A 71547-nucleotide genomic window follows, 5' to 3' on the forward strand; every position below is an offset into this window, starting at 1 on the left:
TTGTGTGTGGTTGTTATTAATATTGAGATTTCTATTTTTGGTTGGAAGTATCGGACGAGTACATGTAAAAGGTTTTTCGACAATTAAGTCAGTTTTTGGTCTTGGGTAGTGCAGTGTAATTAATGTTCAATAAATGCGTATCGTGACATAGTGTAGGTCAACCTATTAAAAAACGAGTTATGCCTTATTGTTCCTGGACATGTGTTAGTATAATTTTTTCGATTAATCCTTTGACAGCCTGCATAATTTTGTCTTTAATGCTCTTCTTAATCTTGTGTTTTTAATTTATTTTTTATCAGCAAAAAAAATTAATAAATATCTTAATCTTATGTTTAATTGAAGTTTAATGTGATCGAGGGGTCTCAACCCTCGAATAATACGAGAATTATGTTACATTTTCTCTTACTTTGTCTTCTCATTTCTTCTTCAATTATTTATATATGTGATGCACTTAAAGAATTAGTTATTATGATTATTATGTTGTATTCTTCTTCTTAGAATCATTAAAACAATAAAATGTCATTCATCAAATAAATCATACTATTTATTATTTATCTTCTTTGAAGAATACATTGTCTTCCTTTCTCACTCCTTTGTTGCAATGCATTGACTTATCCTTAAAACAATGATAAATTAAGTTTATATAAAATTGTATTGGTGCACATTCACATATCATAGTTATGGTAAGCTTTGGAACTCATCATATACATTTTTTTTTCTCAACATAAATGATGAAACTTATATGCATCTAAATGAAATCAATGAGAAAAACTCTGAATTGGAGATATGGTATATTTTAACACAAACTAATAATTGTTTTACACTAATCAAAATTAAGGATTTAACAAAAATAAATAAAAATCATTTTTGAATTCCATACTCAATAATTTTGGTTCTCTTTTTTTTTTTAGAAGGTTTTTAAAACATATAACCCAATAGTCTTTTTATGCATCTCATATTATTTTTTTAGAAAATATATAGATTTTAAAGTCAATTTTGTCATTCACTTTAGTGGAAGGTGTGAAGAGTAATTATGGGAGTGCAAAATTGCAAAATTAAAATTAAAGCCCAAACTATCGTTGAAGCCTACTTTATTTGGTACTTTAGACACCATAGACCACAATTGTATTTACAAATATGGGTTTTCATTCAAAATTATGGATTTTGGTAAATTCTTTAGTAGGTTGGCGAGTTGATCATGAAGAAATTGGGAGTCTTCTACCTGCACCCCCATACTAAATGGAATTTACTGTTATGACCTTCTGTAAATAATTTAAGAAAAAAATCCTAAATTGTGGTGGTTCTTCGCAGTTTTTGAAAGCTTTTCGTCCACCACTTACAATTGTAGAGGTTAGTATTTGTGTTTTTTTTCAATGTTTTGTTGCAATGTTTGGTTGTATTTGGTTGTTGCTATTTTTTTTCATTAAAAATTCCATTTTTACGTAAATTGGAAGGATAAAATCAGAACGAATTGAAACTGAATTACATAATTCGCAGCATTGAAATATGAAAAAACATGTACCGAGTTAAATAATCTGAAAGATACCTTTTATGGATTAGGTAATACATAAGTTATTTGATAACTCCAAAATACCTTATGGATTATGTAATCTGAAAACAAGTCATCATCATTTTCACTCCATTCTGGATCCAATAAACTTTCGGATTACCTAATCTGCACGTTATAAAATTCAGTAATTCTATTTCAGATTGTGTACCATGGAACTCACTCTCAAATCCAGATTAACATCTTGGCTTATGCAATCCGTACAAAAATGTACTACGAATTGCATAAGCTGGAATACTATTTTAGATTCGAAGTGAGTTTCGTGTTACACAATTTGGAATATAATTTCTAAAATCTTTAACTTACAAATTCTATCATATGTTGATGCGCCGGATTATCCAATTGAAAACATAACAAATCCACGATATCTCTGCAACGCAATCAAAAATAAGAAAACTAAAAACTCACATAAAAATGTCATCACTACCACAAATCGTTGCTAACGATCATCAATCGCCATTAACACAATCCACTACACAACAATCGCCGCCACCACCACCACCTTCAACCCACACATTCTCTTCGCTCATCATCCAACCATAAAACACTGAAGGAAAATTTTGGATTTTTGAAATTTATGGAAGTACATGAAGAAGTCATGGGTGGAGGAAGAAGCAACTAAGAAAGTGATATCATCTTACTAAATAGTTGCTTTAAGTTATGACTTTTATTTTTTTAGTTTACTTTTTTGTATTTTTTATTATTTATATTCTAAACTAATTATAAATATATACACTACAATTATTCATGAATTCATAAAAAAATGTATGATTTTTATTTTTTAAACAATATTTATGTATTCTTTTTAAGATGTGGTTGGTTTCTTTAACAAGATGTTTACTTGCTAAATTGAATTTTGTTAGTGAAAAAGAGCAAGACAAAATTTGAAAATAAATAATTAAGTAAATATATCAAATTAAGTATGAACTTTTATTTAATTGGTAAGTTTTTTAATGATATGATACAATCAAATTATTTATGAGAGTTGTGAAATACACGTTAAAATACAAGAAAGAGGTAAAAAATAATATTTTTTTTTGCAAATATGTGAATGTTTTGTCTAATGATGCATAATCAGACAATAAATTTTAACTAGATAGACAAATTTTTAAAGATCTTCAAAAACTTAGTTTGAAAAACTCACATTCTTATATCAATACAATTTTTAATAACATGCAATTTCAACAAGATAAGAAAAAGACTAATATACTCTTAGATTTTTATATTATTTTGGAACACAATATTTTTTGCTAACCCACCAAGTATTCTTTTATACACCAGGTATATTTGACGAAGATGATGAACTAAGAATAAAAAAAGATTCTGAAAAAAAACTTTTGCATTCTAGAATCCCTTTTCCATAAGTTATTATTCCTATTATAGAATTGTCTTTCCAAAATGAATTTCCTCACTTGCACCCTGAACCCCATTACAGAAACCAAATTCTAGAATGGAAAATAAACCACAAACTCACTTTATTTCTTCCTTGACAAAAACAACCACCAAATATTGAAGAAGCATGAGACAACAAGTACATGCAAATGGACCTAACAAGCACCAACCACACTCACACCTCCCATAGAACACTCAAAATAGTAAAAAAACACGCAGAGAAAGAAGAGCTAAATCCTTAAATCTATTTAAAAAACAACTAAAGACATTCTTATTATTTCACTTCACTAGTATAGTGCAAGTTACAAAACGATATGGTGTAGGAAGCACAAACCTTTTTATATTGGTCTAAAATATGTCCTAGAAGTTTTTTTTTTACAACAAATAGATCCAAGAAGTTAAAATATAAAATAGTGTTTCTTCCTACACCTTTATCATGACTTTTCATGCAACCCATCAAGATAAATGATGAAACTTATATGCATCTAAATGAAATCAATGAGAAAAAACTCTGAATTGGAGATATGGTATATTTTAACCCAAACTAATAATTGTTTTACACTAATCAAAGTTAAGGATTTAACAAAAATAAATAATCCAAAATAAATAAAAAACAATTTTGAATTCCACACTCAATAATTCTGGTTCATTTTTTTTAGAAGGTTCTTAAAACATATAATCCAATAGTCTTTTAATACATCTTGTTCTTGCAAGGGCCAAAAAACATTCTTCTTTCTTTTGAGGTTGTTGACTTCTCAGTCTTCTTTCTCGGTGTAGCTCTCGGTCTGGGCTTTCAGCTTGGACTTGGATATGACTTGTAGACTCTCACTTCTCTGATTTAGGTCAATTGGATCTCTAGGTTCTTGGTCTCGATCTCCTCTCACGGATGAATGTGTGTACCTAAAAGATGCTCTGATGCCAAAGTCAGAATTGATACTAGTTAATTATAAGATAAATTCACTCTACTTACCTCTTAGGTTGATCACCTAGTTATAACACTTTCTTATTGGGTTTAAAACCCGGTTGGGCTTTTACTCTTTGCACCTAATCTTCTTTAAACACACCCTTTATGTTTTGGACCTTTAGATGAACTTTGCCACAATAACTATTTATTTATTTATTTTTTACCTTTCGATTTTCCTATCGGTGCACCTCTAAGTCATAGGCAGCACACATTTCATTATTTTTTTAGAAAATATACATATTTTAAAGTCAACTTTGTCATTCACTTTAGTGAAAGGTGTGAGAAGCAATTATGGGAGTGCAAAAACCAATTACAAAAATAAAATTAAAGCCCAAACTATCGTTGAAGCCTACTTTATTTGGTACTTTAGACACCATACATGACAATGGAATTTACGAATATGAGTTTTCATTCAAAATTACGAAAGATGCAATTTTACCAAGATAATGGAAAAATGAATATACACTTAGATTTTTATATTGGTTTGTCTATATAACAGACTATGTTAGTTCTCAATCAATGATTGAGTTTCATTATGTAAACTAACGCTAGAAGATACAACTAAGTATTACTTTAGAAATGTAATATATTGGATAATTCATCGAGTATTGTTTTGGAGTGTAACCGGTATTGGCTAATATATTGAGTATTCTTTTAACACTTAGCTAATCTTAACTAAACTTTTAAGTATTGTTTTAGAATGTAATCATAATTGACTAACTCACCAAGTATTATTTTATACACCAAGTATATTTGATGAAGATGAAAAAAGATTGAACTAAGACGAAATCATTATTCCAGAAAAACAACTTTTGTTACATAATCTATTTTTTTGGAAGTTATCGTTCCTATTTCAGATTTGTCTTTCCGGAATGGATTTTCTCACATGCACCCTAAACTCCATTATGAAAATCAAATTTTGGAATTGAAAATAAACCACAAACTTACATTTATTTCTTGACGAAAACAACCACCAAACACCCTAAAAAATTGGACAACAACTGATGGAGCTAACAAATACCAACTAGATTCACGCCTCTTACAAAACACTCAAAATAATAATAAAACATGCAGAAAAAGAAGAACCAAATTCCTAAATCTATTTAAAAAGCAAATGAAACATTTTCGTTATTTCTCATCACTAATATAGTGCAAGGAATAATGATATATATTTTATAGAACTACATTATAACTTTCAATACGATTATTTTAATATTTATTCATTTTAATTACAAATTTACCTTTTATTATATACATCTATTCAAAATATCATTCCTTTAGTGCAAGTAAAAAAATATAGTATAAGAAGCACATGCCTTTTTATATTGGTCTAAAATAGGTTATGTAAGTTTTTTTTACAACAAAACAAATAGGTTCAATAAGTTAAAATATAAATAGTGTTTCTTCATATACTTTTTTTCACTCCCTCAATTTCTGAAAAGAGTATTTTACCCATGACTTCGAGATTATTTTTTCAAAAACTTTCGGAATATCCTTTCCATAATTCACGAAATGTATTTTAGAAAATATTGTCTGAAAAAAAAAGAATTTCCAACAAACCATTTTCCAAAAAATAATTTCTAGAACAAATTTGATTCTTGAAAGATTATTTTAGGAAAAAAAAAAAAGAAATTTATTTTTCAAAATATTATAGTTTCTAATAAAGACTTGGTTCCTGCAAATGCAACCATATATAACAGTAACAGAACATAAGCCATATCTGCGAACGACCACAGTGTAGAAAGAATGAACGAGGATTAGGGACTTGTGACTGCAGTAGCTTCCAAAGAACCATCCAATTCTCAAAATTTTCTTCTTTTCAGATAAAAAAGTTGATTTTTTTAACAAATCTGTTCTTGGTGTTGTTGTGGGGCATTTGAAAGCAAACCCAAGATGAACCTTTTACTCCCTCAACACCACCACCTTTCATTCTCCCAATGCCCCTTTTTCCACAACCCCATTAAAGCCCTCCAATTTCTTCCCAATCCTTCCGCACGTGTGAGCACCGTAATCCGAATGGGTGGGGGTCCCCGCACGTACCCGGGTGGCGTGTCGAAGTGGGTGTGGAAGCGGATGCAGGCGAAGAAGGCCAAGCAGCTGCTGAAGGCGCGCCTGAGCCGGGAGCGGCAGATATACGAGATGCGGAAGCGGGCGGAGCTGAAGGCGGCAGTGTCGGAGCTGGAGCGGCCGTGGGAGGTGGTGGAGAGAGCGGTGGCGGCGCCTAATCTGTTCTCTGTAGGAGCTGATGAGCAGGTGAAGGTTCTTGCCGACAGGTTTCAGAAGCCTGGTGGGTTTGATATGTGGAGTGAGAGGGATGGGCCTGTGTTGTTTGAGACCCCTGATGAGTTGCCATCTGCTAGGTTTTTCCCCAAAGGGGTGGTGCACAGTGTGAAGCCTTATAGAAGGGTTGATGGGTATGGGCTGGTGAAGGGGGGACATGATGTGGATGGAGGGGGGGTTGATGGGAAAGGGGTTTTGGTAAAGGGGAATGTTTTTGATGATAAGTTGGGTGAGAAGGGAAATGGGGGAGAGGAGATTGAGTTTGGTGGAAAGTTGAGTGAAAAGGCGAATGGGGGGAAGAGATTTGAATTTGGTGTAGGTTTGAGTGAAATGGGAAATGGAAGGAAAGGAGTTGTGTATGGTGGGGATTTGAGTGGAAATGGGGATGGAAAAGGGGTTTTGTTGGAGGATGTTGATGGGTTTGAATTGGAAGGTGATGATGGAGAATTTTCATCTTTTGATGTGAATTATGGGAGAAATGGAGTGGAGGGTGAGGGTGATGTTGGCTCGAGAAGGAATGGGAATAGGAATAGGAGGACGTTTTCGTCTGATAATGTTGGTAGAAATGGAGTGCGGTCTCATGGGAGGAATGGAGTGGAGGGTGATGGTAGATCAAGAAGGAATGGGAATGGGAGGAGGTTTTTGTCTGATGATGTTGGTAGCGGTGGAGCGCGGTCTTCTCAAGTGAGTTATGGGAGGAATGGAGTGGAGGGTGATGGTAGATTCAGAAGAAATGGAAATGGAAGGAGGGTTTTGTCTGATAATGTTGGTAGGTCTGACAATGGAGGGCGATCTTCTCCTTTGAATTATCAGAGGAATGCAAATGGAAGGTTTGATGGTGGAGAACACTCTCCTCCCTCTTCGAATTTTGGGAGGAATGAAACAAGTTTTGATGGAACGTCGAGGAGTAGGGGGAGTGGAAGGAGGGTTTTCTCCAAGAATGTTGATGGGTCTAATGAGTCGTACTCAGGGGGAGTTGGTTCTGTCAGGAAACAGAGAGGGGGCAATTCCATTAGAGGCAAAAGTCGAGGAAAGTTTGCTAACAGGACTTTAGATTATGCTTCACCAAGAGGTAGAGGTGCAGATTCTGAAGTTTATGATATGGGTTTGCAACAAGATGGGAGTTATGGGTTCCAGCAGAAGCATGAGCAACCTGACTCCACAAGTTGGTAGAGCCATGGATTCTTAGTCTAATCATTATAGGGGGCAAAAGGTTTACACGAGGAAGATTACTGATGATTTGTCTAAAGGCTTAGTTATATATCTGATCTGCATGTGGGGCAAATCAAAATTGGACTAGACTAGGACTAGTCAAATGTCATTGTGTGAAAGTATATTTTGTATATATATTTCATTTCAATATCAAAAGATAACATTGAATTTCTAGTCAAAGTCTTTTTATATATATATGTATTCTTCTTGTTGCAATTAACTGAAGCTCATAGAAATTATATTTTGTATATCACAAATGTAGGATACACTTTTGGGGTGATCTCTCTCATTCTTGCTGTGTTTTAAATCATACCGTTTTTAATTTTGAAGAAGTAACTCACAACAATAGCAAAGTTATGCATCATTAAATAAATTTTGTTCTGGATGGATGAAGAGATTTGTGGACTACATATAACTTGAGAAATTAGTGTGGTATTTGTGTGCTAGAATCTAGTCAAGTCAAATTGATGAACAGGGGCTAGAATCAATCAGTAGTTCCAGTATAGATCAGTGTTTGTAGGACTTAAATGTTTGGAATGTTTAAGGTTAGAGTTGACATATAGAATTAACTGATAATTAGGGAAAAAAATTAAGGATTCAGAACCAGATGAAAAGAAAGAATGTGAATTTTATTGTGGTGAACATGATCAAGAGAAAGAGAATGTTTACAACCCAGGACACTTTGAGAGTGTCCAGAAAATCTCCAATGAAGTCTACAAACCCCCTCCCAACTCTGACTAAACTCCAATTTATTATACTGTTCACAACTGTAACAACTTGGTAAGTTAGTTACAAAACTGTCTATCCATATGAAGTCATCAAATGTACCCATATCCTTGTCTCTCTTCTGTCTTTGCACACATGCCTTCTTAATATGATTGATATACAATGGTCATTTGTGATCATCCCATGAAACAGAAATCATATGTTTAGAGGAATTTCAGAGGAGCTTGATCTGCACTTAGGTTCATGTCTTGTTAATGCCACCCTTTAACCTTTGAATGTGCACACTATGAAGGTATCTGCTATTCATTTTTATGTTGTTAATTTTTCTTTCAGAGCTCAGTGTCATTTATTTTTGCATTAGGGGCACTATCTTATTATCCAGCATAGATAATACTCAGCCTCTGCATACCCTGAATGCTCTTTTATTCTGAAGCTGTTTCTGTTCACAGTGAATGAGAGGATACTGTCCTGGTGGTGGTGGATATGCAGGTGGAGGATACTCAGCAACAAGAAAGATAAAAGAGTCTCAATTTATTGCTCATGCTGATTATATGATTCTTGAATATTAATTCCTAGTGTTTTTTCCTTCCATAAAAGATGCTTTATTACAACAAAGTAGTTGCACATACAAGTCACAGAATAATAATAATAATCTTTCTCATGACTCATTAGTTTCATGGAGGCCCTCTTTCAGTAGACTTCAATGGAAACAAGTTATCACATCACATGTAAGTCCAATGCTACACTTAAATTCCACTAACAACTGATGAACGTTTTCAGTGTTTATCTATCAATTTTACTGAACTGCTACCTTAACTTTTAGCTGTTGATGAAGGGAAAAAAATAGTAAAAAGACAATCAAAGTAATAAAGGATGATGAATTTGTTTAAGTACACAAAAAACTACACATTTGCACAAAGTTGTCATAAATAAAAGTAGTCATAAGCAAGTTACTTTACAATAAGTAGTTGTCGTACCCCTTTTAAAAATGACTTTCAGATAACCTTTTTCAGAATGAGAAACATAGTTTCTGGAATTTATAAAATATATTTTTGGAAAACGTCTTTTCTGGAACATAATTTTTAAAATAAACTTTTCAAAACATATTATATACATTCGGCAATGTGTTTTTCATAACGTATTATACATGTTTTTAGAATGTATTTTTTGGAATAAATTTTTCAGAGTATAAATGATCCGTTTGCACTGTTAACACTTTTATAAAGAAAAATCAACGATAAAGGCTATAATATTTATGATATTCTTAAGTAAGCATTGCTAATTTGTTAAGATTTAATGTTTAACTAATTCAAAATGTCTACCAATACTAGCTTAGGCTAAACCATTCTCAAATTGTTACTGGTTTGATGGAAAAGACCTGTTAAAAGGTCTACATTAACAAATTTAGGTGGAAAAGTGAGTAGTGTGAAGTAAAAAGTATGTGATTTAAATCCAGCTACCTTATTCATTGGAATATGTGTATGAACAGGAAATGAAAAGCAAGGATTATTTGTAAATTCTGAGGTTGTGGAATGTTCCCTATTTGAACCATCTTCAAATTTTGTTGGTAGTTTTAAAATAAAATTATAAGTGACTTTCTTAGTTCTATAGCACTCATAATTTGCCATTAAGTTGTGTGAGATGTTTGATAAAATTCTTTTCTTTTAATTCTGAGATTCCTTAATTCAAAACTAGTAGGACATTCCATAATTTGTTTATTTTTTAATAGATGTTTAAATCCAACAAATAGCTGCACATTGACGCCACACAGTAGTAATTTCTAGTTATCTGTCACATTTACTGAACTGCTAGATAAAGGACCAAATAGTAAGAAATCCAAGATGGTGAATTTCTTTCATGCACAGAATAAACATGCAATATGTTGTTGCATACATTATTCACACCACCACTAAATTCATGACCTTACTCAGCATTACATATTTGATACAATGCTCACTTCATCACTTCCACCTTTTCCAACCATGCTTAAACTTGCCAAATCCAAACCTTCCATGTTTGCCATATTTCCCATGCTTGAACTTTCCATGACCGAAGTAACCACCATGTCCATAACGATGATGTCCATGAGCCAAATGGTGAACACCATAAACAGCAGCCGCGGCAGCAGCACCCCCTGCCAACATTCCTCCCATACCAGCTCCACGCCCTGCATATCAGAAAGTTAGCACTGCACACCTTACAAACAACAACAATAAAACATTGTCTCACTATATAAGATAAAATATGTAAAACTAATTAATTGATCAATACATTCTACTTGAAAACACAGTTAGGTGAAATTATCTTCATCTATTTGGGGTCAATTATTGAGTACTTTATAGTGTTAAGACAAAAGTTAATATGTTCTCTAGGTTCTAAAATTGGTCACCTGTGAAAACAAGTATACATTCAAAACAAGGAGTACAAGTACATCAATTTTGACAAGTTTTTACTGGTTTTGTGAATAAACAGTGAACAACAATTAAAATATGTCCAAACAGGAAATTATGAAAGTCAAAGCCCAGTTTTATATGTTGCTGAGTATCAATATTCTTCAAGTATGTTGGTCTTTTGCTTAACAATTTTATGAACATAAGATCTCCAATATTTTATCAGTCTCGTAGTGAAGTATGAATAGGATACTATTTTGTTAAACACTGTTATACCATGTTATCCAAGATTGGCTCCTGAATACTTTTTACAACCCTTCTGATAATTTGACTTGACTTCCCTCATCTTTCAAGAAAGCTTGTGGTGATATATCACAATATGCATGCAGACTAAGCTATATTGAAATTCATACATATTTGTGATAGTTTTTTGTTCTTTGAAATGTATGCATACGGATTTTTGTGATATTGTTTTGTTAGCATCACTAATTTGTAATGCTATCTGTCTTACCTAGGTATGTCAGTAATGGGCTAGCTTAACTGATTAAACCATTCTTATTTTGTAACTGATTTGGAAAAAATACCTGTTTACCTGGGAAGAACACACAATATAATAACAACAAATGGATACCACTATATTTTCATTTCACAATTTACTACTTGAACAAATTTCTCAACAATCTAGTATGTTTGTATTAGCTGCATGTTTATTTTGATCATATTTTGGACCAAACAAGTCATTATAGCTTCACATATTTTAGACTGCTTGATGCAGATTTTATGATAGATGCAGTTTTTGGACTCCAATTCTAGCATGTTCTTACTAGACATTTTGAATTAGTTTCACGATAAAATAATGTCTTTTTTTCCTCAAAATATTTAACTGTTTATAATCCCTCAAATTGAACTTTTCTGGTGATTTGTTTTATTTGTACAACCGTTCTATGCTCAAGTCGAAATCATTTGGATTAAAAATGATTTTGACATTTGTGTTTCGTTCGGTATTGTATTTTGTTTTTTAATAACCCATAATACACTTTCTTAACTTCTGTGACGCATCTCAAGTCCCACATTGAGATGTCCACTAAGGTAGAATACAATATGAGCTATAAAGTAAATGTTTATGGCATTGCTAAACATACTTACCTGGATGGGGTCAATGGGTGATCACTTAGGCCCATGGTCTGGAGCAGTGACTTTTATTGCACTTTAAAAGGGTGCTGTTCTAAGGTCTGTCAAAGTGACAGAGCCTACGTCAAAATTTGTGTCAGAGGGGCTTGCGTTCGCGCAGCCCCTACTAATTCAATTTTATGATTTTTCGACTTACACTGTTTTTATTCTTTTATATTTCTTAGATTTGGTTAATTAACACTGTTTCCATGCTATATTAGGATGTTGAGAATGATTGATTACCCTCTGGTTCAACAATATTCTGTTTCATGATTCAATACTAAAACATATTATGAATAAATTTCAGAATAAAATCATGTATTTTTTTTTCTGAAATATTAAACTGAGTATATTATCCCACAAGTTGATATGAACAATGGGCAGTTCAAGACAAATTGAACTTTTCTGTCGATTTCATTTATATGAACAATCATTCAGAGGCAGTTCAAGTAAAAAATCATTTGGATTTTGATGACATTTGTGTTTCCTTCATTTGTTGTACTTCGTTTTTTCAAATAAAAGACAGTTGTTACTAAAAGAACTTGCAGAGTCCTATGGTTACAAGTATAAAGAATTATCAAGTCCCACATCGAAATAACTAGTAGAGTTGTAAAGAGAATGAGCTATAAATTAAGTGCTTGTGGCATTGAGTAACATACTTACCTGGACGGGGTCAATGGGTGATCAAAAAGGCCTATGGCCTAGATCTGTGACCTTCATTGCACTTTGAAGGGGTGCAGTTCTAAGGTCTGTCCAAGTGACAGAGCCTACGTCGTAATTTGTGTCAGAGGGGGCTTGCGTTCGCGCAGCCCCTACCATTCTTAGTTTGAAATAATTTACATATCCTTAACTCTAATTTAATATTCTTATATTACTTAGTTTTTATTACTAGGTTAATTATCCAGGTTTATGTTCAAGTTCGCTATATTCTTAGTATATTTTTTCTTATTCTAAACCCTAATTTAAAATTCTTGTATTACTTATTTATTTTATTTACTCAGTTTATTTCTATTACTAGGTCTATTGCCCAAATTTACCTTCTAAGTCACTTGTTCGTTTCTTGCAGTAAATTTTAATAATGAAAAAAGTAAATTCTAACAGATGTAAAGTAAATACTATTGTTAAACGTATAATCTAAATACTATTGTTACCTGCAGAATATGGAGACAAGATTTTCCAGACTTTAAAGATAATCTAAATACTATTGTTACCTGCAGAATATGGAGGCATAGCATGTGGATAACCATGTGCAGCAGGGTAAGCTGGTGGATAGTACCCTGAATGAGGATAAGCATTAGGTGGATACCCTCCATGAGGTGGATATGCTCCAGGTGGTGGTGGATATGCAGGTGGGTATTCTGAAGGGTAGTGACCACAAGGAGGATACCCTCCTGGTGGTGGTGGATATGCTGTTGAAGGGTAGGCTGTTGGGGGATACCCTCCTGGAGGAGGATAGCCTGGTCCTGGGTATACATTTGGAGGGTAGGGAGGTGCAGTTGGAGGGTAGGGAGGTGCTGTTGGATGATGCCCTAGATATGGAAATATACCTCTTTCACTTGACTCATCATCATCTTTTCTATTGCTCATGTTGATTCAACCTATAGCCAAAAGAATCTCAATTTATTGCTCATGCTGATCAATGAAAACCAGTCTCACATTTACACCCAATCACAAATCAGTTATAATTTCAAGAAACAAGTTCACAAATAAGATACTAAAAAGGAGTTTACACCAATCTTTCCAAGGATGGAATGAAGTTATTCCTTAATCTTCACCTACATCCATAATTCAATTCTATGGAAAAAAAGATTGTTGTTACATCAACACTGATTTGCAGTGTCAATTGCAGAACCAAAAAATGATTCAGGATAAGTTCATAATTAACTTAAACAGGAACAAGAAGATTAAACAACGAATATATCAATATCTAGCAAAACCCCTAACGAACAATGAAGAACAAGGTTCATCACAGCATTCAGAATATATGAAAGTTGATCAAATCCATGTTTCTTTCATCATTGATCATGCCAAAGGATAAAGGAAAAATCTGAGAAGAAAAAAGAAAAACAGGAACACAGGCACTAAAATTGGCACAATCCAATAACCATGAAGAACCCTGTTGATCATGTTGTACAACAGGTATCAAAATTTATCAAAGAAAACAAGAATCATGACATGTTAATCAAACCAAACTGAAAACAGAATCCATTTCCACACAGAATATTAGGCAGCAACAATGAAAAAAAAAAGAATATCATTGTTGCTTCATGCTTACTCAAACGGAAATTGTGAATGCTTTCTCTGAAATCTTCTAAAGTTGATGAAAGAAGATAATTATCTCCAGAAGAATAAGAATAAATAATTTGAAACTTTACCTTTTCTTCTACCTATCATTCTCTTAATATAAGAGGAGCACAGACATATCTTTACGCGTTTACGTTTTATTTGAAAACTGTTACAGAACAATTTCTATGAAATGGTTTAATGATTTTTTTTTATATTAAATTAAATCAATTAAAATATTTTAAAATTGTGTGTATACGAAATTTATTACCACTAAAATAGTTGTTTAACAATTAAATCAATTTTGTATAATATTTTTAATTTCCTCAAAATATTTATTATCACTAAAATAGTTATGTTCCTCATGAATAAAATAACGTAAAACTACAAACTGTTTGTTTTGTCGTTAATGTTCGTAGAATTCCGCTGTCCTTTACTTTTCATGCGTCAATGTTGGGGTAATGTTAGGTATGCAGTTACATTAATTTTAGTAATTGCCAATAAATTTTTATAGTTTCAAAATTAAAAAACAGAGGATAAATTACTTGCATATAATCAAGCTCATTTTACTTTAATTTTTAGTAATCTTTGTTTTATTTTAATTATTTTTTAAGATACTAATATATTGTTGATTTGAGTGAAACAAAAGTAAATTATTTAAATAAGATTTCTAAAGAATACCCTCCTCTCATAACATATGTATGAAAAAAAAGTATTATCCATTACACTATGAATTTTAGTTAAAAATATTAGTGGTTAAAATATTACTCAATGAACCTCACCTAAACTATGCCTACCATTTTACCTAATCAACCCTACCTTATAAATTGCATGGACAACTACTTGTATATTGTTTATTGTATTTGAAACTAAAATACAGTTTTTTTTTTCCTGTTTGAGGCTTTTGTATCAGAAAATCACATGAAATATTGAATAATCCAAGTTGAGTCATTCTATGTAAGGGAAATAGTTTGTGTGTTTTTCCAGAAAATTACTTTTTCAACTGTAGTAGTACTTGATCATATAAAAATACAGTACAAATACATAAATACACAAATCATAAAGCTTAACCAATTAGGTATGATCTGTGGAATATGAGAACTTCATTGGATAGCACACACCTTAATACTTCTCTGGTCAAAACACAATTCACCAGAAAGTGAGAGATATCTAGCTAAAAAGAGAATATTGGTAAGCATTCTATTTAACTATGGTTGAACATGTAAAAGAACTTGAACCTAGCAGGCACAAAAAAAGTCCAAGCATCTTGTTAAGATTTGAGGTGTCATGTGGGGAGCAGTGTGTCTCATGAGTGTTCCATTCCATTTATGTCTGACATGGACAAGGTTCTCCTTTTGCTTCATAGTTGGAGAGCAAATCAACAAAGTAGTTAATCTTGAGAACTCTTCATTCATATATGTTTCTGGTACAATCTTCTGAAGATTTTTGCACCTTCAAGTTCTGCATGAATCTCTCTCTCAGTCCTTATTCCCATGGGGTTGCTTAACAACCACCCTTCACTGTCACACAACATAGCCGGGTTGGAAACATCTATGTGTTTCAGTGCTTCAACTTCATCAAACTGATTTCTCATGTCAAGTGCCACTTCAAGCACATCAGACTGTACAAATACCTGTAATAACACAATAGCAAACAAGAATTTCAGTCAAAAGCTCCACAATAACTGTCAATATTAGTAAAAGAAATATTCAGAACCAAAAATATGAATCTAATAACAAAGGAAATAAAGAACCTCAACATTTCTGCAAGTCTCCTAGTGTTACACTGAATGAAATGATCAAATTAAAAATGATACATGCATAGTCTTTATGCAAATGACCTTCCAAAAACAATGTAAATGTGTATACACCTTGAGTCAGAAATAAAGTATATGACTGTTTTAGTATACAAATTGATTCCACAATCTTTTATGACAGTGACTATCCAGGAACAGCATAAAAACACAATAGGAGAGGGAAAGGGAAAAGGGATCAAGGAGAAATTGGCAAAGAGATTTATTCATGTCATAATTAATAATAAATGGTGCGGTAAGATCTTTCAATGTTTGCAGTAGATGTAGAAAATACCATTCCATGCATTATTACCCCATTAAGGTAAAACACTATTTGCAAAATCTCAAGCATGTTGCTGATAATTGTCTTCAACATATCTATCTCAACAATAAATAAATGCTCATACCATGGTCCATCTTCAGTCTAAGTTGTAGCAATTAAAATAAGAGAGTATAGTATAAGAAGCAAATCTCACAGAAGATCATTTACCAAAACTCTAGATGAACACGCATGAGATTTGCAATCATGCAGAAATATACCTGTCCCCCTGGCATTAAATTGTCCACTATAGCACCAACCAAAGGCTTCTGGAGAACTCTTCTTTTATGATGTCTTTTCTTGAAATGTGGGTCTGGACACTGCATGTGTAGGGTGAAATCATTTAACCACAAACAAATGACTTTTTTGATGAAAAACCCTTAAGTAATAACAATGTAGCCAACAAGCCCTTAGCTCAGTTGTACCCTTTTCTTGCCTTGGAGTTCTACAGAGGACATAACTCACCAGAATTGAGACTAAGACCAAGGGCCCAGGATATGATTCTACCAACTGCTTGAAAGAAATTGTGGCGTTTGCAAACAAGAAATGTCTGGCATTTTAGTGTAACACCAGTCAATACTCCAGAATTGAAAAACAATTATACATACATACATATATATATATATATATATATATATATATAGACCACCATCTATAAAGAGTTTTAGGATAGTACATGTTATTGAGAGCCAGATCCTTTGCCCATGTCTCAGCACGCTTGACAATCTGCACAAGGAAGTATTACATTTTCAGACAAGATATCTTCTATAATATTCAAAGCTTAATGTGCCAGAACAGATAAGAAATAAAAACTGATTGAAAGAAGCAATTATACAGGGCATTTGAAAACAAAAAGTGACGGAAAGAAAATGATTCCATACCCTTTCTCGGATTTCCAGTCCCAAAAAATTTCTCTGTTTAGGAGTTCTTTTAGCCAACCACATTAGAAACCTGCCACTGCCTGACATTGTTTACAAATTAGAACATCAGATATGCTGGAATAGGTGTACTCAAGTTAGTGAAATGATTCATTGATCCTAGTTCTAGAGGTACTTCTTAATGGAATTTTCATGTCAAGGGTACAAATTAATGAAAATGATTGTTATATCAATATCAACAAGATATTTTGATTCAGCAAATCAAAAGTCAACTGCAACCTCAGTATTATATCATGCAAGAAACTAGTTCTATCATTATTAGTTTCCAGATACATGATCTGTGCCAGTCCATAACAGACACACAAAATGCATCAAATAAACTTATCATTGAAATTCAGGTTACCACATCCGATGTCCACCATGAGTGGCAACATTGGGTCTGCAAAGACCTGGTTCCAGTCTGGTACTTCTGCAGGAACCTATAAAGAAAAAGAACCACATTAATGGAAAGCGAAAGACTACCTCAATGCATGATGAATGATATCCTAACTCCATGCCACAGAAGCTATTTATGTCTTGTTTCTGTATCTTCCTCTGGTTCTCCACAAAAATGCATCACAAGTTTAATTATAATACGCTATCAATGCACGGAATTTATGTTGTCAGCTGATTAAAATCCTTGTAAATATGACTTTTAAAGTAATTATTACAATGTCAACAATCTTATCATACATAATCATAGAGTAAACAACCTTTACATTGTCATCATTCTAATTAAATTCTCAATTCCTATACCTCTTTGTATAATAACTTGAATAAACGTGGCGAACAATGAATAAATTGATAGCAAATGTTGTGACCAAAATTACATTTTAACTGAGAGATACTTTTTTGAACATGCTCTATATCAGTTGAACTTTAATGGAAAACATGAAACTTTGTGAGTCTCATTTCTTATTTAACAAGTCTCCCTCCTAATTTTATAATTTCCAATGAAATTTAACCCATAACAGAATATGTGTGTTGAAGATTGTGTCACTTGCACTCCTATTTATCTATATATGTAATATCATAGATTCATTCATACACAACTTCTTACGATATTAATAAAACTAACATGAACATAGCTAAATAATTGAATGGGAGATTGAACTTATAAAGTAACACATTACAGAGAAAGAAGAGCTTAGAGGATTAACATGTTGTCTGATCCTGAGGTGACCCAGATCCTGAAATTCGATACACAACATAACATGGTTAAATAAATAACAAACACATAAAAACCACCATTAAACTAACACACACAAAAACTCACAAACTCATCAATATACTAGTTCCTCTTGTATTATGTTATGCATCATATAGATTAATATTTTTTTAAACCACCATTACAGTCTGTAAAAGTATATAATACTTTCACCACCTTAGTTCATGAAACTAATAAAATTCGAAACAAGTCCTAAAAGGTACAATTCGTCAATCTGATTGGTCTAAAGTTCAAGACATTAAACGATAACATATAATGAGGAACAAAAATGTCAGCAAGCGATTAAGTTTAGGAACTAAAATGAAAGAGTGGAAATTTCAGCAACTTATTTAAATTTTCTTACTTTTAAGGGCTAAGGGTGTTTTAACTGCACTTTTATCCTCTGTTTTCACTTTTACATTACAAACAGATCAATTTGTTTCTTGTTTTCATTCAAATGTTCCAATGTGAAGAAAAAAATTCATGGGTGATTGAGAGAGGGAAAACTACACTAAACCATTAAGTGGGTGTATCAAAATAACAGTGTCTCAGAAAAAATATGTACACAAAAAGGGTTACCAAGTTGTAAGAGAGATTGAGGTCAGCATATTCCGATGCCACCATTTCTGAGCTTCGTTGATGTGCCTGTTGGAGTGTGGATTGAGCTGAAGAGGACACGTGGCAGTTGGAGGAGAAAGAGAGAGAAGAAGAAGGAGGAGTAGCGAGAAAGGGTGAGAGACGTAACATTACTCGCGAAGAACTCTGTAATTGCAACAACAAACGAGAACAAGAACAAGAAGAATAAGCCATTTAACGTTGTTGTTTTTGTTGGTGTTGGTGTTTATTCTACTTTCACTTCTCTTTTGTTTACCCGTTTTTTATTTTAATTAGTTTATTATTATTATTAATAAATACCCAAATTTATCCCTAAAATTGACTAGTTAATAATTTCATAATAAATTTTTCATATATACTATTTGAAAAATTCATATACGTTTTGTAGGATATTTGGTTCAAAGATATAAACTTTCTTCTATTTACATCGAGAATTAGATGCAAATTGATGAATTTCATAATTTAAAAAACGTTATTTTAATTAAAAAAAAGCATTATTCTTTTTTCATATCTTTCAAAGATAGTATAAATAATAATTTTTTTCTTAGTTGCTTTTACAAAGATTCATTAAACTCTTCAATTATTTAGTTAAAGAAGTAATAATAAAAATGAAAATAGCTTGAGGGAAGGGTGGAGAAGACCAGAGTTCGTTTGGTGCTGCTGGAAAGAGCAAGACAGAGGAGGCATGGCGGTTAGGCAAAGAGCAGCATCTGCACTTCCAACCCTTTTACGCACTCTTCGCAAAGAACCGTTAAAGCCTCACAGCCATGTCAATGCGTTACCCTCTCTTCGACGCGCTTTCTCTTTGTACGATCAGATCAATCTCATCGATCAAGTCCCCGAGGACCAGCTCCGATTTCAAGGGTTGGTTCTTCCCCTTTTGGTTTTTGTTCTTGTAAAGTTTTAAATTTTGGTTTTTTTTTATATGGGGTTTGAGGAAGAGAGTTGAATGTAAAATGGGTTTTCTGCAATTGTCTCAAATAGCATGGTGACAGGATGTATGATTTGATGCAGGGAGTGAACTTGGTTATAACTATTTTGCTCTTTTTTTTGGAATTCTTGAAGTGGGGTGTTTTAAAGAGTTTTTTTTTTTAAAAAGTATAGGGTCCGAGGAAGAGTATTGAATGTGAAATGGGTTTTCGTGAATTGTCTCAAGTAACTGGACTTAGGGACTTAACTTGGTTGTAATTTCTGTTCATTTTTGTTTCATTCTGGTATGGGGTGTATGAAATTTTGATTTTTAATATGGGGGTTTGAGAACAAAGGTGAAAGGGAAATGGGTTTTCTAGAATTTTCTCAAACAACATGGTGACATGATATGTAATTTGATGCATGGACTTAGCTTGGTTGCAATTACTCTGTTCCTTTCTGCCTTTCTGTGTTTTTCTTCTCATTCTGAAAGTAGGGTCTTCTAAATTTTAATTTTTTCAGTATTGGGTTCACGTAATAGACTTAATTGTGAAATGGGCTTGTAGCATATGATTTCTGCAGGGACTTAACATGGCTGTTAATTATTATTATTTTTTTATTTCTAATTTGTTTAGGTATAATGATACGGGGTTTACTGTAAATGGGGTTGAGTATGAAGGAAGCTTGCTTTGTGTTGGAAATTTGCTCATGTCTTGGAAACCTAAGAAGTTTTCAGAGATCACCGCTGATAGGTTTGTTTGTTTTATGCTCCTTTGTTTCTTCTTCCTATTCTTTGCTAGCAACATTTTTATTCAAATAAGCATTTATGAAGGAAGCTATTGTATTTTATATATTTTGTATGTTAGTGTTTGTCCTGAAATTGATCCTTTATACCTAAAGTTGAAGAAATAATGGAGTGGTAACTGTGCTGCCTTAGTGATCCTAGTCCAAGGTTTCTAATTTACCTTTGAAGTTTGAAGAAAAATAGAAGAAAAAGATTTAACTTACATTAACCCCTAATAATCTTTCTGAATATATGTATACAACCTTAACATATCTATAAGCAGAAAATAATGAAGCAACAAAGTATATAAACCCAAAATCTACCTGTCTAATGGTGTTTTTTTTTTATCAGTTTTGAACCCTGTAACGGACATTCCACTAAAAGCTAGAAATTGTTGCCTCTCACGAAATGGTGCTTTGAAATGGTTGCAACATGAATGAAACGTGTATACAAACATGCTATAAGAACTTTGGTAACAGTCACTGTCTTACTGTAACAAAGTCGATGTAGTATGTTAGGCAGATGACTGCCAGAAGAAGCCTTAAACCTTGCTGTGCTACACCAGTGCACTGGAAGCATCATATTCAGAGCTGCACCCAGAACACCACTCTTAATCTAATGGAAGAATTGTTAAATACTTCCGTGGACAAAGGAACAAGCAAATCACTTGTAACTATCAGCAAAAAAATAGCCACAAGTGTGGAACACACATAAATGAAACTGAAAACAACTTTTAGATCTGAACTTGAGAACTATGCAAACACCAATGGAAAAATTAGCATTTGCATATACAACTGCCAAAATCAGGAATGAATGAAGAACTTGGAAGGCACACACCTGTGTCAAAATCCATTCAACACCAAGTGACATGGCATTTCAAGCTCTCATGTTTTGCCATGTGAACAGATGGGACGTAGACTGATAGTAGTTTGCGCATGGGCCACGGACACTCCTAATTCTCTGTGGTTCTTTATTTTCTCTATTTTGTGTTTACTTGCTTTTCTCTCATAAATTCCTTTTCTACAAAAGATATATGTAGGACCCATTATTTTCTTTAATGTTTTGGTTAATACTTTTAAATTGTATTACTTGGTTTCCATTGTGGAAGGAGGGTACTTATGATGTGTTTATTCTCCTTCTTTAATCTTTATTTTGTATATCCTCAGAATTGAGCATACGAGAAATGGATGATAACATCTGCTAATTGGCAATTATTAATTCTTCCTCCAATTTAAAGGATGTGTGCACCGTAGTGTAATAGTTATGAAACATGCAGAGAAGTGACAAGAAGTAAATGCATTATAACATTCTGGTTTCATCTGTTTGTTTAGAGAAAAATGCATTATGTTATCTTGCTCTAATATCTCGTTTACTTATATCTTGTCTCTTCTTGCAGCTTGTCGCTCTTCAAAGTTATTCGTCCTATTCCAGGTTGGATTTTTTAGTTTTGACATTCTTTTGGCTTTGCTCAACATTCTTATTCCCCCAAAGTTTGGTGAAGTTCTACTTTTCCTTTTATATTTGCCAGAGATTTTGATTCTTGGCTGTGGAAGGGACATTCAACATGTAGATCCTGAACTGAGACAGTTTATTCGATCTACTGGCGTGAAGTTAGAAGCTGTAGACTCGGTATCTATATGATTGATTTAGTTTGAGAGTTCTGCTTGACTTCATTGCTGGTTTGGTACTCATTATTATGTTTTATTAAGTAATCTAAGTAAACTAGCACATAGATCCTTATAGGTTGTAGGTATAGAGGGGGACATGAGAACTATTAAACTTGTTTCTAAGATTTAGAAAGAAATGGACTTAAGAGTCTATTTGGATAGACCTAGAAGTTTATTTAGAGAAGGTATATGAAAGAACGTCTACAAATTTAGTTGATGCATAAGCTAATTTTAACTTACTGAAAAACTCATTTCAATTTTTTTCTTATCTATCTCTTTTAGAACTTTTTATAGAGTTTGACCAAACAGTTCCCAAGTACAAAATGGTTAATCCAACAATTCATAATTCAAGCATGATGGTACAATTGATTAGTGAAAAGTTTCATTTTGATCTACTATTTTAAAACTAATTTACATTATCATTCGACCATATGTTGTCATATGATTGAAAGAATTTGGTAAATACTTCAAATGTGAAACAAAGTTTAGTTTACAATAACCAATGTATCAAAATTAAGTCCTGGGAAATATATACTGGCAAGGTTAACCTTTTAAATGGAGAGAATCTTTTAGAATTTGCATTTTATTTGATCAATGTATGGTGATAGATAATTTGCTATTATGTATAATTATCTATTATTCTCATACAGAAAATTCCAAATGGTGCAAGAAAGAAGCCAACCAAAATTACTAGTTTAACTGGCTCTTTGAATTTTGAATGTTACATGATTTGTTTATTATTTTTCATCAGAGTTTAGTTCCGATGCATTGTTATCAGTGTAAAAACTTTTTACACTTTCAACTTACAGAAGTTACCCTAGTTATGACAACTATTTTACCATACTCTGGGTTTATTATAATTAAATTCTTTTGACTATTTACATAGAGAAATGCAGCATCAACTTACAACATACTGAATGAAGAAGGTCGAATTGTGGCTGCTGCACTTCTTCCACATGGAGTTTCTTCATGAAGCCTGGACCTGTTCAAGTCCATGCCATTAGGGATCTTAACCCAAATCTTTGAGACATGCTTTGATTTTCCGTTTAGAAAGTTTTGACATAGCAGTATCACAATGTGAATCAAACTCAAGTTAGTCCTTTTGGTGTCTGCTAAGGTTTTCGAATGTAATAAGGAGAATTAAAATGTATAGACTGCAGCAAATCCCTGCAAAGTTGTACTGTACGAGTTACTGGTTGTTTGGCTTGAATGCTATGCTATCTCACTTTCTCAAGAGTTGAAAGGAAAATGACTTGAATGAAATCCTAATTTTTACTGTTCCAATCAACTCTTTATGGTTTGTTTGGATGAGAGATAAAAGAAAATGGAGAAGAACAAAACAACACTAACAATAGTGTTTTATGCCATATCAAGGCTAAAAAAAATCTGTAACAGGTAAAAAAATATCATGTGTGTTTGATTTAACAAAGTCTAGAGCCTATTTCCACTCTCACAAATTATTGATAGGAAAGTTAAACTGGAGTGAACTTTACTGATCAACCTACTTAATCTACAAAAAGACATTAAATTTTAATTTTTTTTGCAATATGAAATAGAAAGCAAGTGGTAGAAGGTCTAACACTCTAACGTATATACTTTAAAGACTCTTGATACAATGGTTTTTGCAAGACTTGAAGGTAATTATTTATCAAAGTAGATAATTTAAGAAGTGTAATAGAAGAACAAAGAAAAAGTTGTGTTCATATTGGTTTACTCGATTTAAGATATGATCAGTTTTTTTTTTCCAATAACTTCTAAATGGTTAAACTGTAATCAATCTTAATATAATAAGTATTTTTCACTGTCATTCTTAAATCATACAATACCCTTTTTACAACCTCATTAATCTTCCTTTAAAATAATAAGATAAAGTATTTTTTTAATATTAAGTTGCTTTCAATTTTCATGGATAACTTTTAATGTGTCACTTGTATATTTACAAAATAGAGATATTTGATAGAAGTTACAAGAAAATTCCTCTTAGAGAGGACATACAAATACACACATTCCTTAAGAAATAACTTCAGTGTGAGAAAGATATTAGTTTGGTAAATAATCAAGTTTATACTATATTAATATTGTGAGATTGTACTATTTACTGTTCTGAACTTTTTAATATTATTGATATTTATTTAGTGAAATTGTATTTTGGTGTGTTTAGATTGTGTACCTTACTTTCTCTATTATTAAGTTGAGAATACTTTTTCTTAATAGTTAACTTCAATTTCTGGTATATTCATTTAAGTTCTAATGGATAATGTCTCAGTCCTATTGCTTGGTTCAACAATTTTCGTTTCATAATTCAATACTTCAACAATTTAAACATCTCTTACTAGACAGTTTGAATAAGTTTCACAGTAAAATAATGTGTTTTTCCTCAATATTTAACTGAGTTTATTATCCAAAAAATTGAAATTTTCTGTTGATTTCTTTTAAATGAAGAACCATTCTATGACAATTCAAGTAAAAAACATTTGGATTAAAAAATGATTTTGATGACATTTGTGTTTTCTTCATTTTTCATACTGTTTTCTCAAATAAAGAAACACAGTTATTCAGAAGTACCTGCATTATGGGCTAGTATACCAGTATAAGAAGTCTTTAGTCCCACATCGACAAAACTAATGGAGTTGTAAAGACTATGAGCTATAAAATAAGTGCTTGTGGCATTGGAAAACATACTTACCTGGACGGGGTCAATGGGTGATCATTAAGGCCTATGGCCTAGAGCAGTGACCTTCATTGCACTTAGAAGGGGTGCTGTTCTAAGGTCTGTACAAGTGACAGAGCCTACGTCGTAATTTGTGTTAGAGGGGGCTTGCGTTCGCGCAGCCCCTACCATTATTAGTCTAATCTTTGTATCTGGAATTTCAATTTATTTTTAATTTGTCTTATAAATTTGGCTAGCGTAGATTATTTTGAAATTAAGAAGCAGTTTGCATTTTTAAATTACATTGTTAAAAGAATTAGAGTTATTTAATAGAATGTTATACGAAAATTCCTATAACTTTGAGAAATATACTACATGCGTTCTCTATAAAATAAATGATAAAACTTATACTACTTTATGATGGATTTGTAGGCTTTTTTTCTTCACACATATACTGTTGCACCTTACTTTTCAGTTCCTTATTTACCAATAACACATTTTTCTATATTATTTTCAGTTCTAAACCACTTTAAATTGTTAAATATTAATATTGTGATTGTACTATTTTAAGTTCTAAACGACATTAAATTTTAATCTTTTTTGCAATTATTTATAAAATAAAAAGCAACTGGTAGAAGGTCTAGTAGACAAATGTGTATACTTTAAAGACTTTTGATACAATGGTTTTTGCAAGAATTGAAGGTAAATATTTATCAAAGTAGATGGTTTAGAATAATAGACAACAGTTTTTATTTTTATTTTTAAATAACTTCTAAATGGTTAAACTGTAAGCAATCTTTATTAGAATAAGTATTTTTCAGGGTCATTCTTAATTTATACAATACCATTTTTATAACCTCCTTGATCTTCCTTTGCAAGCATTAAGATAAAATATTTTCTAATATTTTGTTGCTTTCAATTTTTATTGGTATCTTTTTAATATGTCCCTTATATATTTACAAAATAAAGATATTTGATAAAAGTTACAAGTGTTTGAGAGGATACACATTCCTTATAAAAATATAACTTCATTTTGAGAAATATATTAAGTGTTTCTTTCAAGTTTGATAAATGATCGAACTTATCTTTGGCTAAAACTCATCCTGTTATGTTACGATTCCAATGATGAATTTGTCCCATATTGAGAATGAATGTGCTTAAATAACAATATATAAATCATACATAGAATATTGTTATTAATTTAGGGTAGATGGGATGTTTTAACTTTATCAATATAAAATGACCAAGAATTATTGGTGCCAAATCACTCTTTTTAAAAAAAAAATCTAATAAATTTTTTTAGCATAATGTTTTAAGAAATATAATAAGCTTTATTTTATTTTGTTACTTAATACTTATTTAACTTTTGATGATATTATTTTATAAATAGAGGCATAATAAGATAATCTTTTTGTAAACGTGGCATTATATTTTAAATTTATTTATTTTATTTCATGAGTTAACTTATGCCTTTTATACATATATTAAATGGTGGATTAATCCTAACTTAGTTTGAAATAAAGTTTATTTGTTATTTTTAGTTATTGAAATAAAGTATTGAGTATAAAAATATTTGATTGATTTTGTACTTAATTTCTATCCTCATTTCAAATAACTTGAAGTTAATATTGTAAATAATAGCTAATAAATACTTAACAACTATTTGATTATACCTAAATTTGGATTAATTTATCAAATTTAGGATATTGCTATTTTCTGTATGTTTTAACACATTTGTGGTATCTTTTGGGGAAAATATCTTGTTCTCCTTTTGAATAATAATGTTAATAAAATTATTTATTTATATTTTTACTATTTGTAATAAAAATATTTATTTTATCTATAAACTTTGTTATTATCTTATTTTTTTTTCAAGAGAAATTGCAAAAACATCTTCTGATTCTACTCTTTCTAAATATTTATTTAAAAATAAAAAATAATTAGTGTCATTTTGTATTTAACAGCGTAAACAAAGTATTATAAAAGGAATTATAACTGTGTTTTTGGTATATACAAATCTATACTATTTTTTATTAATATTTTATTTTAAATATATTTATTTATTTATTTTTTAAGTAATTATTAAATAAATAATTATTGTTATAATTAATTTTAAACTTAGAATAGTTTATTACGCGGAATATTTAAAGTGAAACAGTTGTTTGGACATCTAACAGGTTTTTTTATATAAAACTAAAATTTTATCTCTTCTAAGGAAATTTCTTCCTGCACCCCTATAATTTTCTTCCTCCTCCACAATTTTGTAAATTTCGAAACTGATTCCCACAATTTCGGGATCTGGGAGTGTGCTACGGATTCATCAATCCAGAAGTGAATCATGTTGCATTCTGGATGAGGGGGTGTTTTGGAAGCAAAGTTTGCATAAATTATTGATTTCTGAATCCAGAAGCCTAATTTCTATTACGGATTGGTGAATCTGGAATGATTTTTTTGAATTATGGATTTCTGAATCCGAAATGCATATTTTGAATTATGAATTGGTGGATCTGAAATGATTTTTTCAATTATGGATGTTTTTCATTTTTTTATTTTGGATTAACACTATACCGGAAGCATCAATCCGGGAGATTACCGAATATGCCAATCTGAAAATTTACCAAAAGTGTCAATCCAAAAATTTATCGGATTTCATAATCCAGAATACAAAAAAAAAAATTAAATGTACAGTTTATATAGAGACAGTTTTGTGTTTGCGCAACTTTGTGGGGGTGCAGGAAGAAAAATGTAGGGGTGCAGGAAGAAAATACCCTCCTCTAATCATTTGATTTAGGGCTTCTTCTTCCTGCACCCCTAGATTTTTTTTCCTGCACCCACAATTTTCTAAATCCCGAAATTGGCCTTAATATTTTATTTGAAAAAGGATACCGTGGTTACCGGAAATAGAAATCTGGGAGTGTGCTACGGATTCAGCAATCCGGAACTGAGTATTTTTTTTTCCCGGATGAGAGGGTGTTCTGGAAGCATTTTTTTGCATAAATTATTTATTTCCAGATTGCTGAATTCGGAAGTTTAATTCTATTATGGATTCATGGATCCATAATGCTTTTTTTTTTAAATTATGGATTTTTGAATCCGAAATGCATATTTCTGTTACGGATTGATGGATCCAAAATGCTTTTTTTGAATGATGCATATTTTGAATTACGGATTGGTGGATCCAAAATTTTACCGGAAGTGCCAATCCTTAATTTCTCCGGATTCCATAATCCATAATGAAAAAAATAAATATAGTTCAAGTGCATTTTAGGGTTTTTAAAGAATAATAGGGACAATTTAGTCTTTGCATAACATTGTGGGATGCAGGAAGAAAAATGTAGGGGTGCAGGAAGAAACTGCCTTGATTTAGTTGTTATTTTATTAAGTTTTTCATTTCAAAAAATAAATAAATTTAAATAAATATGTATTTAAATATTAAATATAAATATATATATATATAAATATAACAAAAATAAAAAAATTTGAATACACAGAATCCTCTGTTTCGACTAGTATTTTAATAATATTTGTTTTCTTTTTTAATTTTATAAAATGCGGTAAAATTAATGAAATGGAAAAAAGGAAAACATAAAGATACCCACACAATCTGAATAGATCAACGTGTTGAAAGACTTCGAAACGCCATGTCCACTCTGCACCTTCACTCCGCTCCCACTCCTTCACCTTCCTTCGCTCCGATCACTTCTTCTCGCTTCTTCCGAACCTCTCGCATCTCGCTTCCAAACGCCGTCGTAAGTGAAACTCCTTCCGATTCTCTCCTTTTCTTCGCTCTATTTATTCATCTCTTTAACGGAACGCGCGTTTCTTCAGTGCTGCAAGGCGATAGAAGCAGTGCAGTTGGAGAACGGGAGGCCGAGCGCCAGAGAGTTTGCCGCCAGAGGAAACGCGATTCCGAGCTACGTCGAGGCGCCGAACGCGCGGATTCGGAATTTGGTTAACCGGAACGACACGCGTCTGAGGATATTCTCCGGCACCGCCAATCCCGCGCTTTCTCAGGTCACGCTTCTTCTTGAACGATTCGTTTTGGTTTTGGACATCTGGAGTAGGAAAACTAGAGTTCGAGTATGCTGGAAGGATGTGTTTAGATGTAGGAAATGAAATGATGAAGAGAAATTGGAGTTCATGTCATTGGAAGTCTGGAATGTAGGAGAATTTAATGTCGATTAACAAACACAAAGAAGAGCGAAAATCAAACTTATGCTGATTATATGGTCTTAAAAGCGGGTAGCAAGCACAACCGAAAACCTTTAAAAAATTATAATCTGGTTTATGTAAAAACAGCGTTTCATAAGGGCTTTTATTAAGTAAAACAGGTGTAGGTAGATTGTTAATAATATGAACAGCAGAAGAGAAAGATTCACCCCAAAATTTGAGAGGCAAAGATGCACCAGCAAGTAAAGAAAGTCCCATGTCAAACTATATGCCTGTGTTTGCGGTCAATTGAGCCATTCTGCTCATGTGTGTGGACAAATGAGTCGGTGATGAATGCCATGAGATGCAAGATAAGTTTTAAGAGATAAGAATTCTTTTGCATTATCAGTCTGAATTGATTTTAAAATGTGACCAGTTTGAGTTTCAACATACAACTTAAATTGAATAAAGACATTCATAACTTGGGATTTTGAGTGCAAAAGATAAAGCCATGTATAACTGTGAAAAAGCATCAAGAAAGGCAATATAATATTTGGATCCATTAGAAGAGGAAACAGTTGAAGGTCCCCAAATGTCAATAAAAACCAATTGAAGCGGTGTAGTGTACACAGTAAGAAATCATTAAAAGGAAGTTGATGAGATTTAGCTATAGCACATGTTTGACAAAAGAAATCACGTTTGTGACCAGTAACATTACATAGTTTCATCACATTATGAACAATTCTAGAGGAAGCATGTCCTAGCCTAGAGTGCCACAACTGAAACGTAGAAGATGCAGGATTGAGAGTGGTATTGGAAACAGAGGGTTTGAGGGAACATTGCATTGTCAGAAACACATATAAGCCATCTTTAACTTTTCCTTGGAGGATTATCTCCTTGGTGTCCTGGTTTTTAACAAAACAGTGGTTAGGAAAGAACTCAAAATAGACACTATTATCTTTTGCAAATTGAGAGACACTCTTGAGATTCTTATTTATAGAAGGAACATGCAGCAAATTATGTAAGCGTAATGTGGTCATAGTGGTAGGATTTGTAAACGTAGTATAGCCAATGTGACTTATATGCATACCTGTCCATTACCCAGTTGAACCATTTCAGATCCAGTGTAGGGAGTTTTAGAAGAGAAGATATTACTGTCATGGGTTATATGATGGGTAGCACCACTATCTGGGTACCAAAGAGGGTCACTAAGAGTAGATGGAGTGCCCAGCAAAGATGGCTCACCAGAATCATTATCTGAAGAATAAAATTGAGAAGAATTAGCATTAATATGAGAAGAAAGATTAGTGTCAAAACAATGCCAACACTCCAGAGCCGTATGGCCAAACTTTTGACATAGTTGGCACTGAACGCGAGCGGAGAAAGACGAATTGGGCACGGAAGAAGCAATCCAAGAATTCTTGAGAGGAGGACGAGGGCCATTAAAATGTTTATTGTTGTTGTGTCTCAAGAGGGGGGTGTGAACCACGATTATGAGAAATATGGAACCCATTCATGGGTCTACTAGACATAGGGTTGGATGAAGACCGAGTAGTGCTTGAGGCAAAAGGTGATCTTAAGTTTTATGCCGTTCAAGCCGTTCTTCGTGAGCCATCAACAAGGCTTCAATATCTTCCATCGTGTAAGGATCAAGACGGGAGGTGACGGCGGTAATGAAAGATTCGTATTCCTCAAATAAACCTTAAAAAATAGCTTCAAGATGTTCTTCATTAGTGAGAGGCGAGCCAGTTGCAGCAAGCGTATCTACAATCTTCTTAATATCAAGAAGATATGTAGATATGGATCGGTCACGCTTGGGAGCCTTCTATTGCGTCTTTAATTTGAAGATTTTGGCACGGGTTTGAGAAGCATAATAAACCTGTAATTTCCCCCAAATTTGTGAGGCAGAGCGTAACCCTACCATCTTTGTCAAGATCGGTGTTGTCATGGAGCCAAGAAGCCACAATACCAGAAGATGGTCTTGTTGTAGATGAACCAAAAACGCAGGATTAACCTTGTTAGTGATAGCATCTTCGGTGGTGAGAAAACGCAGAGACATAGCAGATCCGTCAAGAAAATGAAAAAGTTGAAGTCCACTGACATGGGCAAGGATTTGTTGTTGCGAGATGAGGTAGTTATCGTCGTCAAGTTTTAAAAAGAGAGGAACACAGAAAGTGTGTAGTTGTGTGGAGGAAGAAGAAGAAGGCATGGAGGTTTCAGAGGAAGCAGCGAAAGAAGACGTATGAGACATGAATATGAAGACGATAACAGAGAAGAGTTGTAGAGAAAAAAAAAATTCAATGCTCTTGATACCATGTAAGAGTGTGAGGTTTAATGAACATTCAGAAAGGAGAAAAGAAAAAGATTATTATTGAAAAGTCAAAAGTTCCATACAAAGAGGAGGTAAAACAATATATATAACAAAGAGAACAACCCACTAACAGACTAACAGATCTATGGCTTAATAATCAAAATTAAGCGGTTTAGATAACCTATATTTTTTCGTAAGTTGATACCTCAACTTTTAGATAAGTTAGGTGCGATAACTTTTGTAAAAGTTAAAATACAGAAGTTGTTTTAAGATTTAGGAGAAACTCAATTCATTTTGTCTCTATTTTCTCTCTTATAAGTGTTTATGGAGAAGTTTATTCAAATAAAGTCTAGGAGTAATTAGGATTAGAGTTTTACTTTGGTAGGTCCATGTGATAAAAGTTTGCAATAAAGAGAATAGGTTACTGTGGTGTCACACCAAAGATCTTAGTTTGCTTGGGAAGTGAATAAAATCAATTGGTTAGGAGTAAGCATGTGTTTGTTTAGTAGTTGACTTGACAATTAAACAATAACCATGATTTGTCTGCTTGATTTTCTAACACGTGGAAATATATTACTTTCATGGACTGTGTTCTGAACTCAATACCAATGGAACATAAGGAGATTAGTAAATAATAACCTGATTTAATCCCATGCCTGCCAAATTGGGCAATAAAATGAGGTATTGCATATTTAATACACAACTGTGTCTCGAACAAAATTGCCTGTGAAGGAGAGTACCTGCAGTGAACCACAAAAGTAGGTATTGGATGACTGAGATCGAGATAGAAATATAATAGATACTGGTCGACAATACTTGAATAAATAAGATGGAGGAAAAACAGTGTATTCAACCTACACTGTTGTGCTTTTCATTGATGTATATATAGGAGTTATAAAATAGGGCAATGCACTTACCTTAAACACTAACCTTAAAGCTGGGTATGTACAAAAAGAAATAATAATAAAATAACATTACATTTTAACAATAGATAGGTTTCATTTCGTTCCATCTTATGTTAGACTATTAAACTGTTTCTGCCAATGTCATTTCGTTATCCTTTGTTTCATCCTTTTTTGTCAATCTAAAGTTAGCTGAAGTTTTTTTACACTATCATATACTTGCATATCAATAAAATAATGTCTTTTTTGCGTAATTGCTGTAGTACTCAAATTTTTACATTGACACTATTAAAATGAAAAAAAAACTTAGCTGTGTATGGAATTTTTTGCACAAACTAATTCATAAATTTGTTTTAATATTGTAAGAATAAACTACTCTGTAATTCTGATTAGCATGATATTTCGCTGAAATGAATTGTCTAGCTTAGAGTAAGTCTTTTTTTTTTCATTTGATATATTTTTGTTTATAATAATTAATTACAGAGAGATCACTTTGTTTTATGTTTCCAAGATTAAGTTGTTTTCACTTTTTGATTGTTTCCTTGTTTTTAATGTGTATCGTGTTTTTAAAGATCTGTACAATAAACATTGAAAACAACTTTTTGTTTTGTTTTCTTGCTTCTTGTTCTAATATTTAAAAATAGGAAATAGTTTAAAAACAAAGTGACAGTTGTTATCAAAAATGAAAACAGAAAATGAAAAAAAAAACAAGTAAATGTGCCATAAAACAAATACCACTCTATTTTTTCCATTTCCTTTTGTTTTCTATTTTTTATTTTATTTATGTAAAATGGAAACAGTCAGTTTGGTTAGTAATGAGTGCATATAGTACTCCTTGAATATAGTTTTGTGTATTAATATTTGAAGTCTAATGTTATACACAAGTTAGTCTTTAATAATTGACTTAAATGTTTGACTTGTATGTATTTAAGTAGGAAATTGCGTGCTACCTGGGTCTGGAGCTCGGAAAAATTAAGATAAAGCGCTTTGCTGATGGTGAGATATATGTCCAGCTCCAAGAGAGTGTGAGGGGGTGTGATGTGTTTCTTGTGCAGCCCACATGTCCTCCTGCAAATGAGAATCTTATGGAGCTTCTCATAATGATTGACGCTTGCAGGAGAGCTTCAGCCAAAAATATTACTGCTGTCATTCCGTATTTTGGATATGCCAGAGCTGATAGAAAGGTCTGTTTATCAGCTTACATATGCATAAATAATTATTGTTTGTGATGAAATTTGTCCTTCTCATCCACCATATTTCCCCCCTGGCATGTCTTGAAATTGTGCTTTTTGTTACTTAAACAAATTCTGTTACTTACATATGCTTTTTGTTACTTACACCAGAATATGTCAGTTTTCTAAAGACATATGGTACACTTAGAGTAGATCATATTAAATAATCTGTAAAAATGAATTATTACATAAGGCTATCTGAAGCTGCTTAACCTTTGAATACGACCCACATTCTATCAGTTATTGCAATTTGTGACAATTCTAATATTGATAACTACTTCATTCCTTTGCATTGGTTTCTTTTTCTCAATTGGGAATACGCCCAAAGAAGAATACATTTCTTATACTGATAAATTTTCTGTCAATCATCATTCACCAACTCTGCCAAAAGCTTAAACTGTTACATGAAATGAATTTTTGGTATAGATTATTTTGGTGTAAATAATTTCTTTGTTTTTTTAAAGCATTTGTTGAAAAGAGAGAACCGAGAAGGCAAATGATGAATTCCGTGTGTTTAGACCACTACGAAGTTATTCAATTTATATGGGATGGAACATGAGTGTAGAATGTTATAATTATATAAATAAGGTGTTGATCCAATATAATAAAAAATATCTAGATTATATATGTATTATTAGGAACATTTTTATGTATCCTATATCATATCTTTGTTGTTTGAAGGTATCAAATCTCCTCAATTTATTGTATTGATTCCTTTTTCTCATGTGCAGTATGTCTCAAAAAACACAGTTTCAATTCCAATGTTTCTTTCCTAGATTTTAACATAATTTCCGGTTACCTTTTTTCTGGCTAATAACGGAAAAATATAGAATCAAGCTAATTAATCATATAAAATGATTCTAATATCATCAGTTACTATATCTATATCTATATCTATAGGATTCATTCTACAAGATTCTAACGGTCACCAAGCTAGTAACACATGTAGTTAATTGGAGGACCTTGTATATATTTTCTCGAACTTGACTTTCTCTTTGAGAAAGTGACTGAGAGCCATATCATATGAGTATACGTATGAAACATGTTTATAATAAGAATATATTAGTCATTTTGGTGTACATGTGCATCTTAGTTTGGTTGAAATGATGTTACCTGGTTTTACTTGTATAGTGCTATAGAAAAGTTGTCACAATGGAGATTCAACATTCACTGAAAATGTCAAACTTCCAAATTCAATTTGAGTATAAGATGCTCTTCAACTACTGTTTCAGACTCAAGGGCGTGAATCAATTGCTGCAAAGCTTGTAGCAAATTTAATTACAGAAGCGGGTGCAAATCGTGTACTTGCCTGTGATCTTCATTCTGGGCAATCAATGGGCTATTTTGATATTCCAGTTGATCATGTGTATGGACAGGTAACGAGATATTATGTCATTACCATATAATGGCTTGGAAGAATAAATCTTTTTAATCTATTAAACTCAAACAAACATTCTTTGGATATTCGGTATATTTGTATGGTCAGTTCAATATTTGTTTTATCGGTGCATCTCAATTCTGGGCTCAAATGATACCCTTCTGGTGATATGCTAATTTTATTGTTTATAATTATATGATAATTTAAGTTTGTCATGAAGAAACTTTAAATCTTGTTTTTTTTAGATGTATAGAAATCTTCTAATTTTTTTTTTCTCTGTTCAATCACACATGGACTCTGATGACTTGCATACTTTGTTCTCTTGTTAATAAACCTTTGAGCTACCCCCAAGATATTTCTTCTGGGTTATTTGTTGTTCTACATAAATTTTGGTATGGAGACCCTTTCATGCAATTTTATTGTGTCACGTGTTGTGCTGGGGTAGGTTAGATTAAACAAATTTTTATCCTAATGGCAATATCTAATTGTAATGATGTTTGTTGTGATTAGTGGCAATAATAAGAAGTATTTTGCCTATGCTACTTTTCAGTTTGTCCATAAAATGAATGTTTAACTGCAAAATGTAGGTGGGTTTGTTTATGGTTGGGTTTTAAATTGATGTTCTTGGAGGATTTCTAGTAGTGCAGTGCAGTATTAGACTATTCTAGGAAAAAACATATAGAATTCAATTTGGTTCCTGTCGTTTTCTGTAAAAATATTTGGAGATATAATGATATGTTCACTTTCTATTGGATTTTATTAATCATGGATTAACCTGTAGTTCTTAACTTGAAACTGTTAATGTAATTGGGTCATTGGTTAATCGTATGTTCTTTTATGCCACTGCCAGCCTGTCATTCTTGATTACCTTGCCAGCAAAACTATTTGCTCAGATGATTTGGTAGTTGTCTCGCCAGATGTTGGTGGGGTTGCCAGAGCACGTGCTTTTGCCAAAAAGTTATCTGATGCCCCCTTAGCTATTGTTGATAAAAGGCGTCATGGGCATAATGTTGCAGAGGTATGATTCTTCGTAATTTGAGTTTAGATATCTCGACTAAAAGGGTTCAGATTCAATGACTCAAAATAAGGCTCTTGGTAGCTTGAAATATACAGAATTAGTTAATTTAAATTTAGTTATGTTACACGAAAAATTTAGAATTTTTAGCATGAAATAAGACTTTTGGTAGAGTGAAATATACAAATAACAAGACTCTTGGTTGTTTTCACTTGTAAGATGATTGATATCTTTGCTATTTTTCAGATCATGTTAAATTGTCACATATGTTAAGACCAACTATTTAAAATCCGGCCCCGGACAATATATAATCAGGTTGGCCAATGTTTGAACTAAATGACATAGTAGTTATATTTGAAATGATGTTTTAAAAATCACAGTAGTTTTGCACAAATAAGTTAACTCTGAAGTTGTAGCCACTTACCTTGCATTTCCCTCCCAAACGTCATTTGTGATAAAAAATGTTTGTAGATAGTTGGTTTTTAATAACCAGAATCAAGTTTGGTTTGCTGGTTTGTCTGTGGGCTTCCCTGATTGAGCATTTTGGGGCAGTTCAATCCAGTCCGAACTTGTGGTAAGACCCAAACCAGTTACCAGACAAGTTTGAGTTTTAAAAAATGCTTAAGACCTTTGAGGGGTGGCCACTGACCAATATTATTCCTTACAATTGATGATAAATCATAGTTTTTAAACTATAGTTCTAAACTAAAATGGATTTTTGTTGTGATTGGGTGAATCTCATCTTGCAGGTGATGAATTTGATAGGTGATGTAAGGGGAAAGGTAGCAGTTATGGTAGATGACATGATTGATACTGCTGGTAAGTCAGCAAAACTCTCTATGTGCTAGTGCAAATAATGATAGTTTGTCTCTGATCCTTTTAGTCACTTTGATTTGTTTCCAATTCTTGTGCAATTGCTTTTTCCTCCCTTCTTCTCTCCCAATTATGTTTTTTCAAGTAAAATGGAGTAGTTTTGTTATTTTTCTTGGTAAATGGTGTATGAGTTTTCAAGAAAAGCCCAAAATGACCCAAACACAGGTCGTTTCGCTTAGTGTGTGGATTTAGGGTTTTATTTCGTTTCATACATGGATTGTGTTTGTTCGCATTTCATTTGGGTTTTTCATTTTCATTCTCACATTGTCGACGCTCGCTGTCACCCATTCTATATGAACTTATTTATTTCAATACTGTGGAATTGGTGTCATGAATATTTATCTTTTTTATTAAATTTTTATATGAAATAGACTCTTTATGAGTCTACAAGTGGGGTTTACGGACTGTGGAATGAGTGTCATCAATATTTATCTTTTTTATTAAATTTTTATATGAAATAGACTTTTTATGAGTCTACAAGTCGGGTTTACGAATCGACGAGTTCACAGATCTCCCATGGTTTTAGGTAGATTCTCGAGTTTGATAACCTTGTCCATGAAAATCAGGACGGGTTTGAACAATAATTGTGGGGACGGGTTCAAATTTGTGTTATACCTCTCTTCTAAAAGACATTATCATGGTTGGAGTTAAAACAAGAGAATCAGAAAGAATTCAGCTGTATTTGATGTTGTGACGCCCTTTTTCTTTTCATTCCTTGACATTGGCATCAATGTTTCTATCTTCACGTTTAGTTTTAGAATATAACATGGTGTATTTTCTAGGTCTGTTCCTTGTCCAATGTTTTGAGTGTAATAGGCTTTTGCTTTAGTGGCCATGTTAGACATGAAAAGTTATTACTGGCTCTGTATCTAGCACAGCTTAAACTTCAAAGAGTTAGTTCCTTGGTAGAGTACATACCAGTCTATTCTTTTGTGGTAATTATTTTTAGGTGAAATTTATTGTCAAAATGGATAGCTTACACTTCTAAGTGTTTTGTTTGTTTATGTATTCTTTCTATTCAGCATGGTATGTCTTGTTTGTCTTACCAATTGTTCTGAATGAAATTTGACTGTCTTGTAGGGACTATTGCCAAAGGTGCAGCTCTGTTGCATCAAGAAGGGGCAAGGGAAGTCTATGCATGTACCACGCATGCTGTTTTCAGGTATAATGTATGCCACATATAAATGGTTTGTTGCAAAACACTTCTATGATGACATTTTGTGGTAACAAGGTCCAATTATCAACAGATTGTTCTCCTTGAACTTTTGATTGAGTTCTTTGTTTCATTATCTTGGCATATATAGGGGACGCTAGCTGTTTTAAACATCCCCTACACACAAAAAACCTACATAGTAATAGAAATGGGATTAGAATTATAGAAAAAGAAGTTTCTATTAACACAAAAGAATACAAATTATTCAAGGACTTTCGAGAGGCATGGACTCTCCCACAACAATCTGAGTTTCCCCTCATCACAGGATAAAATCCCCCAGTCAATCCCTTTTCTTATGAGGCAACATTCCTTACTTTTCCAATTATTCCAGCATCAACTTACTAACTAACTATTTATTCTATTATTACCTTTCATGTACTACTTGTTTTGTGTCCTGTTGCTGTTGTGCCTTGTGCAATTTGCATTGTGTATTTCCTTTGAATTTGAAAGCCAAGAAGTATTACACTGTTGGTTTCTCATTTGATGATTAACTGATCTAAGTGGCCTAGAAATCTTTTAGTAAGTGAGTATTTCTTGGGCGGAGGGAACTATCTCATTCAGCTTTCTCTTGTCCAACGTGGCCTATATTTTATCACACACAAAAAAAAATGGATGGACGAAACAAGGATTATTTCTTCTCCCGAGGAAGTTGGCTTACTCATTCAACCTTCCTAATGATTTTTCTTTATATTCTGTCTCTGTACACACCTTTTCTTTTCCTTTAGCATAAGTGGGTGCTTGGGTAGATTTGAAAGCTGTAAAAGCCCTTTTGCCTCTATTGTGGGGTGGTGGGAGCCTCAGTTTTCCTGTGGATAGAAAATTATTTGTATTTATGGAGATAGAAAAGATTTCCAAAGTTTGTTCTCCTCTTTTCCCGTGACATGTCATTAATAGATATATGAAGTATGTATTGCAGTGACTGTTAATAGCACAAACGTACAATTATATGTCTTCATGTAAGGCTATTTTTTCTCATGACTTATGCATCGTTGTTGTCTTTGCAGTCCTCCTGCTATAGAGAGGTTATCAAGCGGTTTGTTTCAAGAAGTTATCATAACTAACACAATTCCAGTGGCAGAACAGAACTATTTCCCCCAATTAACTGTACTGTCGGTGGCAAACCTTCTGGGCGAGACTGTATGGCGAGTTCATGATGATTGCTCAGTGAGTAGCATATTTCTGTAAAATAAGTTTAGTTGGTTATTTCTTATTCATGAGATAGAGAAAACGAGACCATCCTCAGTACTCATGCACATGCATCCTTGCGTACATATATTTTTTCAAATAAATTAATAAAAAATTAATTGTTTTACATAGCATTGGCTCTTCCTGTTCATCACTAGATTGTATTCATAATCGCATGTCTGGTGGTTAGATTTCATTTCTAATAATAGATTAGTATGCTAGCCTTTTCACTTTTGTCAAACAAAACTTCTGTTAAGCTTCAAGTTTTACTTTAGTATGGGATAGAGTGGTGCCAAAGGTAGAGATTTATGTTGCAAATTTTTTCTTTTTCCTTTTTCTTTTTTATCTTCCTTGTCAGGGTGGAATTGAACCTTATTCAAGTTTGGGCATTGATTGAACAATTTGTATCATTGGTGTGCACGTTCCAGCTTATGACACTGTGGTAACAAGCGGCAGAATTGTAAAGTCCTATTATAGTGAAAGCTTTATGTTTAAGGATACCCTTATAGAGAGCTGTTTCTTGAGTTTTTTGTACGTACAAAATACATTATAGGTGTATTGGAAATCCACACTGGAAGTCGCATGGCGTCTTTCTTTTTCGTTGAGTACAGATTTTTAAGTAAAAAATGGTGAATTTTACCCCATCGTTGGTATTGTGTGGCTATTCTGTATTCATAGATTCAAATCAAACCCGCTCAAGCATATGATAATATATGTGTGTGTGTATATATGTAAAGAGAGAGAGATTGCATGATTTTAAGTTTTAACATTAGTTACCGTCGAAAAAAAACTTTTAACCTTATTTTATTGACTTTTTTAAATGCAAAGAATTAAAGTGAGCCTGATTATTCAAAGGGAAAAATTCTGTGGACTCCTTGTTCTATTGTTTCCTGTCAAACTGCGGACATGTTGGTTGCACACAGTTGTTTGTCGGAACTGAGGGACTCTACAGTGATTCCTGTTTTAAATTTTTTTCTCTGAAGGGAAGTGAGCCTCTGCCACAACCAGAATGCAATTTTTATACAGTTGCTTTATAAAATGTAAAGGTTAACTGTTAACTACTTTTTTTTAGTGGAACAGTTAATTGCTAGATATAATTGTCCTTTTCAAATGTTTCTTTGATTTCTCATATTTAGATCAAGTTTGTTTTTTCTTAAATTAAAAAATTTCAAGTTTTTTTAGTTCCCATAGATTATAAATAGTCACTCTTGTTCTTGTCATAAATGATGTTATAAATCCTTTTGCTTATATAGCTAACATCGTATTACTCAACATGTCACATATATTCACTTGACTAGGTGGAAATATACAAGTTTTGTTTGAATGCAATTCTTTTTTAACTAATTAACTAAGACAAAGGATTCATCAAGGTTCATCGTGACGAGACTAATGGGGTCAGTGTTCATTAAGCAGTGGGATGTCCTAATTGAAATTTTGTCTTTTGTCTTTTGTTTGTGAAATTTGTATTAGAGGTAATTGAAATTGTCTCTGATTTTGTAGAAACCCAACTCGTGCAAATTTTTTAAACGGGTAGATGATGTAGAGGAGAACGTAGAAGAGGAATGTGGTGATGAGACTAAGCAAGAACAAGAAGTGACAAGAAAAGAAGTTTGCAACATGCAGAAGAAACTAGTTCCTGAGAGAAGAACGGCTTTGATTTTGCTTTGTGTTGTAGGACTGTATTGTGCAATAATATTTCTGTGTGTTGTGTGCATGTTGAACAAGTGAATTTCTTCCCCTCTCAATTATCTTTATCGGTGATATGTACTGATTTGTGTTTTTTCCCTACAAATTTTTACCATTTTAAGCCCCAAATCTTGATCATCATTTACTTATAGCTTTAGACTGCCCTAGTATTTACACTAAAAATCCTAAATCCTAAACCAAAAGCTGTCAATTTTTTTCCAAATTTGAAGTACAATACCCCGATTAGTGTTCAACAATTGAAGTTTTGTTTGAGTTTGCCTCTAGTATCTCAATTACGTATAGTGATCTGGGTATGTAAAGGTACCTTAGATTTTCACCACTAAAATGCATTGCATTAAGGATCACTTGAGACACAAAAACTTGCTATTTAACAAACATTCAAAATCCAATAATGCATTATTTTCAAATTATCTTGAAACCTTCATTCTATCTCACTTATCATAAATCCAGTAATGTTTACTCTTCTCATTGAAGTGGTATATACAAATTTCATTCTTTAAAACTAAAAAGCTTTGGAATATTGTCATGATGTTGAGTTTATTTGCTTTTGACCATAGACTCCATTTGTAATGTGTTTTCTCACCATATGTAGAACAACATCTTCATCGTTAAGACATTCATTTTGATCTTGACATGTGCATTGCTACATCCAACTTTAGTATCTTTAGTGTCACGAATGTTATGAGTAACCTTGTCAAGTTAAATTTTTCACTATCATGCAATGATTGACATCAACACCTTGTAAGAAATTTCCATCATAAAGATTTTGTTTCTATTTGTTTGGATGGTGATGAATAATGAGAAAAGTTTATGTTTCAACGATAATGATAATTTTAAATTTTTTGTGCTCATGTTATTTTTACATAGTTTTGATTACATTATTGTTTGATCTATGATGGTTTTCATAGAAAGAAAAATAAGAAACTACATAAAACAAATAGATTATGTTGTGGTAGTTAAAAGCCATCAATTTTTTTTAAGTTTAAACATTATATATTTTGTGACAATTTATAACTATTTAAAACTATATTTTAAATCTCAATGGGATTTCAACAACACTAACACCGTTAACCTGAAAGAACAAGAGCTAAGGTTCCCATTTTTTAGGATACTCCGGGGAACAGATATCCAGTGGAGATGACGGGGTGGGGCCTGTAGCTCAGAGGATTAGAGCACGTGGCTACGAACCACGGTGTCGGGGGTTCGAATCCCTCCTCGCCCACAACCGGCCAAAAAAGGGAAGGATTTTTCCCTCTGGGGGTAGGAAAATCATGATCGGGCTAGTGGACCCAAAGCTATGGAACTTATATTTTGTAAAATTTGAGACCAAATTCATTAACTTAAAAGAATAGGAACTAACACCTAAATTGTTTGAAATTATAAGGAATCAAAACACATTTTTCGTATATTTTTGTATTAGTGGTAACGGTGTTTTAGTCGTGTTGAAAGAACTTTGTAATTTTTGTAAGGTTTATTGTGCATTGAATGTTAAAGTGATAACTATACACGTTGTCTTATTAAGTAATATTTCTCATACATTTCAATTGTTGAACGGATTATGGCATGTCTTTTTTAAGGCGATGTTATTTAAACTTGAATCAAACATATCAAGGGAACACATATTTTGTTCAATGACTTACTATTACAAGTCAAAAAGAGAATTAAGAAATATAGTGAAAAATTGTGCAAAATAATTATAGTTTGTATTCCAATTTTCACCCCAAATATATTTATTATTTTTGCATTGCAACTCTCTTAGGGGTCCACTTACCAACGATTTAAGCAAGTTGATCATCAAAAAGGCTAAAATACTATACTTTCTATACACAAGTACATATTAGAGGTCTAATATTGATGAATCTTAATCCTACATTGTTGATACATATGAATAAGTTCCCATTTTGATGATTAACATATAAACTAAGTGTTATATAGATAATACTTTTTCATCAAAACGTTTAAGTTTGATTCTAACATCAATTTCTCTCTACAATGTTGAATGACTAATTACTCCCATTTATATATTGAAATTGATTTAGGGTATCTAACACATTTGTCTTTTAAACAAAATAAATCAACCCAAATTCCAAACCCAGTGATAAAATTTTAATTCCATTGTACAATATGGCCAATATAAAGTGCACTTTCTGAGCATTTTACTGTTCATAATGAACCTACACATCTTAAACATCCCTATTTGACATCTCATGATTCTTTCTGCATATGTAGATGCTCTTTCTCTTCTCTCCCAGTTTGCTCTTTCATGCTCAAAATGGTGCCTGTGCTTCACCATTATATATATATATTCAATGAAGGGCCATTAGAAGATTTCCCTTTTCTGCTGTGGATAAGTACCACAACTGTGCTATGATATTTCACAGGGGGCTAGGAACCCCTTTATATGTATACCTCTTGCTGGTTTTATCCTCTCCAATATCTTAATATCCATAAAAAGTCCTATAACTGTTCCCTGCTTTGGACATGTTGTGTTGCCAAGCTGTTGAAGCTATGTGATCTTCCAGAATACTCCTTTATAAGTTTAAAGAAGAAGGAATCTTCTCTCTCAAGTAACCTTGATGGTTCATCATACTCAGCAATTCTCCCTGTAACATATGATTGATGTATTAAGCATCAAATTTCTAGTTCCATTATCAAGTTTGCATTTTATTATTAAGTGCACTATTTGTTAACTAGAGTGGTTACACAAACTTCTCTATAAAGCATTTATAGTAAAGAAAAATAAGAAGGAAAAAAAATGAACTAAAACCAACTTATGTACTAATTTACTTATGCATAAGTTAATTTTAGCTTATGTATTTTTTCTTCTTTCTTTCACAAAAGTGCTTATGGAAAAGTTTGTTCAAGCAAGGTCAAATGTCATAAAGGCACATATAGACAGATAGATAGATACACATACCATCACTGAGCACCAAAACCAAATCGCTATCAATAACTGTGTGGATTCTATGAGCTATTGTGACAACAGTTCTATCTTTGAACTCTTGACTTATGATGTTCTGCAACACTCCATCAGTTGCAGAATCCACTGAGGCTGTTGCTTCATCTAGTACTAGTATGCTGCTTCTTTTCAGAAGGGCTCTTCCAAGGCAAAATAATTGCCTTTGGCCCACACTCCAGTTATCACCATTTTCAACCACTGAGAAAAAGCACTTATGTCAGTTTTGTAACTATTACTAGTAGTACCACAGGCATGATCAAACAAGGAAAGTTCAAAGATAAAGAGTTCAACCAGGGGAATCTAACTTCTCTTCCTTGGCCCTCACTAGGTGGCCCAGTTGACATTTGTCTAGAGCCTGAAAAGGAGAAAAGTCACTGGTAAATGATGATAGTGTTTGTGAAAAATTTTAAACTTCATTTTGGCCTTATGTGAAAAAGAATCTACATTTTTTAGCATCTGCCACACATCTTTTAGCTTGAGGAGCACCAGCAATACACTCTCTCTAACACTTTAATAATGTAGGATTAAAAGTATTTTTTAGAATTGGGTCTAAAACAAAAAATAATATCAAGTGTAGGGACCCAATTTTTACTTTAACCCAATCTTTTATACCTTGAAAGATATAATATCAGAGAATATTTTATATGGTTTGTATTTGATAGGTTGATATTTTAAACTTTGTTGCTCATAATGATAGAGACACTTTGGCATCCATTTTGATGTTGTAGATAAACTGTTTGATTAAATTATTTACCTCCCACACTTGAATGTCAGAGTAATGCTGAAGAGGGTCCAGGTTTCCTCTAACAGTGCCTTCAAACAAGGCAGGGTCTTGTGGGATAATGCTAAGCCTTGACCTTAAGTCATGGAGACCAATCTTGCATATATCCACATTGTCAATTATAATGCTTCCTTCTCTTGGTTCAACAATCCTGAAAATGGCTTGTATGAGGGTTGATTTTCCACTCCCAGTACGCCCAACAACACCAACTTTCTTCCTCCCAGGAAATGTGCAAGTGATGTTTTTCAACACAGATGGTAGATGTTCGGCATAACGTATCTGTCACATTTTATTGCATAGCAGAATATAAGTATGCAAGAACTTAAGAAGATAAATGAAAACTATAGTTGCAAGAAATATTTTGAGGAAATAGTCCATGAATCTATAGGCCTTTTGCAAATTATTCAACCAGAAATTGTCTGGTATTCGAAGTTTGTTGATATTAAGAAGTGAGCTTTAAGTCAAACTCAATCTTATAAAACTTTAAATCTAACTCAATTTTATAAACCAGTTTATAAGGTGAGGTTTGCACCCATTTATATACTATGAAATATCTTTAACTGTAGTTAATGTGAATTTCTAGCCGTTGACATTTACATTAATTATCTTAATAGTTATATCTATAATGCTTTATGATTGATTGATATTGTAAAACTTTTTACACTGAAAATACATAAAAAGTAAACTCATGTTAGTGTATGCATATATGTTATGTTCTATACATATAATAATATGATATTTGGTTGGTTGATAGTGTAAAACTTTTTACAAATACAGTGAATAGAAATCAAACTCTAATGTTATTATATGCGCATGTATGCTTATACATATAATAACATATTCCTTATATGTGTCAAACATGTCCTAAATTGTTGCTATCTAACCTGTAAATTCTTGAAACATATTGTTCCAGTTTCTGGCCAATTGCTTGGGGGCCTGCTGTCTTCAATCACAAGAGGTGCTTCACTTGTTATATTTGTGTACTGAAGAATTCTTTCAACTGATATCATCTTGTTTTCTGCATTGCATATGTTCCATATGACTGATGCTTGCAGCACATTCAGATTGATCCCATATGTTACTGCTAGTCCGGCAATACCTGTGACAAATCCAATGCAGAAAAATGTAATGTTTAATTTATGAAAGGTGTATTATCTGATGATCACTTTGTATGTTTCAATGAAACATGGATGCTTGTGTTGTGATTGATGATGATAAGTTTCCAAATAAAAACTTAGGACTTACTTGGGTTGATTATTTCTTCAGGTAGGGTCACTAGCATGACCAGTGAGAAGGCAAAAACAAAATTTGATAGTAAATTCAATCTGAAAGAAAGCCATTCCATTGCAGACACATTATGAAACCATGGCCTTGAGAAGCCATCCACAAGGATAAGATTGGTGTATATGAAACGGCCTTCTTGATCAAAAGCTCGTATTGATGCTGCTCCTGCCAAAGATTCTGAAAAATGGTGGAGAATTGGAGTGATCTGTATCTGTGCTAAGCGAGCCAGTTCTCTAGCTGTAGGGGTATAATATCTCTGAAATAAAAATCATTCAACTTCTGTTAGGATTAGACAGTGAGAAAGAGAGACCAACTTCATAGTCATTTTCTGCCTATTAGTTTAAGATGAGTACTATTACTTCCTTATTCTGTTTAAAATGTTTGATTTAAAATTAAAATATATATATTTCACATAGTTTGAAACATCCAATTTAAAATAATTTTGTTACATCATTGGCTGATATGACTTTCATGTTTACATGATAAACTTGAGAAATCATATCATATCTTGTATAGATTTTGAAACTAGGAAGTGTCTCACTTTTTCTTTGTCCTGTCATAGACAGATCAAGAAGGAAAAAGAATCACATACTTGATACCATATGCAGACTGCAGTTACTGGAATGAAGATGACAAATACTTGCCATGCCACCTGACACATCACGGCAATAGTTCCTAGAATCTGTATTATTGAGAAAGCACACCATCCTACTTTGTTTGCCATTTCCATGTCTAACACACTTTGATCTGTGGAAGCCTGAAATAAAAGTTTTCAAGTGTTGGTATGATTAAGAAAAGAACACCTCAAAGAAGATCCACAGATACATCCAACTGTTTAAAGTATAAAACAGTACACAATAGATGGCCAACAATGAACTTGTACTACTTTTTTGTCACTCTAATGCAAAACATTAGTCCATTCCATTGTATTAAGAATTAAGAAATACTATTGTTTGTGGTAGTAATGATAACCACAAATGTAATTGTTATGAATGCTTACCCTATTCAAGATTCTTCCAGCTGGGGTAGAATCAAAAAATGCCATGGGGGCGCGGAACACACTATGCAACATCTTCGTGAAAAGTGACTGTGCTGTCCAAAGTCCAGCATTTAAAACCATCATGGCTCGCAGCAGAACACAGAATGAACCAGCAACTGAGAGTGCCATATAGATAAGTAATATGAAATTCATGTCAAATATAGGCTTGGCATCACTACTTGTGGGGCAAACCCAAGCCATCCAATAGTTACTGGCAATCTGAAGTATTTGGAATGAAGATTGTGCCAAGAGAATGAGAGGGATAAACATTCCTCCTTTGACAGTGGTCAAATAAGTCCAGTAAACTTCTTTTGATATGCTACCTGTTTCTCTTTCCTCCTCTTGCACCAACTTTCCATCATTTCCTTTGTCCTCTGGAGGGTTATCTTGCACTTTGTCATGCTGTGTGTTCTCTAGTTGAAGACTTGACCTGGAGTTGAAGTTGGATTCCCCTTCTTCAGATATTGAATTGAAACTTGTTCTACTTGAGTTTTCAGCAACAACAATTGACTCTAGAGCTTTGCTGTGAGCACCAACTAAAACTTCAAATCCTATATTTTGCTTTAGAAGATCATCAAATTTTCCAGCCTGTGTTATCCTTCCATTTTGCATCACCTAGATTCATTTAGGTCGGTTGTTATTAAGTAAGCCTCAGTGACAATATGCTACTATTACTATAAGATGTAAACCTTACCTTATAAACTAGTTTTGTAAGGTTGAATTAAATTTAAATTAGTTTGTAAGATGAAGTTTACACCCAAAAGACAAACACTTAGCTCTCTTAAACAAGATGAGTAGTTGATCAGATTTAATGTCTTTTACTAGCATAATTTGATTTGGTCTTCAGTGATTAGAAGATAAATAAACAAAATTTTGACACTGCATTTACCAGAATGAGGTCTGCTGCTGGAAGAAACTCAACTTGATGTGTAACAAAAATTATAGTTTTCTCTTTGAGAATCCCCATAAGGCACTCCTGCAGAAAACATGTGGAACAAATAGTAAAGCAATTGTTTCTTAAACCTGTACTCACACGATGAAGTGTTTGCATATTTTTGAAGTCTAAACAAAGTGTAACTAACCTTAAAGAGGTGAGTACCAGTATGAGCATCAACAGCACTGAAAGGGTCATCAAAAAGGTATATGTCAGCATCCTGGTAAACTGCTCTAGCAATCTGTATCCTTTGCTTCTGTCCCCCACTCATGTTGATCCCTCTTTCACCAATCTCTGTCATGTCACCACATGAGAATAGCTCAAAGTCCTTTTTCAATGCACATGCCTCAACAGTTTTCTCATACTTATCACCATTGTACTCTTTTCCAAAGGTGATGTTGTCCCTTATGTTTCCAGTCAATATCCATGCTGATTGTGGAACATAAGCTTTTGTTCCACTGATCCTAACTGTTCCAGACTTTTTATATATTTCTCCCAAAATGCCTGATAGAAGACTAGACTTTCCTGAACCTACAGATCCACAAACTGCCACCTTCATTCCCCTCTTAACTTTCAATTCTATTTCATCAATGGTTGGAGTTGTTGAATCAGGATCCCAGCTGAATCTCCCTTTCTCAATAACTACGTCAAATTCTGTTTTCTCCTTTGCAACATTTTCAATGACATCATGCTGGATTTCTTCCTCACGGAGGAAGGAAGCGATCCTATCAACAGAAACTTTTCCTTGAGCAATGACATTGAGCAAATCAGGTAGGCTGAATATAGGATCCTGCAGCATTCGGAAAGTGGCAAATGCAGACAACACCCTTCCTGCTGTCAGTTCAATCCCCATGAACATGCATGCCCAGAAAGTTATCACAGAAATGAATGTAGGTGATCCCCAAAAGATAAAGGCAGAAAATGCTGCTTGCCTCAAGGACTTTGTTAGCCAACTGTACTCTACATTCCTGAGTGCTTCTATCCTTTGAGAAAATTGACTGTCCCATGCTTGAAGCTTCAAAGTCTTCATGTTTCTGAGGACTTCTGAAGTGGCTTTCATCCTGTTGTCCTTGGCATCCATGATCTTGGCTTGGTATCTTTTCTGTATCTTTGTCAGAGGTATGTTCAAAGTCATCACTCCCAATGTAGCAGCTAGTGCAGCCAATGAACCTAGTCCTAGATTTGTATGCAGAACGAACACTGCTAAAGAAATTTGTATTGGCAGCATCCATATTACATTCACATACCAAACAAAATCTGTGATTCTCTGCACATCTACACTCATGAAGTTCATTATCTCCCCACCTGTGTGAGTCTGGCGCGATCTATTCGACAGATGTAAGCCCTTCTGATATATATGCGATATCAAAGCTGCTCTGAGGCGAAGGCCTAATTGCCTGGCTCCAAAAATCCATTGCCTCTGAGCTATGGTCTCAACCATTTTGGCACAGAGAAAAGCCAGTGACAGAAGGTATCCACTATTCAAGCCACGCGTTTCCTTCTCTCCCAAGAAATCCACAAAGTCTGTTATCAAGTAAGGACCAACATACGATGCTGAAGCATTTACCACTGCAAACAATGCATTCAGTGCTGCTTTCTTCCTAGCAAACAAGTAGATTGCCTTGTAGATAGAGGGGTTTGCAGTGCCATCTTTCTCTTTGACTTGCCTAAGGCTCTCATCAAAGGAGCAGGTTAGAAACTCAGCAGAGTCTTTGATGTCAACATCAGGAATGTCATTCTGTTCAAGGGGTTTCTTGTACCCTATTGCAAACAAGGGGTTGAGCCAAGAGAAGTTAATGAGTTGGAGAAGCGTGGCTTTTCCATATGGAGATTCCTTTCGACACTCTGAATGTTTCTCAGTTTTCTCTCCAAGAAGTGGTTCGGCTGCACCATTTGTGGCAAGCATCACAGTGCCTGTCTTCCCTCTTGTGGAAATAACCAAAAGACATGTTGAAGCAAGCAAACCAAGGAAATCTGCATATTCTCTTATACTCACCTCACCATTGTTGGTGACACTGAAATGGACATGAAGCCCTGTGCTTATCACACACACAATGAAATTGCAAAGCCACCAAGCCCTCAGAATCCAAGGGAAATGTGTGCTTGATTTTGATATCTTGCATATTGCTATAACACTGGTTGCCCATGATAACACTTGAACTATCTCTGATGTGAAGGCCTGAAGCTTTGAGGTACATTGAGTCTCATGATTGAGCATCAGTAGCAGCAGTGATGCATGAACACCCAGCAACAATGTGTTGCAGACAATGCTGACTTTGTAAGAAAAACCATATTTGATTGCTGTTGGATGCATCAACTTTGTGGCACCATCTGAGTCCTTGCTGATTAGGTTCACATATTTTCTTAGGATTTGGACTAACAAGATCACAAAGAACCCAAGTTCCACAGGTAAAATCACATGCTCCACCAAGCATGGTGATTCCAATGGCTGCCATGAATTCCAAAACTCACTTTTCAGCTCTGTCAAAGACAAACAATCATAGATCTCAGTTTCATTGTTGTTCCAACAAAAGTTGACATTAAATGTGATAAGGTTGTCTCATAGTTCAAGTGTTACACTTCCAAATTAGCCATTTCATTTCATTCATTAACAATATCAATTTAGTTCTTAAACATATAAATAAGATACTGTTAATTTAATACTTGAAATATTCAAAGTGTAAAAGATCCATCAATTATTAAAATTTTATAGGACTAATTTATTATTAAAATTTAATTTTTAAAGAGTAATTTAAAAGTAAATGACAAAGACTATTCTGTAATTATTAAATTGTACTATTCAAGGTTGAATCAATAATTTGTACTCATCCACATACCAATTCATGTTTTTACTTTTTAATACTATCTCATACATTTAACAATTAAATTAATAATTTATCTATAATTAGATATAGAAGAGATTTATTATTTTTTTACCCATTTTATTTTTTAATATATCTTTGATCTATTTTTTTCTTTCAAATAATTGTCAAAGCTGTTCTCTTTCCCTCCTCTCACAAGATCTATTTGTTTTTCATAACATTCAAATTCTCTATTCCCTCCTTTCATTTTGTTATTTCTTGATGACTTCAAATTTAAAAAAGTGCAAAAATAAATAAATATGCATTAAAAATCTATTAAACTTTCAATTAGCATATAAGATTATAAAAAGTATTTTAACAATTAAATGTTAACTCAATAAAATAAAATAATATGATAAAAATGTTTCACTAGTCCTGAGATAACTATGTAAGTTGTTTTTATAATTAAAAATAAAAAAAGAATAAAATTATTTATATATAATTTATAAATCAACAGTTCGAATAATTCATTTAAATAGTTTATAATATTAGTATCTATCTTAGTCTAGTTAGGATGTGACTTTTATTATTAGTTAAAGTAGTTTGTGTCAAATTGAAAGCGATGAACGAAATAACTCAGAAATGATTGCGAAAACCTTTGTCCGGTTCCTAAAAATTAATGAATTAATGAATATTTGTCGTATATTCTTTAGTCAAGAAAGTTAAATTTTAATATTCGCATTTAAACAAAGTAATAAGACAGCTTTGGAGTCACTGGACCGCACCGCACACTTCTCACTGCAGCTGCCGCAAACAAAACTAGGTGTCTTATGTAATATTTTAAATTACATAATTCATAATTTTTTTTTTCAAATTTGTAATTAATTTTTGAATTACATAATTCAGAATTTTTTTTTCAGATACATATTAGTTTTCGGATTATATAATCGAAAGTCTTTTTTAACTTTTTGAATTTATAATTCGAAAGTTTTTTTCAAATATGTGTCTGAATTATCTAATTTAAAAACTATTATATAAAATTAATAAAAAGAAAATAAATATATTTTCATATTTTGTAGCGGATGCCAGAATAACATATAGAATTACAGCAAGAAACAGTCCAAAATTTGTTTACTCCAAATAATTAATTATTAGTTTTATTAGTTATTTTGCATGAACATTTGTGATAAGTTCTTACTTCTAAAGATTTTATTAAAATATTTTTTGTTTAGTAATTTTATCATTATAATAATATTTTTAATTTCGTTTCGTTAGGTCTATTTTGAATATCTATTAGTTTTGAAATGGTATTGACACAAAAATAAAGATGTTAAAATTCGAATAGAAAAATGTTCAAGACTAAAATTTAAGTGTGATGGTACAAAAAGAGAAAAGAATAAGATAGATTAAAAATTAAAATTTAGAACAGAAAGGAAATAAAACGGAAATTAAAGTAAAAAAAATGGATCAATTCACTTTTTTAATTTTAATTTTCATTATAAAATTTTTATTAAACAAAACAAATTTAGATTAAAAGTTAATTAATTAATATATTAACTAAATTAAATATTATTTTATAAATTAAAAATTATTAGTATTTCAAGTAATTTCTATTAATAAAAATTTATAAATTAATATTTAATATTAACTATAAAAATTTAAAAGAATTAATAACTAAAATTTTAATAACTAATATTAAAGATCTTAGATTCATGGGAGATAAAATGAATGAATTAAATTTAAAAAATAAGATGATGAAAAATGAAAGTTAGTAGTTAAAAAATTGTAATGTTGAGGTTTTGTTGTGTTCCCACGTGAAGGAAAAATGGAAAGTTAGTTTTGGAAAAAGGAGCACTTAGAACAATGAATCCACCCAACACAAAAAAACTACAAGACAAAGTGTTTTTTGACAGCTATAAAGGTCATGTCATGTGGTACTTGTCATTTCATTCTCACACCCATCACTTTCTACGATGTGGGACCTCTTTCCCCAACAATTACCTTTTCTACAACTCTCTTCACTTTCCTTAGCTAACAAAACTAATATTATTCTTCATAACTTTTTTTAATACATCTTCTTCACATTCTCACTATATAATATTAATTATAGGAATTTTATGTGTTCAATTTAATCATTCAATATGTCCTTTCATATCTTCTATAGACATATTAATATAATAATTTTAAGGCTTGCTACTCAAATATGCACTATGCATTATAACTAAAAAAAATTATTAAATAAAAATTAATTTTATAGAAAATTTTTATTCTATAATAACTAAATTAGAGACTATTTTGAAAATTAAAAAAATTATTTTTTAAATTAATTTTTATTATTATTAAATGATTTTTAAATTGGTATCTAATTAATTATCAAAGTTTTAACTATCAATTATTTAGATTCTAAATTTGATAATAAAAAGTTTAGTAACTAATTAGATATTAAATTAGAAACCATTTAACAATAGTAGAATTAATTTAGAAACAATTTTTTTTTTAATTTTTAAAATTGTTTCTAATTTATTATATAACAACTAATTTATATATATTTAATATGAAAGAAAAGAAAACATGGTGTACAAAATGATTAAAAGAAAAGTGGAGAAGAGAAACCATAATCATTGAGATGTCTTTTTTTAGAAAAAGAAGAAATGGGCATGAAAATTTAAGCTGTTAAATTCTGTCATGAATAATTAAAATCAAAAGTAACAAGTTATGTGAACTTTTAAAATGATTATTATATGATATTTTAAAAGCTGTATAGCTTTAAATCTTGATCACTATGCATTATTATTAATAATGTGAATTTAAATCTTTCACCATTCTATTAAAATAACTTATATGAATAATTAGAGAAATGTTACAAATATTCTATAATATTTTTGTTACTTAACATCACTCACCTATGTTGATTGGATTTGAAAAATGTTGAGTATATGCTTATATACAGTTGGAATCCTACTCATAACCCATATTGGAATCACATTATGAATAGTACAGTGTTGAAGTTCCAAATCGATTAAAAATAATATTAATTTATAATATACGTAAATTTTATTTTACAACTTAAATTTGATAATATTAAGATAAGTTTAAAATTTATCTTTATTATGTTAAAAATTGTTAATTAAAAATATAACTAATTTTAGAATGTTAAGTTAGATTTTTCTTCTAAAAAAAGTAGTACTTAAAAAAATCTTAATGTTTCTGTTATAATAATATATAGTCTTACATAAATTTGAAAACAAGGTACATTTATAACATAATATAATATATTATATATTATGAAAGACAATTAGAAACCATTTTTCCTCTTTTTTATCAAATCTTAAAATCTGAAGTAACTGAAAAGGAAAATTCCTTCAAAACATGGGATAAAACAAGAGGGGGGTCATTAAGGCAGTGAAGAACAAAAGGACAAATAGAATAAAACATGAAGTAAAATGTTCACACAACAACTCTTATCCTCCAATACTCTTAATTAATTAACATTAATGGTAAACCAGATTAATCTTCAGTTTTTGTGAACAGAAAGTTTTGTAATAAATCAGAAGAAACTTTTTACACCCCAATGATCTTATTTGGCACTGTAAATAAGATTGGTTTCAGTTCTACAGATGAGAAATTTCTCAACCCAACAAAACAAAACTTCAATGTTATACATATACACACACTTCTGCTCTTTATTTAGAGTTGTTAGAGATAGTGGAGACTGAAATTTTCATGACAGAAAAAATTTTCATGACAGAAAAAAGTTTCAACTTTCTTTTATGTATTTGATGTTAAAGGGTGCATAAAACTTGTAGAGAATGGTTAGAAGCAACTTACCTGTGGCACCAAATATGTTGTAGAAGTTCTCCAAAAGCATGCTTGCTTCTGAACTTGAAGCTCAAATTCTGGTTTTAGTTCTGCAGAAAAGAGTTATACATCATCACTATTTGGCTTTGGATTCAACATCTTATGTTATGATTATAGTCACAATAACTACAACAATACACACACACATGTAATGAGTTTAGAGCTTCTGAGAGGAGAGGAAACAAGCATGAGAAAAGGGAAGAGAGAATGTCACATAGAGAGTGTGAGAGAGAGAGAAGGTTGGAGGAGTTTTAAAAGAGTTGCAATAGAAAAAAAGACTGTGTTATGAAAATATAGTTTTGTTTAATTTTATGGTCAATTTTTGTGGTGAGAAAGAAATTTAGAGTGCTAGGTGTCACGTGTGAGTCTGCAAAATCTGATTTTGGCATGTTATGTTGGATGAATGGTTTGTGGTCTAAGCATATTCAAATTTGGACAACAAAAGCTACCAATTACAAAAGAAAGAAAAAAACACAACATTACCAAGAGAGTACCATAGTTCAATTAATGCACTTCATTCATGTGTCTCATCATTGGGTCAACATTTTCCACATTACACATCCTTCAGAAAAGGAGTGAACAACTTAGGGATACTTTTAGTACAAATATTTATAATTTCTAACATATTGAGTCATTAAGGTTTTGAGATTTGATATATTAATACAAATATTTATAATTTCCAATATATATTTTTAAATAAAGTCATGAAAGTTTTGAGGTTTGATGAAAGATGATTAATTAGTTTAATAGTTAGAACTTTAGATGTTGGTGGTTTTTGGTGGGGAATGAAAATTACAATATTCCTTGCCTTTTCATCTTTTTTTTTCATATATATATATATATATATATAATTTTGAGCACTTTATGTATGGGTTGGAGTATTGTGAATACTTTTATATTTATTTATTTATTTATGAAAAAAATAGACTTAGAATTGATCTTCAACTGGGTCTAACACATGAAAGATTATACAAATAGTTATGGAGTTGAATTTTGTGGACACAGATGGCTTGGTATTGATATTGTTTATTAACTATAAAAGTTAATAAATTTCTGAGAAGAATTCAAAAGGGTCATCAGATATGCACTAGATTTTTACTTTTAAGTCTAGGAACACAAACAAAACCCTAATTACAATGAAAAAAACTTTAATTACTAACTAAATTTCTAAGGAACTGTTTCAAAAAGAAGATTGAGTGCACTAGTATATAATCTAATTCATTTTGGTGAGAAAAAAAGTCAGATTAAACATGAAAGAAAAATATAAATGTTCATCACATTTTGGGGTAGAAGAAGAGATGAATTCCTCATTTTGAGTTATCTGGGTGTCAAATATTTGAGAATTATGCAAGTTTTTCAGATACTGTGGGTATTGAAATATATATGCACATGGTATTCAACTAGAAATTCTTAACCCTAGTGCAGCAACAAGAAGAACAAAAAGTTCTTGCTCATAATTGGTTGAAAACCTAAAATTTCTTCAATCATGTGTGAAATTGCTCATGTAAGTACAATTAATTGGATGCATGGTACGAATGTTCCACACATTTATGAACAGAGAAATTGTGAAGGAAATCAATGATTTTAGCATACCTAGATGTCAACATCTGGAGAACAATGTTGGAGTTTGTGGTTGGAAGAATGATTGGAAAAAAGGGTGTTTGAGATTGGATTGAAGATGAAAATGGTGTGAGAGGTTCTGGATTAATCCCTCAAAAACACAACCAAAACCAAACTAGAATATCATTTTATTCATATTTTTTTTCTCACCATGTGGGTAAGATGTTTATAATGGAGATATTATTATACACTGGAAATACAGATAAAAGAAGAGCAATTGAATTTGGATCACAATTTACCTACAAAGGAAATAGAACAAAAAAAATTATATTTAAATATATACTAAATTTGAAATGATTTGTTTCGACATTAATAATAAATTATATTGAAATGAGAATGAATTTCTCAGAAGATGAGTGTGATTTGATTTTAGCATTAAATAAGATGAACTAGTTGGCATTGATTGTGATAGGCATTTTTGGATCACGATTCCTTGGAATTATCTATCAATTCCTAACTAGGATGTATTTGTTTGTAAAAAATATTAGTGTAAATATTCAAATAAATTTTTTCCCAATCAAGTATAATAATATTTTATTTTTTATTAAATAATTTTAAATCGTTATCATAATGAATGATTCAATCAAATCGTTATCATATTGAATTATGATATTTTCTTCAATATTTATTTTGTTTTAACTTGGAAAAGTTAGATTTTCACCTCCCATGACTTTTTGTGTGTGGAAACTTGATTATCTAGGAATTTTATTTTTGAAAGATAAACCAAACATGAATAACACACTTTTCTAACATAAAAGTATTGAGAAACTAAAAAATTTCTTTCTACCAACCATTCTATTAATTAAACGTATAAGTATACTTGTCAAATGTCACTAATACCAAAAATAAGATTTTCATTACCAAAAAAATATTAAATAAAAATCTATATTAGAGATAAAAATAATTACTTACTATATTAATTAAATTATATATTAATTTATAAATAAAAATTATCAATATATAAAATAATTTTTAAATTTATAAACTAGTTTATAAATTAGTACTTAATTAGTTAATTAATATCTACTTAGTTATCAAAGTTTAAACTATTAATTTAAAAACTAATTTATAAATTTATTAATAATATAAACTACTTTTTGAAAGATAATAATTTTTTTTATCTAATTTAATTAATATAATGATTAATTATTTTTTATTTTTAAAGTTAATTTTTATTTAATGATTTTTTTTAAGTGTTTGATATAAAAACCAACCAGTAACAATATGAATTAAAAGTCCAAACTTGGAAATAATATTTAAGTTTATCATTACAAAACTTTAGCACAAATTTATTGTTTAATTAATAACAATTTAGACTTATTAAGGTAGAAGCTATGTAGCACAGACACAAACACAAATATTGATATGACACGGACACAGACACACAGATACGTATAATTTCTAAAATGTTGGACATGGGGACACAAATCTATATATTATATAATTATAAATTATATAAATTGACAATAAAGATTTATGTGCACAAATATGTTCAAGATTATTTTTTGGAGCAAAAAGATGTTTTTCACGACTGATTCAAAATGATTTGTTTCTTATTTTTATAATCATAATAAAAATTGATACAATAAGTTTGAGTTTTTAGAAAATTAATGTATTTTTTCTTTTTAAAATTGTGTTAGAATCGTACTAGAATTGTTAAAAATCCAAGAAATACCTTTTGAATTGGACATTTCACGGATACGTGTCTTACAAGTGTCATACGAGTGTCGGTGTCCGATACGAGTATCCGAGTTTGCAGTAGTAGCATACACAACACAAAAACCACCAACACCTTCTCCCCCCTATTTGTCTTCACAAATAGAATGAAGAAAGAGATAAAAACAGAATTAAGAAAGAAATTGTCCAGAAATTAAAGCAAAAGAAGCATAAACAACAACTAAACTTGGCTTCAATCTTCCTTTCCATACTGCAGCTCAAATAGTTGGTTTTGAACAACTTCAATTTGTTCATCCAGGTTTCGGAAACATGCATCCATGCTCTGGAATCTGTCACCAAAGTTCTGAAAATTTGTAGCACAAAATTCATGAAGATTCCTTTGGTTCTCAGCAAAGCTGTCCATCCTATTTACCATAAACCTCTCAAAATGAGACATTGAGAGAACACGTTCCCCTTAATTTCCATCACTTGGTCCAACACCAAAATCAGCAGCAGGATCATCCTCTTGAGCATCAACTCCAGCACCTTCAACAACATCATGTTCTTCCTCTTCTTGTCCAGCTTGCACACCACTTGAGGAACCACCTTGGTCACCATCTTTGCTCACCCATCTTCCACAAATTTTGGTGAAACCCATCTTACTAAGTGAACCACTGTTCACTTCGAGTGATGATTTCACTACTCCGTTCTGTTCTTCCTCAAGGTCCACTTCAAAATAATTCAAGAATTTAGAAATCAATACAACATATGGATAGTGATACTCACTTAACCTTATTGATTTCTGCATGTGTTCCTTGATGATGTGGATCCAATTGATCTTGACCTTGTTCATAATGCAATACATGTAGACAAGATCCTCCTCGGTAAGCACAAAGTGATTGCTCCCCCTGGGTGTGAGCATCCATGTCACTATTAAGGCAATTAGCCTTTCATTCAGTTTTAAACCTCCCATCGAAAAATTTCTCACTTTTGCTTCTTCAAGCAATTTCTGTAAAACTGAATTTTGTTAAATTCCTCCACCACACCAATATTTTCTTTGTTAATTCGCAGCCCTTCATACTTTAATCCAGTGATGGCAGTCCATACTTCATGTGTAATCTCCATATCAACTCCTTTTACATGAGAAACAAGGTTATTTCCAACAAATTGAAGGTTGGTATAGAATACCCTTACAAGATCAGGATATATGTTCCCTGACATCTCCAAGAACCTTTTCAACATCCATTCCTTAAGAAGACTTCTCAACTCAGCCATCTTCTGCTCCTTTAACCAGTTGAAAGAGATGAGCTTTGGGTTGTTTATTGCTTTCCTACTTGTTTCATGAAGATATTTCTCAATCTTTTCATCTTCACCTGAGAACCATGCCTCAATGCGTCCTCCCTTTCTTACTGCCATTTTTTTGATCCTCTTTGATGAAGGGGGTGTAGAATCCATGAAGGCAAAGAGAAAAATAGAAACCAGATTGAGAAAGAATGGCAGATTTGAAAAAACAACAAGAGATGTGGCAACAAGTTGTTTTTGTGAAGAAAACAAACTGCAAATGAGTATATATATGCAGAGAAATCAACTTCAATTCTTGGCTTTTAGTGGGTTTCAGTTTCCAAGAAAGAGAATCTGTTCAAACCCTTCACAAAAATGTGTTAGTCCACACTAGAAAGGACATGCAGATTTGACTAGTCATAAAGGCACTTTCAATTTCCAAGATATGGAATATATTCCATTTATGACCAAAATAATACTCTTTCTACACGAAATCTGACCAATAATAAAAGCAATTTTGACTCGTAACTGCTTGAGAAGAGAATCTGCAACAGAACCAATGCATAGAGAAATTAACTCAATTTAATGCAATGCTGTCAGAGGGAAACAATCAGTTGTTTCGTGAAAACAATCAATTGTTTTTCTATGATAGAGATTAAAGCATTTCACAGATTCAGAATAGACAATGAAAGATGAATTAGAAAGAAAGTTTTACATAAACCTTCACATAGATGAAAATACAGACATCAATTAATATTTTTCATACACATGAATTAAAGACTATTCAGACAAGAAAGTTAAAACAAGGAAAGTCTTATCCTTTTGACAATGTAGTTCTTTCAATTTGTCCATGATCAAGTAACTTCTCTTGGCCTTCAAGAAGACTAAGCTTGTACAAAACATTAATTGGAAGTCCAGAAAGTCCCTTCATAATCTTGACTCAAGACTCCTTGATCTATCAGCAATCCTGAAAACCATGAAATCAAGCAACAAGATTTGGTCCCCATATAAATGTGGGTCTTTTGGCATTAACTTTATCATGAGGAACCTCAAAATTCTAGGGAACCCATCTCATTACACCTTTAGGAACATAAAACTTCTTAATATGGAAAAATCTAACTGACTGGCCTCTCTTTATGCAATAAAAACATGTAACAACCGGTTGTTTTGATTTTTCAATTGGTTGTTTTTCTGGTAGTTTTGAAAAAGGCTTTGAAAACTCATTTTTCTTGCTCTGTGGATTAAATCACAAACCTGCTTTTCCAAAAACACAATTTTGAGATGCCAAGACAGTCTAAAAGTTAAATTTATCATTTGAAAGCCTATCCACAATTTTCACAAGGTAGTGAACCTTCTTTTCAAGAGATTCACAATTTTCAGAAACAAGTGAGTCACACTTGCAAGAAGAGTTCTTGTAAAGCATTTCTATATTTTCAAAATCAATTTTTGAATTCTCCAACTCTTCTTCCAGTGCCTTGACTCTGTTTTCAAGTCAGTTATTCAACCCTTTCAACAGGTTGTTCAAGAGCCAATCGGTTAGCTTCCTCGTGTGTTTTTTTAAAAGCTTGAAGAAGTTGACTATAATTTTCAGGATTTAAAGAAGTACAAGAACTTACACTACTTGCATCATCCTCTTCCTTGGCCATCAAACACAAATTAGCTTCTTCATCTTCACTTGATGAGGAGCTTGATGAAGAGACATCATTTTCGTCCCAAGCAATGTAGCTCTTTTTGATTTTGCCTTCTTTTCCTTCTTGCTTGACTTCTTCTCTTTGTTCTTTTTATTTGGGCATTCTGCCTTTATGTGCCCCTGTTCTCCACAACCATAACAAGTATATTTGTTAGCATTAAAATCACTAGATTTTTTGTTGCCATACCTCTCTTGGTTGGAGTCTTTGTTGCCATATCTCATCACTTGAAACTTGATTATTCTTGTGCTTGGTAGCTTTTAAAACAATGTTTCTCATATGATTATTTTCACTCTCTTGAATGTTGAGTCTATTCATCTCTAACTCATGCTCCCTAAACTTTCAAAACAAGGAGGTTGTAGTCAAAGATGTTAAGTTCTTTGATTCTGAGATAGCTGTGACTTTACATCCACAATCAATTCTCCTTTAAGCATTCTGAACATCTCATACTCTTGGATTAGAGTATGCTTCCTTGCCCTCTTTACATCGTTAGTTCCTTCATGAGTTACTTATAGAGTATCCCACATCTCCTCAGTAGATCCGCATTGAGAGACCCTGAAAAATCATCAGAATTTAAGGCAGAGGTGATAATATTTTTTGCAATGCAATCAAACTTTGCTCTTTTGTTTTCTGCATCAGTCCATTAGGACCAAGGCTTTTCAATAAAAACACCATCCTTTTCAAGCTTTAATTGCATCCCATATTCCTCTATCAAGAGATTCAACAAAGATCTTCATACGTACCTTCATAAATTGGTAATTCAAACCACAGAACAAAGGTGGTCTGTTTATTGAAGCACCCTCCCTAAATAGTAATTTTTTAGCCATAAGAAAAAGATTTTTAGGATCAAACTTGAATATTTTTCAAGAACCAAGCTCTTGATGACAATTGTTAGAATATATGGCCTTAAACAAGAGGGGGAGAGGGTGAATTTTTTATGAAAGATTTTCGTAAAATTTGAAGGTATAATGAAGTTCAATGCAAAATCACAGATACAGAAATCTAGAAAGCAATCAAACAAAACTGTTTAAGTTGATTATCATAAAATCAACCGGTTGTTTTTGCGATTCAACCGATTATTTTTATCAGTAGAGTTAAAAACAACTTAAAAAGCAGAATTTAAATGAGTTCAGGGCAAGAGAAAAGCACACTCCTGGCAGGGCTAATGCAGGGTCACTCTTGGATCACCTTGCTTCTGATAAAACAGGTGGAGTGGAGGATGATTTTGTAGATATGCCTTCTCTTGAGGATGCCTCGGATCATGATAGGTCCCCATCCAGGAAGGGGTTGTCCACTCCCACTTTGGATTTCCCATAACTGGGGATGCTATGGAATTCACCTGTTGTTATGCAAGCCAAGGGCTCAGAGCCACATTTAGTTACGACTCCTATTGATGATCATCATGTAGAGGTCTCTACTCCTGTGGTTGTACCATATCCATTGCATCTTACCTCTCCTCGGAGGGCTAAATCACCTGCAGATTCTAAAGTACAAATTAATACTCCAATTGATGGTCATCATGTGGAGGTCTCTGCTATTGTGATTGTACCCTCTCAATCGCCTCATACCTCCCCTTGGAAGGCTAAATATCTTGGATGTTAAAGCACTATTGTTGGTGCTGCAAAATCACTTTTCCTTTCTTGATGGTTTGGAAGCTACAAATGTTGTTTTAAAATTTTGGGTTGATCCTTACAAGATGGAGGAGGATGCTAGTGATACTGGGGAGAAAATAGTTTGCACTAAAAGAAAACTAAGCATACCACCTAAGGAAACTGGTAAATCCAAAAAATCTGCCAAGGAAGTTCTCTCCACAACGTCACAATGAAGGTCTCTTCATTTTTTTGGAATGTTAGAGGATTGGGAAACCATAAAACTGTGGAGATGTTGATTAGTTTACTTAAACTACATAAATCCCTCTTTGTTTTTCTTGTTAAACCTATGATATCGTACAATGATGCTTTCGACGTCCTTTTTAAATCTGTTAATATGCATTTGATGACTACTTCTCTTGTTGTTAATAAAGCTGCTAAGCTTTGGTGTTTCTCGGTTCCTAATCTTGTCCATTTTTGTTTTTTATTTCTGTAACTTGTCTTCTGCATGATAATTTTTTTTAGCTTTGTAGGTGTTTATGGTGTTAACACATACTTGGCTAGATGGTTTTTGTGGAGGGATCTTAGTTCCTTCACAAGGCCTTGGTGTATTATGGTAGATTTTAATGTTGTACTCTCAGTGGATGACTGTAAAGGGGGGTGGCTCCTAATCAGGTTTTTTGTAATGAATTCCTTGATTGGATTAATATTAATGATCTTTGTTGTATGTCTTTTACTGGATCTTGTTATACTTGGTGTAATGGAAGGAGAGGGTTGCATAGAATTCATCGAAGACTGGATAGGACTTTATATAATGGAGTATATCTGGATGAATGAGATTCTTGTACTTATCAGATTCTTGTTAAAAATTGTTTTGATCATTCTCTTATTCTTGCTTGTCTTTCTAGTAATTCTTTGAGGAAGATTAGTAATTTTCGTTTCTTTTCTATGTGGCTTCAGGACACTTCATGTCTGAAGCTTATTCATGATTCTTGGGCTAATAAGGTTGTTGGTTGCCCTATGTTTAATTTGCAACATATGTTAAAAAGGTTGAAAATTGAACTCCGAGACTGGAATACAAATTCTTTTGGTAATGTGCACAATGCAATTCTTCTTAAGCAAGGTTTACTCCTTTGGTATTCAACAAAACTTAGAGATTGCTAATTTGTCTGATATTGATGGGCTTCTCTGTCAAGAAAATATTGCTAACGAGGAGCTTGATCATGCTCTTCATTGTCGATATTTGTTTTGAAAAGAAAGGTCTAAGATGTTATGGTTCAAAGATGGAGATTGAAATACGATTTTTTTCCATGTTGTGGTCAAAAGGAGAAATAATTATAGTGGGATTCATCGTCTACAGATTGATAATGAGGTTACTGAGGATCCTAAACTCATTGAGGATCATATTTTGGACTTTTATACAAATCTTTATGTTGAGTTTATTTCTAATGTTCCGGATACAAGTATATGGAGGATTTTATTGGTTCTTATATTCCTGAGCTAGTTTCCTCTTAGGAGAATATGATGTTGATTAAATGTCCTGATGTTTTGGAAATCAAGATTGCTGTTTTTAATCTCAATGGTAATAGTGCTTCTGGTCCTAATGTATTTTGTGGTGTTTTCTATCATTCTTGTTGGGACATTATTGGGACAAATGTTTGCAATGTTGTTCAACAATTTTTTTTTAAAAAAAATGGGTTCTCCCTGGAATGAATAGTAATGTAGTATCTCTTATTCCTAAGATTCAGGGTGTTGACTCCATTAAAGATTACATGCCAATTGTTGTTGCTAATTTCAAATTTAAGATTATTTCTAAGATACTGATGGATAGGGTTGCACTTGTGGCTGCTAGAATCATTTCTCCTAATCAATATGGGTTTATTGCAGGGTAGAAAGATTCAATATTACATTGGTATTGCTTCTGAAGCTATTAACATGCTTTCTAAAAAGGTTAAAGGAGGTAATGTGGCTTACAAAGTTGATATTCATAAAGCCTTTGACACTTTGAGTTGGAATTTTTTATAATTAGTTTTGACACACTTTGGTTTTCACCCCTCGTTTGTTGATTGGATTAGTACAATTTTCCGATCAGCTATGTTTTCTATCAGAATAAATGGCAGTTTGATGGGTTTTTTTCCTTGTAGTAGAGGTGTCAGAAAAGGTGATCCTTTGTCTTATTTACTTTTTTGTCTTTTAGAGGAAGTTCTTAGTAGAGGTATCTCTAAGCCTGTGAATGATTAAAAAATGGTATAGTTACCTTATTCGTCCCTACATTTAGGGTCAATATTCAATTTGGTACAATGGTTTAAAAAAAAATCAATTTGGTCCCTATGTTTTTTAAAATGTATCCAAATTGGTCAATTCCGTTAAGTCGCACCTTATGACGTCAAGTGCTGCTTACGTGGCAGAGGGGGGTGGGATTGAGAGATCTAAGGTGTCAAGTGGCGGCGTCCCCTAAGGTCGTAACCTTCGCATCATCGCCGACAACATCTCCTCCCACCGTTGTGGCTCTTGCTCCAACGACAAAGCCTCCGACAACGTTTCCTACGGCTGTGGAGTAGTTCTATTGTGTGGCGGCGCGTAGGTTTGGGGTTTAAGCTTTCTACTTCCTTACTCTTCTGTAGTTGATGTGAGACAAGAGCAAGAGTAGAAACAGATGGAGATTGAAGGCATAATAGCTCAACAACAAACGATGGGGTCACTGTCCCCCAATGAGTCAGTGACTGTAGTCTCGTGTGTGATTGGCTTATATTTTTTTTCGTTTCTCGGTTCTTATAAAATTGATACTTTGCCCAAACCTTTGTTTTGGTTCTATTCTATTGTGTTGCAACTGAACCAATCAACCTCTTTTGTATCCAAATTTTCATCACCATCATAATCCTAATAGTCAAAAGTTTCATCCAACATTTCTGGTTTTGATGATACCATATGTCAACAAGAAGGGAACTGAAATCCCATAGCCCAGGAAATTGAGAACTTGGTTCATCTCATAAGCTTTTAGAAGAGTTATGCAGTTCATAAAATGTTTTCAACATATTGCCACACATACCACACACAGAAGCTTCTGAATCCATCGCTTGCAAAGGTGAACATTTACTACTATGTTGCTCTGGTGGTCATTCAATACAGTTTTTCTAGAGTCCATACGAAGATCATCTTTTTTCTTCTCCAAGAATGGCAACACATGTTCATAGAAAATTGCTCTTTTTGTTGTCAGAGCACCAGTCACCAAAATTGCTGGCAAAACCTCATATAATAGATGGGGAAGAACCACCACCATGATATCAAGAGATCTAACATACTCAAGTTTCCCCTTCCATTAGAAGTTTCTATGGCCCACCCCATATAGGTCATGTATACCATATTTTCCTCTTCATGAAAAACTTGCCCCATAAATCGGAGAGAAGGTGGAGCAGCGGTGGAACGAGGAAAGGAAGAAGGGGGGAATGTGAGGGTTCAGATGCCAAATTGGGAAGTGATGGAGTGGCGACAGGCGGTGGTGGTGGTGGTGGCGACGACGAGGGTGGGGGAGGGAGAGAAGCACCACCACGACGCCATTGTTGAAGTTCGTGGGTGGTGTTTAGGTGATATTGAAGGGATTCAATTCCTGTACAGTTCCAATCCCAATTTCAATTGTTCAACTGCCACGTCATCACCTGATCTTGACACATCACATTTCTCAATCTCACCCACATAAGCAATATTTGACGTCGTAAGTTGTGACTTAACGGAAAGGACCAATTTGTATACATTTTAAAAAACATAGGGACCAAATTGATTTTTTTTAAAACCACTATACTAAATTGAATATTGACCCTAAATGTATGGACGAATAATGTAATTATACCTAAGAAAATTTTACATATGGCTAGTTCGCAAGGTTATCTTACTCGCTCTCATATTTTATATGCTGATGACATATTTGTTTTCTGTAGGGGGGATTAGTCTCTTAGAAATTTAAGTATTTTTCTTAAAACATATGGTGATATTTTTGTTCAATATGTTAATAACTCTAAAAGTAGTTTTTTCACCATGGATAATTCTGCAAGATTTGTCACCAAAATTCAACGTATTCTTTCTTGTAGTCATGATTGTTTGCCTTTCAATTATTTAGGAGTGCCAAACTTTGTTGGTGCTCCAAAGTGTCGATTTCTTCAACCTTTGGCTGATAAAGTCAAATTGAAGCTAGCATCTTGGAAAGGTAAATCTATTAGCATGATGGATCAGATTCAGTTGGTCAATACGGTGATTACTGGATTTCTATATTATAGCTTTAATATGTATAAATGACCTATTTAACTTCTTAACCAAGTTGAGTAGTGGTGTCGAAATTTTATTTGGATTAGTGATATTATGAAAAAAGGCATAGTCACCATGAATTGGGTTACGATTTGTTCTCCTCTTGAGAATGGAGGTTTGAAGATTATTAATCTTCTTCATGAAAATAATGCATATCTTCTTAAGCTTGCTTGGGACTTTGCTTATAGCAACAGGCCTTGGTCTTTTCTCCTGAAATCCAGGATTCTTAAATCAAAATACGAGTTTAGAATGGTTTATAGATCCTTATCTCTTTGGCCGGAAATTAAACAGTTTTATTCTACTATACTTGATTATACTTCTTGGACTGTTGGTACAAGTACTTTTATAAATTTTTGGAATGATAAATGGTGTTGTACTACTTCTTTAGCAAATACCGCAGGGTTATCTGATGGTCCTACATTCCGGATACAGTCTCTCAGTTTTGGACAAGTTGTGATTGGAATATTCCCTTGTCTTTACAGTAGATGCCTCGTTTCTTTTAATCACATCATGGTTAGGGAGGAACAAGATATTTCTAATTGGATTCTAGATGAGTCTGGTTGTTTCACTCTTAAATCGGCTAGGACTTTTTTCTTGGAACCAAGAGTTTCACGTGGTTGCGGTAAATTCATTTGGTCTTCTTCTATTCCGCCTTACAAAACTCTATTATTCTGAATTTTTTTTCATGGATGGCTTCCTACAGATCAGCATATTCAGAATAAAGGTTTGCATATATGTTCTATGTGTATGTTTTGTGAAAAGCACCAGGAATCTATTCAACATTTATTTTTTGAATGTTCTAATGCTTTGCATAGTTGGATTTGAGGTTTCTAGGGCTATTTCAATAATTAAAAACTTAACTTATCTAGTGGGAAATTCGTCTAAAGCTTCAATGAAGAATGATATGTTGGATTTCAACGTGATTAGGTTTTTTGGTATTAATACTTGTAGTGGTAAAGTTCTTCGTCCTTTTCCTGTTAGATGAGAGTTTCCTTCACTAGGCTGAGTTAAAATTAACATTGATGGGGATGCTAGGGGGTATCTGGTCTTGCTACTTATGGAGGTATTTTTCGTGGGAGTATGGAGGAGTTTATTGGTGCTTTCTCTACATTTCTTGAAGTTCAGACTGCTATGGTTGCTGAGTTTTATGGAGTTATACATGCTATGGAGGAAACTCAAAAGATGGGGTTTACTAATGTTTGACTTGAATGTGATTTTGTCTTGGTTTGTGCTAAGTTTACTACTAGGACTAATGTTCTGTGGATGCTTTGTAGTCGATGGAATACTTATCTTAATTATCGTGGGAAAAACAGGTTTAGGGTTACTCATATTTTTCGTGAAGAAAATGCATTTGTTGATAAGTTGGTTAATTAAAGATTTATTCATAGAGAACCATTTCTTTGGTATAATAAACTTTCATCTAATCTGTTCTTAGAATTCTTTATGAATAAGTATAGTCTATCTATGTATCATTTTTGTTAGCATATGATTTTTGGTTTAATCCTCCCATATTTTTGTATTTTTCTGTATTTTCTTTAATAATACTTTTTTTCATGTGATGATAGATGATTGTTGTTGCTTGAGGTGTCTGCAAATCATTTGGTAAATGCCTACGATTTTCTTGAATTAAAATCAAATTTACGAAGTTGTTAAAGGATACCCTAATCATCCTGTTTGTGGAAACAACTTTAGGAGTCATTAAGGACTACATTGATCGTTTTTCTTCTTATCTTAGTATTCACAAATCCTTTTATATAGAGCTTATGACTATTATATTAGTGATAAAAATTTGTGTGAATTATGGTTATGGACACTTGAAATTAGAACGTGCCTATACTTTGGTTTGTTAAACCCTTTCTTCTCCTGCGACCGTTCTTTGAGTTCTTAGAAAAAGATGAATGAAGTTTCTTAAAAGTTGTGATGCTATGAAATTTAAATTGTTTCACATTTATCGTGAACATAGTTATTGTGATGACTTTGAAATTGATAATAGTCTTAACTTTTATTTTATTTAATGATCTTCCTAGTAATCTTAGCTTAATTTTAAATTTTGTGTGATATGTAATGATCCTAGGTTTTCGCTTTGTTTAGTTGTATTCTTTATAAGAACGTGGTTGTTTATTTTTTAATATAAATTTGATTTGGTTTCTTATCTTTTTTGTATTTTTCTGTCCCTTTTAGGAAACTTTCCATATAATGGTTGAACATTTGAATCTCAACCTAGTGGAATTCAATGTTCTTAATGATCTCAACGTGTGAACCTTTTAAAATTATTTCAATAAAAAAGTAAAAAAAAAAATATATATCTCCATTCTACTAAAGAATAAAATTTCCCTAATAAAAAAATAACACTTTATGAAAAGAGTGTATTTCCTTTATATAAATCTGACACGTTATAAAAAAATATTGTATTTGCTTTATATAAAGAAGATATAATCATGATAATATAAGCTATTATTATTATTATTATATTATTATTATATTATTATTATTATTATAATTATTAAAAATGTATATGGGGACAGTTATTGGAACCAGCACATTCCATATTATTTAACTTATCGGATCCTAATTACAAAATTTGCATCCGAGTAACTCCAAATATTTGAGTTTAGATTGGATTCTAAATAATTTATTGTATATATGGGTAACTAAAAGTGGAAGGTTATTTGGATTTTTACTCTTGTTATTGTAAAATATGAACCATTTTCATTTTCATATATTAAATTGTTCAATTTTAGTTTACAAATTTAAAATAAAAAATGTTTCCCACAATCATTTGTTTTAGTTTAAATATATATTTGAAAACTGAGCAATTCTAATGTTATTGTTAACATACCATTTAAATTTTATTAGTTTTTTATAATGTAATAATATGACAGGTATAATACAGTCCTCATATATATATATATATATATATATATATATATTTAAGTTTTAATTTATTTATAAAATTAAATACTTTTTATGGTTATTTAAAATATTATGTAATATTTTATTAATTTTTTTAAAATAATTTTTTTTTAACTTCTGTGGTTTAATTTATTTAAAGAAATGTTTGTTTGTTTTATTTCTTATATTTATCAATGAATGTGTAGTTTTCATTTGCAATTTTTTCATCATACTTATTATTTTTAAGTTCATATGTGAAATAAAAATTGTGTATGGTTTACAATTAATTATTTAAATAAATTAAATTTCAGTGTTTAAATAATTTTAATGATATTTCCAATCTTATAAAATAATTTATTCATAATTATTTATCTTTTTATTTTAATTCATACTCATTTTCATTAAGGATATTTTACTAATTTATTATATTATCCAATTTATTTAATTTTTTATTCTACCACATCAATCTTCATCTACAAATTTTTTGCTTATTTCATTCACTTTCACTTTCTTTTCTCCAATTCAAATAATTTTTTTCAACTTATTTTTATCATTTTTTCTTTCTTTTTTCCACTATCTTCTCCATAAAAAAAAACATAAAGAATATTCTGATATATCAATAGATGCTGTTTTTTCTTTTAAATATGGATTTTCAATCAAAATAAAATAATAAAATTTCAATTATACCCAATTTTTTTTAACAAATACCAAGAGCCTATTAAAATATACATGTTTTTGAGCTGAAACTTTTTGTTTAATAAAAGTTAATACAAAGATTTATATCAGATAATAAAATATTATTTAACTTTTTTTACTAAAAATAATAAATGAATAAATTGTTAAGATAATTTCACCACCGATCATGTTAGTATTGTTATAATTTAAGAATATTTTTTCGTTAATCAACTATTAGGTAAAAGTTAAAACAGCATAAAATAAATTTTTATAACTTAAAAAACATTTTTTTACTTAATTAAATATTATGAAAAGATAAAAAAAAACATTATAATTAAGAAAACATTATTTTTCCTTATTTAACTATTATGTAAAAGTTAAAACAGCATAAAAGAAACACTTGACCAATGCAGGCCCAATAAGGGATCACAAAGCTCCACACCTATCGGCCCAATAGTACAAAATATAATGTAATCTATATTTTTTCACCTTCCTTTTTTCTAAGTTCATACTCTATTTTTTTTAATTTCTAAAATGACAATACCATCCTTAGTTATATAAAACCCTATTTAGCATGCCCTTTCCCACATTTCTACCTTTCTTTTTTCTTTTCCCCTTCTAATGTCATTTAATATTTGACATCTCATATATCCATTGCAAGTGAGCTTCATGAATTTCAGACTAAATTTTTTTTAGATAAAAAATGAATGAAATTCAAGTAAAACAATACCTAAATAGATTAGGTATTAATGTAAGCACATTTGAATTGTGAATTCAAAAACCAACAACTCAAAATTTCTAATTATGGTTTTCTTTGATGTTGTTTGTGTTTATTTGTTGTACTAGTGGTATATATAAGATAGAAGAAAATCTTTAAATAACAACTAAATTTAAAGATAAAAAAAATTAATTATTATATTGATTATATATTTGAATAGATAAAATGAGTCTAGATAAAAAAAAATAATTATTATATTGATTATGTATTTGTATAGACAAAGTGGGTCTAGATAGTACTTGAAAAACTCGTTGTACAATTGTTGATTTGTTAGTTGCCTTCTCACTCCTCACTTAAGTCTCCTCCTTTAATTGTTGGTGCACGGTCGGGGTTGACTTGAAAAAAGTACTCTGACGATCAAGTAAGTACTCTGTAAAGGTGTATAATGAAAGCTGATTAAAACGTACACCTTTGTGTTGATGGACCGAATTTATCAAATATCAGTGTTAATTGATTTCTAGCATAATCTCTAATTTATAAGGAGATATATTGGTATATTTGTACATTGGTATATTGGTATATTTGTACGTTGATATATTGGTATATTTGAAGAATATCTTTAATAAATCAATATCTTCCACTAAATTAGTGTTAATTGACTTTT

The 71547-nt window shown here is 32.1% G+C and overlaps 6 protein-coding genes and 4 non-coding genes across 12 annotated transcripts; 7 read left to right on the forward strand and 3 right to left on the reverse strand.

Moving 5' to 3' along the window:
* Positions 1–5629: 5629 nt before the first annotated feature.
* Positions 5630–7589, forward strand: LOC137818342 (uncharacterized). Its single transcript, XM_068621698.1, has one exon. It carries the CDS (start codon positions 5817–5819, stop codon positions 7374–7376), a length of 1560 nt encoding a protein of 519 aa, XP_068477799.1. The 5' UTR covers positions 5630–5816; the 3' UTR covers positions 7377–7589.
* Positions 7590–9843: 2254 nt separating this feature from the next.
* LOC137818343 (glycine-rich protein A3-like) lies at positions 9844–14171 on the reverse strand. 2 transcript variants are annotated; one of them, XM_068621700.1, is made up of 3 exons: positions 14077–14171; positions 12913–13299; positions 9844–10308 (listed from the first exon to the last, which is right to left on the reverse strand). In XM_068621700.1, exons 2-3 carry the CDS (start codon positions 13286–13288, stop codon positions 10103–10105), a joined length of 582 nt encoding a protein of 193 aa, XP_068477801.1. In that variant the 5' UTR covers positions 13289–13299; positions 14077–14171; the 3' UTR covers positions 9844–10102. The 2 variants fall into 2 exon arrangements, with proteins under 2 accessions (XP_068477801.1, XP_068477800.1); XM_068621699.1 differs by having other exon boundaries at positions 13977–14143.
* On the forward strand, positions 11670–11829 carry LOC137819896 (U1 spliceosomal RNA). The gene has a single exon (XR_011082478.1). It is a non-coding gene; the product is annotated as a U1 spliceosomal RNA (small nuclear RNA).
* On the forward strand, positions 12357–12517 carry LOC137819887 (U1 spliceosomal RNA). Its single transcript, XR_011082470.1, has one exon. It is a non-coding gene; the product is annotated as a U1 spliceosomal RNA (small nuclear RNA).
* Positions 14172–15065: 894 nt separating the features above from the next.
* Positions 15066–19068, reverse strand: LOC137818201 (uncharacterized). The gene is made up of 8 exons (XM_068621475.1): positions 18799–19068; positions 18146–18202; positions 17377–17452; positions 16977–17056; positions 16772–16821; positions 16561–16645; positions 16317–16415; positions 15066–15617 (listed from the first exon to the last, which is right to left on the reverse strand). The coding sequence occupies exons 1-8, from the start codon at positions 19027–19029 to the stop codon at positions 15396–15398; spliced, it is 900 nt and encodes a 299-aa protein (XP_068477576.1). The 5' UTR covers positions 19030–19068; the 3' UTR covers positions 15066–15395.
* On the forward strand, positions 18990–23478 carry LOC137818202 (uncharacterized). Its single transcript, XM_068621476.1, has 5 exons — positions 18990–19698; positions 20379–20495; positions 21924–21958; positions 22056–22156; positions 23081–23478. The coding sequence occupies exons 1-5, from the start codon at positions 19520–19522 to the stop codon at positions 23165–23167; spliced, it is 519 nt and encodes a 172-aa protein (XP_068477577.1). The 5' UTR covers positions 18990–19519; the 3' UTR covers positions 23168–23478.
* Positions 23479–24872: 1394 nt separating this feature from the next.
* On the forward strand, positions 24873–25033 carry LOC137819889 (U1 spliceosomal RNA). The gene has a single exon (XR_011082472.1). It is a non-coding gene; the product is annotated as a U1 spliceosomal RNA (small nuclear RNA).
* A 3380-nt stretch (positions 25034–28413) lies between these two features.
* Positions 28414–40875, forward strand: LOC137818948 (ribose-phosphate pyrophosphokinase 1). 2 transcript variants are annotated; one of them, XM_068622612.1, is made up of 9 exons: positions 28414–28593; positions 28673–28858; positions 33142–33390; positions 34671–34814; positions 35667–35834; positions 36581–36650; positions 37785–37866; positions 38922–39081; positions 40603–40875. In XM_068622612.1, exons 1-9 carry the CDS (start codon positions 28486–28488, stop codon positions 40828–40830), a joined length of 1395 nt encoding a protein of 464 aa, XP_068478713.1. In that variant the 5' UTR covers positions 28414–28485; the 3' UTR covers positions 40831–40875. The 2 variants fall into 2 exon arrangements, with proteins under 2 accessions (XP_068478713.1, XP_068478714.1); XM_068622613.1 differs by lacking the exon at positions 40603–40875 and adding an exon at positions 39461–39746.
* A 1077-nt stretch (positions 40876–41952) lies between these two features.
* TRNAR-ACG (transfer RNA arginine (anticodon ACG)) lies at positions 41953–42031 on the forward strand. The gene has a single exon. It is a non-coding gene; the product is annotated as a tRNA-Arg (tRNA).
* Positions 42032–42905: 874 nt separating this feature from the next.
* LOC137818949 (putative ABC transporter C family member 15) lies at positions 42906–54770 on the reverse strand. The gene is made up of 12 exons (XM_068622614.1): positions 54612–54770; positions 54436–54515; positions 47955–50287; positions 47762–47848; positions 46834–47487; positions 46426–46590; positions 45795–46089; positions 45434–45648; positions 44523–44828; positions 44060–44123; positions 43727–43966; positions 42906–43412 (listed from the first exon to the last, which is right to left on the reverse strand). The coding sequence occupies exons 2-12, from the start codon at positions 54473–54475 to the stop codon at positions 43267–43269; spliced, it is 4545 nt and encodes a 1514-aa protein (XP_068478715.1). The 5' UTR covers positions 54476–54515; positions 54612–54770; the 3' UTR covers positions 42906–43266.
* Between the last annotated feature and the right edge of the window lie 16777 nt (positions 54771–71547).

Source organism: Phaseolus vulgaris, chromosome 10 (genome assembly GCF_000499845.2).
Source record: "Phaseolus vulgaris cultivar G19833 chromosome 10, P. vulgaris v2.0, whole genome shotgun sequence".
Lineage (NCBI taxonomy): Eukaryota > Viridiplantae > Streptophyta > Magnoliopsida > Fabales > Fabaceae > Phaseolus > Phaseolus vulgaris.

Coding starts and splice junctions, on each gene's coding strand:
- LOC137818201 (XM_068621475.1), bottom strand. CDS start 19,029: ATGGCTTATTCTTCTTGTTCTTGTTCTCGTTTGTTGTTGCAATTACAG. Junction 17,057..17,376: donor CATGGTGGACATCGGATGTG/GTAACCTGAATT, acceptor AAACAATGTCAG/GCAGTGGCAGGTTTCTAATG. Junction 16,646..16,771: donor GATCTGGCTCTCAATAACAT/GTACTATCCTAA, acceptor CTAAAATGCCAG/ACATTTCTTGTTTGCAAACG.
- LOC137818202 (XM_068621476.1), top strand. CDS start 19,520: ATGGCGGTTAGGCAAAGAGCAGCATCTGCACTTCCAACCCTTTTACGC. Junction 19,699..20,378: donor GACCAGCTCCGATTTCAAGG/GTTGGTTCTTCC, acceptor TAATTTGTTTAG/GTATAATGATACGGGGTTTA. Junction 22,157..23,080: donor AGTTAGAAGCTGTAGACTCG/GTATCTATATGA, acceptor CTATTTACATAG/AGAAATGCAGCATCAACTTA.
- LOC137818343 (XM_068621700.1), bottom strand. CDS start 13,288: ATGAGCAATAGAAAAGATGATGATGAGTCAAGTGAAAGAGGTATATTT. Junction 10,309..12,912: donor TATGCCTCCATATTCTGCAG/GTAACAATAGTA, acceptor TCTGATATGCAG/GGCGTGGAGCTGGTATGGGA.
- LOC137818342 (XM_068621698.1), top strand. CDS start 5,817: ATGAACCTTTTACTCCCTCAACACCACCACCTTTCATTCTCCCAATGC.
- LOC137818949 (XM_068622614.1), bottom strand. CDS start 54,475: ATGCTTTTGGAGAACTTCTACAACATATTTGGTGCCACAG. Junction 47,849..47,954: donor CTGGTACTCACCTCTTTAAG/GTTAGTTACACT, acceptor TGTTTTCTGCAG/GAGTGCCTTATGGGGATTCT. Junction 44,124..44,522: donor CTGACATTCAAGTGTGGGAG/GTAAATAATTTA, acceptor TCTCCTTTTCAG/GCTCTAGACAAATGTCAACT.
- LOC137818948 (XM_068622612.1), top strand. CDS start 28,486: ATGTCCACTCTGCACCTTCACTCCGCTCCCACTCCTTCACCTTCCTTC. Junction 28,859..33,141: donor CCAATCCCGCGCTTTCTCAG/GTCACGCTTCTT, acceptor GTATTTAAGTAG/GAAATTGCGTGCTACCTGGG. Junction 37,867..38,921: donor ACCACGCATGCTGTTTTCAG/GTATAATGTATG, acceptor TTGTCTTTGCAG/TCCTCCTGCTATAGAGAGGT.